The sequence below is a fragment of the Nyctereutes procyonoides genome, unplaced genomic scaffold, assembly GCF_905146905.1.
Source record: "Nyctereutes procyonoides isolate TBG_1078 unplaced genomic scaffold, NYPRO_anot_genome, whole genome shotgun sequence".
In the NCBI taxonomy this organism is placed as follows: domain Eukaryota; kingdom Metazoa; phylum Chordata; class Mammalia; order Carnivora; family Canidae; genus Nyctereutes; species Nyctereutes procyonoides.
In genome coordinates, this window is record NW_026575145.1 from 13,450,827 (window position 1) to 13,522,915 (window position 72,089).

A 72,089-nucleotide genomic window follows, 5' to 3' on the forward strand; every position below is an offset into this window, starting at 1 on the left:
ATACTTGTAGCAGCATTACTCAAAATAACCCAAAGCTGGATACAACCCAAAAGTCTGCTGGCTTATGAATGGATAAACACAAGTGGTATATCCATACAATGGAGTATTATTCAGCCGTAAAAAGGAAATAATACTGATACATGGTGCAACATGGATGAACGTGGAAAACATGCCAAGTGAAAGAAGTCAGTCACAAAAGATCACATATCTTATGCTTCTACTTATGGGGACTATCCAGATTGAAAGCAGATGGGTGGTTGTCAGGGGCTGGGGGGAGGTGGGAATTGGGGAATAACTGTTTAGTGGGTACAGGGCTTTCGTTTGGAGTGGGAAAAAGGTTTTGGCACCGGAGAAAGGTGGTAGTTGTACTCATATGAAAGTACAAAATGCCAATGAATTGCTCACTCTAAATGAGTTAATTTTATGTTTTGTCAATGTTACCTCATTTAAAAATGAGCAGGGTGAGGGCGAATGTTCTAGTTCTAGTTGAGAAGACAGAGGCATTCCAGGCTTCCTCTCCCACTTACCAGAGACTCCTTACCTCAGAGCTCATGTCCAACCCCTCTGGGCCTTGGTTTTCTCATCTGTAGGGAAAGGAAGTTGGACAAAGTGGCCACTAGGATCCCTTTCAGTTCACATTCTAAGGCAAAGAAATTCAACATTCTTCTTTCTTCCTGACTCAACCACATGCTTGAAAATGACTGCATCTGTCCTGCAGATGTACACTAGAAGATGATATTATTGTAATTAAATGACATGGAAATTAATTTGTTTTGATTATTAATATGAAGAATATTTTAATACTATTATAATGCCACCAATTAATGGACAAATAACGAAAAGAAATGTACTTTAACACGCGGCTTGGGGTTTGCCACTCTGAGGTTCGGCCTCCGAGCTTGCACACTAGGCTCCAGCCTGTCCGTGCCCCTCTGTGTAACCGCACGCTGTGCTTTTTGCCAGCCACAGTGTCTCAGGCTCCTTTGCCAAGTGCATGGCTGGCAGCTCCAAGTGGATCGGGGTGGGGAGTGGGGGGAGTGGAGTGGAGGGGGGGGCCCTTGACTGATTAATCAGTGCCCTTGCTGAGCAGGAAGGGTGGCAAGGGATTGAGCACCCTTCTAAACTGCCCATGTCTTGCAACCAAATAATCTAGAACGGTTTAAGGCTGTCAGTCACTAGAACTTGTTTACAGACTATTGCTCTAGTTTCTAGACCAGTAACAACTCTCCTCTAAAACTACTGAAACATTACTTGCCTAGTAAGCCTAATTTGCCCAGTCCTGGGATTTAAAGTCCTGGGTCAATATGCTCATTCTGGGAGATGGGTACACAATTTTCTGTATTTTGCTGACTGCCACTTTCCCCACCTGCTACTGCAGATCTCCAGCCCTCTATAAATTCCCTCTGAATTATTCCTACGAGTGGCAGGTGTATCTACAGAGAATTTTCAGCTAGAAAAATTTCAGCCAGCTACCAAGGATTATCTGTCATTTCCTCCTTTTTTCATTCGGGGATATCTATTTCTAAGGTTTACAACAGACCCCAAAGCTGCAAATACTGCAAGCCATGGCCTAGCAAGTCCTCTATTCAGGCCATTTCAGACCACATCTCTCCTGGTTACCCCACTATCTGTAATGCCCCCAAGGGGAGATCACTGAATGGGCCAGAGCAGTTCCTGGCTATGTGGGGGGACAAGCAGAAGTGGCATAAGGGTATGGCATCTCCATTTCCCTCCTTGCCATAAACGAAGTCAGTCCTTCAGCTTTCGCTTTAGGTCTCCTGCTCCCCATGGCTGGATGGGGAGACAAAGTCAAGAGACAAATAACCCTGCAGAATGCCTAACTGCTTCCTTCACTGGCCTCTGCAGTTTTGTTCTGGACCAGGCTGGTCTGCCAGACTCTTCCAGCGCTTCTCTTTGGGGAGGTTCCTCAGATTCTCAAGCAAATAGACCCTTCTGGTAGCCTCTCAGACAAGTCCAGACATGTCCAAAGCCATCACGGAGATAACCATAGCTCAGGTTTGCACACCAGCTTCGAAGTAACTATTTATTAGGTACATATTAGATGCCAGGGGCTGGGGGGGGGTGTGTGTCCCAGGATGATGGGCTCCTGTCATCACAAAGCTGCTGTGGAAATTCGGACAAGAGCTCCTTGAGGCTGGCCAAGTCTTTACTCCAGTTGGTGCAGCTCCTCTTGAAAAGTCATGCTAACAGTGCCAGCTAATCACCATCCTGGCAGAGAACCTCCTTTCAGTAAAATAGAAGTTTCACCACAGGTTTCTTACTGACTGCTCCCTCTTGAACATCCCCCAGGTTCTTTCTCCACCAAGGGCCCCTGAGTGCTTCTTTCCATCATGTAGCAGCAGCGCCTTTCCTATTCTACTCTTTATTCTTGGCTTGGATTTCACTCGTCTCTTCCTTTCATATCTCTCCCTTAGCATGCAGAGCGGAGAGATTTTGGAAGGAGAATAAAAATGAAAAGGCTGTTGGAGGGTTGTGTACAAAATACATGATACCTGTAAAACTTGTTCATTCCTTTGTTCAACTGAAATGAAGAACCTGAACGCAATGTAATGTAAAATTTAAAATATGGAAATGACTTTGCATGCAATTTAGGAATCTTTTCCCCCTGATTCTAATCTCTGGTGTTTGGTAGGAAAGGGAATGAAAAACCCATAAAGCAATCAGCTTACCTTTGAATAACTAAAAAAGTCTTTTAGGTGGTGTCCATCCCTCCTGAGTAAAGTGTAGTTTCTTGGAGAAAAGGTGAGATTGGAGACTGGAATTTAGTGTGTCTTTTGGGGGGGTATACTTACATGGCTGTTACACGAGCATGTGATTAATTCTGAAGGCAGAGGTTCAGAACATCCTATTTTAATAAGAAGCTTGAAAGAGAAGTGGATGAAAACATCCAGCGAAGCAAAATACAGCATTTTCAGGGTTCAATCAGATAATATCCAGCATTTCTTCATTGTACACATCTCCTCCTCCTCTCTCCCGTCCCCCCCCCCCCTCAGTGAGAGCACACAGGGCTTTGGGGGGTGGGGGTGGGGGACACGAGGGTTAGGGAAATGTTTAATTTTCGTTTAAACTGGATTTATCCCACTCTCTGAGTGGCTTGAGTCTCCTGACCTGGGTCAAACAGCAGATGAAAGAGGAATAAGGCAAGGCACCAGGTAAAGCTAGACCTGGATCACTGCTCAACACACCTATCTGTTTCTGAGTTTGTTAATTCGGTTCAAGAGGTGACCAGCCCAGACCGTGGCAGTAAACTGTGCTAATTTCATTTACATTTTCAGAGTTGGGATCCTTCAAGTTTGTTATGGGCTTTTATGCAAAACATATGCAAATCGGTAGCATTCTAAAAATTCCGTATGTTTTCCAGCCCTTTAGTCACAAACAACCGAGGCTGGCGCCGGGCAGCGGTAGCCGGGGAGTGGGCGCCGGGCCGGGGCCGGGGGCGGGGCCGGGGGCGGGGCGGAGCCGCGGCCTGGGGGCGGGGCCGGGGCGGGGCCGGGGGCGGGGCCCGTGACGCGCCGGGTCGGCCGGCTCGGGGGCTGGACCTCCGCCTCTCCCCGCCTGGGGCCGCCGCGGCACCAGTGGCGGCTCCGCATCTCCAAAAGGGGCCCGCCGACGCCTCGCTGGGCCAGTCGGGCGCTAGGTCGTGGATCCCCGCGCAACTCCCCCTGGTCCCTGAAGGGGTCCCTCCTCCCAGAGTTTCGAACAACTTTCCCCTGTCCCTGGCGCGGCGGTGGCTCGGGGGCCGTGGCCGCCGCAGGCAGCTGAGCCCCGGGCCACGCTCCCCGCGCCTCGGCTGCGCGCGCGCGCGGGTCGCTGCGGGTCTCGGTGCACGCTGGGGATCCCCGAGCGTGGCTCTGAGGGCGAGATGCCCCTGGGACACATCATGAGGCTGGATCTGGAGAAAATCGCCCTGGAGTACATCGTGCCCTGCCTGCACGAGGTCGGCTTCTGCTACCTGGACAACTTCCTCGGCGAGGTGGTGGGCGACTGCGTCCTGGAACGCGTCAAGCAGCTGCACTGCAACGGGGCCCTGCGGGACGGCCAGTTGGCGGGGCCGCGCGCCGGCGTCTCTAAGCGGCACCTGCGGGGCGACCAGATCACGTGGATCGGGGGCAACGAGGAGGGCTGCGAGGCCATCAGCTTCCTCCTGTCCCTCATCGACAGGCTCGTCCTGTACTGCGGGAGCCGGCTGGGCAAATACTACGTCAAGGAGAGGTCCAAGGTAGGACGCGCGGGCTCCCGCCGCCGCCGCCGCCGCACCGCCGCCGCCGCCGCCGCCGTAGCGCCCGGGGACTGGGGACCTTCGGGGCCCGTTGTCTGTGGCCTTCGCTGGGCTGCGAGTGAACTTTAGCTTTTAACCGACGAGCAAGAAGTCAGTCCGGGTCCCCCTCCCCCACCCCGCCTCCCCGCGAAAATCCGTGCTAAGGGACTCAGGTGTATGATTACCATGACCTTCTGTTAACTGAAATAGTGGGTCTCGTGGGTGGTACACGCCGGGCAAGCTGTGGTTTTTTGGGCTCGTTTTAATACGTGGAGGTTCTCAAAGGTCCAGATGAGGGACAGGTTATTGGAAACATTGCGTATGATGGGAGACGCGTGCGAATTCATGATATTAAATGTGTCCACTTTAAAAGTCCCCTAGTACTGTACCTCATTTGTGTTCAGAGGGTATTCCTCTTAAAGGATTCTGGAGACAGTTGTGATGTTTTTCAGGGTGACATTTGGTGTGTGGAGTTTGGCAGGTGTGACAAAGTTTGACCTGAGAAAGAGTAAAGCTGGTCTGCACTTTTGGGTGCCGCCCTTGGCTTGTTGCTGCCCTTGGCTTGTTGCACACTGCTAGATGGGCTCCTTGGCCGAGCAAAATCTGTCCTGGTGCTGAGCCCTACGCCCCCACCTTCCCCTTCCGAACTATCCATTGGTGGAGAAATCTACTCAAAACAACCAGTTAAGTGATGGGGAGAGTGCAGTCAGGTACCTCTGGAAAGAAACCCTGTTTTTGTTCGCCACAGCCAGAAGTGACTCCCTGGGTGGTAATTTATCTTGGAAACGTTTACAGGTAGATTGGCAGAAATATGGGAGCCCTGGTGCCACATGTTGGTCTGTGTATGTTACTTTGGGATAGTCCAGCTACTCAGCCTTTTCTACAAGTGCTAACCCGGCCATTCTCCAGTGGCAGTTCCGAGTGATTTGCACTTTTATTGCAGGCTGGTCAAGGTGCACCCAGAGCCGTAGAAAACTTGAACACAGGAGGCAGGGCATGCCAGCATGAGAAGAAAGGTGCACCGATCTTTAACAATATCTATACCATTTCTCAGTTAAAGATCGACCCTTTGATAAAACATACCATTATCGTCTCATTTGTCTCATAGACCGAGGGGATGCTTTTAGTAAAGGGCAAGTGAAAGACTGAAAGTGGGTAGAAAGGACCCATTGGAGTGGGGGAACAGAGTAGAGGAGAAACACATTGCTATATGCCTTTCAAGCCAGGAGGACATGAATAGAATCTCTGAAAGCACTTGTTAATCAGACGCAAATAAAGTGAATCTTGGGAGAAAATGCTGCTTTCTAAGTTTTATTTTGATTTGGGGAAAACTCAGCTGCCTGGACTCTGTACAAGATTGACATGGAAGTGCTTTACTCTTTTATCATTTTTAGTGATTAGAAAGCCATTTGTCTTGGTTAGTTTTGTTTTTGCACTGAATGACCTTGCCTCCTGGGGCCGGAATGGGGGGGCGGGGGGAGGAGAGGGGGGAGGGCTAGCCTCAGTGTTACAGAAGTGCTAGTTGCCTCAGTCTGGAAGAGCAGATGGCTTCTTATCAGTTTTGCAAGTTTCATTGCAACTCAGGTGCTAAGAATTTTACCCCCAGCGTTCTAGGAATGTAATTTGCTCAGAGGGAGGTCAGGATTAATTGGTAGAAAGTCGTCACTCACAAATTTGAAAGTTAAGTATTTGTATTTAGCTTTGACTAGAAATTGACTCCACAGACTGGAGGAGAAACACTGTATGTCTGGGTAAGGAAAAAGATCTCTAGATAAGATTCTTCAGTTATAGATTATCTTCTGGGTAGAACAAATAGCTTCTCAATTAACCCTTTCAGAAGGTGACTGAATTGAAAGGAGAAAAGTCATCTCTTGTCCATACCTAGATTTCTGGCTTTTCTTGAGCTGTTTTGGCACAAAGCTTTTCATTCCTGTCCTTTAGAAAAATCACCTCTAGGTTGGGCTATTCCGTGGCCAACTGGAACCAGCTGTAAACCAGACTTGAGCCAACAATTATTAAGAGTCGAAGATAAAAAGTTTGATTTGTTTGTATAAAGAATTCTCCCTCGCTTTGTGGCCTTGGGTCTTAATAAAGCATGGTAGAAATGCAGTGCATTTCTGTGTGATTTATATTAGTTTCACATTAATTCAACTTTCTTCTTCTCTTCCCTCATCTGAGTGCCTTACCCTATCCTCTTCCCAGAGTAGTGATATAAACCCAGTTTCCTGCTGCATTCACTGAGCAGGTTTTCAGTAGAAACTAAATTTTTAAAAGGCACAATTTGTGCATTTATTTCCAAAATTTATCTGCAACGTCTTAGCATGGAAAATTTCAAACACGTATATAATGTACAGAGGTGAGTGGAATGAATTATGCTCCTATGACCCATTTTCAACAATCACCAATTTACACGTTTGGTTTAGACCAGCTGTTTTTTAGGTATTTCTTAGCGTTATGTGTGTCAACCCATTCATCCTAATTAAATACTTTTCCTTCTTGGACTTTTAAAGGTCACTGAATAATGCAAGAATGTCCTTTATCTCAAATGAAGCAAAAGCAAAGGCATTGCCACTTGATGGGATGAGCACTGGGTGTTACACTATATATTGGCACATCGAACTTAAATAAAAACAAGTTTTTTAAAAAAAAAAAAAAAGCAAAGGCATTGGGAATAAAATAGAAATCTCTATGTCGGACCTAAAGTTGAAATTGTGGAAGAGTGTGGGAAGAAATATTAAAGGCTTCCCCCTTCCTGCCAAAGAAGTTGTCACCAGTTAGAATTTATCTGCCTGCCATTTGTTGGCTAAAACTCCAAGGGTGCTGGGGACCCCTCTGGGGAAGTGGTTTCCTAAAATGTACAGCAGCATGGCGCCCCCTAACTTCCAGCATGGTCATCGCTTTCAGGCTATCAAGAGATTTCTTATCTATTATACTCCCTTTCGGAGAATTTAGACCATATCCAAGATAAATATTGGTCATAATTTGCTCCTTTTGCTTTGGCTGCCTACATCTTGGAAATGGCTCTTTTCCAGAGAACGTGTAATTTATGGAACTAAATGTTCTCCTGCTTGAAGCATCTCACTGTAGGCTCACTATTTAGTAACTTTAAGAATAATAACTTTTTATTGAGCAGTCTGCCCCCTCTGGCACTGTGCTAAGCACTTTATAAACACTAGATAGTTTATAAACACTATCTCTCTGACTTAGTCTTCAGAACTAGAATCTTCAGCAAATTGAGTGATGAAAACATTTCCCCAAGGTCAGAGTGAGTGGTATGCAGCAGTTTCTCCTAGGTGTTAGGGGCTTAGGCTCAGGAACTCTGTGGCCTTAGGTAAGTCGCTTACTTTTCACCAAGTGTAAAACAAAGGGTAATAATACCTTAAAGCTTTTTTGGGGAAGGAGCATTAAATAAGATAACATACATAAGATTCTTAGTGCAATTCTGTGCACCTGAGAATGTTACAAGGCTCTAGGTGGACGATTAGAATTCTAACCCAGATCTGACTCCAGAGTTTGTGTTCTTGACTATTCTACTTTTCGTAGAATAGCCCCCTCAGAGGGCTTCCATTCCCTTCTGCTTTCAAATTGTAAGATCCTGTAGTTCACACTGATTAATTCTCGAGCTTAAAACAGCAAAAAGACAAAACCCAAACATTGAAGAAGAAGGGGAAGCGATATGTTAATGTTCTCCTACTGTTACTTCCAGGAAAAGTATTTGCCAACAAGACTGGTTGTTAGGATCCCTGACTGGAGAAGTTCCGGACGGTGGGGTCACAGGAGTTGTGTTGTGAACAGAGACATCAGTCCTCCTGAAGCAGTACAGACAAAAGATGACAGGGATAAGTTATGAATAAAAGAAAATGTGTTGCAAGGTGGTGGGCTTGTTCCCCTGCTGCTGAGCAGTAACAGTTGTGGCCTACCCTCCTCATGTGATACCAGGAATATCTTTTACTCAAGGGAGCTGATCATGGTTACAAGCTACTTTAAGCAAAAATGGCATCTTCAAAGATCAGGGTATGTCTCAGGACGCAAGTGCAGGAAATGCGATCAGGGTTCACAGAAGACTGGGGCCATGAACTAGGAACCAGAAAGTCCTAAGGACAGCTGGTGTGGTAATTGTTTTCTCCAGAGTTTTATGGCCCTCATCTTTGCTTCTCTTCTTGTTCTCTTCATTTCTGCTCCGCAATCTACTCACCATCTAGCTTTGGCTGCCTCTCCATGCATATGGCTCAAGAAAGAGGGCTGCCCCACGATGGCCACCTCAGCCTCAGTTGAGGTCAACAGAGTCTTGACTGACATTCTAGAATCCCTTCATTCCGTCTTCATTCTGTGGAGTAAGTCTGATGGCTTCTTCACCTTGCCCCAGGGGACCTGTCAACCTGGGTTGAGGGTGGGAGTGGGGCATGTAGAATCCTATGAAACAACAGCTGCCAGAGCCCACGGAAGGTCCAGGCCTTAGAGCATGGTGTTGGAGGCCTAGATATCATGCATGGTGGCTGTGTAATTAAGATCTTAAAAGTCTGTGAATAAGGTATTTTAGGCAGAAGATTCGCTGAGTTTGAAGCACCGGAATATCTTGTGAGGATGTGAGGAATTTCTATAAAAGGTTTTGAATTTAAAAATAACTTAGCTCCTGGAGGAAGGATATTAATTCAAGGAAATAATTTATAGGGTACTGCCTTAGTGACAGGGAAGCAGGTTTCCCCATTGGGTGAGATTTCATAATGTTCTTGGTTGATTTTGTAGAATGACACTTAGGAGCAAAGAAAAAGCAGTAGGGAGAGCTGTGTTTATGTTTACCTTGTAATTTCTTTTGTTCAGTTTTGGGCCCCTTGCCATTCTACCACACTTTATCTGCTTGCTGTAAAGTGGCAGATCAGTGATTTTCGGTTTAATTTATTCACAAATCATTAAATGCCTTGCACTGCAGTGGACCTGGACATGGACAGGCAAAAGGAGGTGGAAAGCGATTATGAAACTACCTAAAGAAGAACACTGAAAATAGGGTGGGGTGAGATAGTTGTCACCAACTTTGCTTTCTCTTTTTCTGTTTTTTTTTTTTTTTTTTTTTTTTAAGATTTTATTTATTTATTCATGAGAGACAGCATGGAGAGGCAGAGACATAGGCGGAGGGAGAAGCGGGCTCCCTGCGAGGAACCCGATGCGGGTCGGGACTCATCCCAGGACCCTGGGATCACGACCTGAGCCAAAGGTAGACACTCAACCCAGGTGCCCCTCTTTTTTTGGTTATACGGTCCATTCGTGGACTGATTTGTCATTTTTGTTTCTCTTCTTTGGGCTTTTGACGATTTTTCTGTTTACTTAAAATAAGATGTGACCAAAATATACTTAAAATAAGTGACCAAAAATACACAGATCTTTAATGATACAGGTTTTTAGAGCTAGAGACCTATGAGAAATCACACCTATCCAGTCCATCAGTCACGCAGCAGGTAAGGTGTTTTTATATTTGGAGAGATGAGGTCTTCCGCAAGCCCTGGAGAAGGGATCAGGGTGTGTCTTGGGCCTGAGCAAAGGTGCTCTAGACAGGGGCTCTCCTGGCTCCGCTTGCTTTGTGAGTGAGTGGACTAGAAGGCAGGGTCGTTAGGTTAATTCAGCCACATCAGCATGTGATCTGGGAATTTTAAATATACCTGTGACTTAAAATTGATGAACACCTTCAGGTGGAATTATGTGCCTTTGACCTTTGGGTGTCATGAATTATTTCGCTTTCTGACCTTACTCAGCTCAGGCAGAATTTGTAAATTCCTTTCTGTATCCTGACTCTGGCTAGACAAATTTCAAATGTGTAAATAACAAGCCGCCTTGCAAGTTACAACTCCATTCTGAAAACACCCCGTGTATGGAAGATTTCTCTGCCGAAGCTTAAAGGTGGGGTGGAGTTTAACTCGTAATGAGCAGAGCACATCGGAGAAGCATCTCCGAGCACCCCAGCGTCATCATGCACTTGAGGATAAAACTTGGAGGACCTTGCCTGTGGGCCAGGTTTGCTCACTTTGGCAAGGACTCTGCCTCTGACACACCTTTGTGGCCTTAGGTACATTAAGTGACATTGTGACCCAAGTCTATTGAGCACCAAGGAGGAGCTTGCAGGTTAGCGCTATGGAGAAGGTTATTAGTTCTTTGTTAATTATTACAGGAACAGATTTGGTAATTCCTTGGTAGTATCACTTTGTAGTTGGTAACTAATATTGCTCTAAGAAATGGGTGTCGTATTTTTCTAGTGTTTGTCAAATGCTGACGTTCTGACAGTAATGATAGTTCAGATGCATTCTGCTGGGCAACTGCCAGGGGTGCCCAGCGGGTAGTGGAATCCAGAGGCCCTGGAATTGTAAATGCGACAGACAAATCATTTTATGATGCCAGACTAAGGAATTCGGTTTTGGCAGATTGCCAGGAGCCGTTGCTTTGGCTCCGATTCAGAGCCGTGTGTCTCTTTGCCAAGCGAGATTAGTTAGCTTGGTTCATTATACATAGAATTTATACCCTGTTTCCCTCGATTATTTCAATCTTAAACCAATATGGCACTTACTTTAATTTTGTATCTTCTTTTGACCATGATTTGTGGGTTACATTTCTGTTCCTGTTTTGGTGAGCTGGTCCTGACTGAGGGTTATAAGTTCCACTCCCTCCCCCAACTTGGTCCCGGCCTTACAGACGTGGCTTTATAAGCCTGCAGTGCAGGCTTTCGGATCTTGTACCGGCTTCATCCAGCAGTACCTCCTTACTGAGGGTCCCTCATGTTCTGTGCCCTGTTAATACCTCCTTATTAGGCCGAACCAGTTTTTTTTATCCTTTAGGAGATGCAGTGATCAATGTTTCTCACGTTCTGGAATAAATGTGCCTATTGCATACGAAGTATTATTTTTCCTTCCAAAATGAGGCCAAAATGCTATTACCATATTTAAAAAAGCCCTAAGATACAAAGGATCGAAGACTATGATCATAGTCTTGTTTTCTTTTTTTCCCTGGGAAGAAAACAAAATGAAAAACTCAGTTCCAGGTGTCCATGACATCTATTTCTGGTTCTGCTGGGGGAACGTGAAGTCGTTTTGAAGCATTGAGGACAATACTCTTTTGAGCTTTGCTTGCAAGTGGTAAGGACATACTGTTTTAAACAGTCTGAACATCTTTGGGTGCTCGCTCTGTGTTGTCCGGACACAACATGTAGAACAAAGTTTCTGCCTGTGTTCTTCCCCCCACACCGCCTCCTATTTCTCCCCATCTTTCTAGTTAAACCGGAGGGACCATTGCTCAGAGAGCTCCATGCCCTACACAGAACTGACGTGAGTCTTTGTGTGTGCGTGGTTCTGGATGTCTTTCTTTCAGGTTCATTACTGTTTTGCAGGTCAATTTGAATGATTGGAGTGGGCAGAAAAACAAAACCTTTTTATTTTTTATCTTAATTATTTATTAAAAAAAATTTTTTTTGAGGATTTGATTTACTCATGAGAGACACACAGAGAGAGGCAGAGACACAGGCAGAGGGAGAAGCAGGCTCCATGCAGGGAGACCGATGTGGGACTGGATCCTGGGACTCTGGAATCATGCCCTGGGCCAAAGGCAGGCACTAAACTGCTGAGCCACCCAGGCGTCCCAAGGTTTTGTTTTTTAAGGAGTCTCTACACTCAAGGTGGGGCTCAGACCCAAAACCCCAAGATCAAGAGTCCCATGCTCTACCGACTGAGCCAGCCAGACGCCCCTACACAAAACCTTTTTAAAACACAAAATAGCGAATACTCGGGCCAGAGCATGCAGTATTATTGGTCCAAATTTGGCCTATTTTGTACTGTTTTGGATTTTTGTTTTTGTTTTGTTTTAGATTCACCATGGAACCTCAAGTTTTGTCTTTTTTTTTTTTCTTCTTTCCTTTAACTAAATTTTGTCTTGCTTTCATAGTAGGAATCCCTGAGGAGGGAATTATTTTAAAGAGACTTATTTTAACCATAAATCCCCTGCCTTTGTTTCTTGTTCTCCCTGTCATCCATTTTAATGTGATTCTCCCAGAATGTAAGTAGGCTAAAACCCAAAATCTGTCGTCTCCATGCTTTCAACAGACCCAACTGTGCTCTAACACCATTGTCTACTGTAGTGCTGCGAAGGAACTTCTTACCAGGTCATTTAAGGCCCTCCCCGTCTGACCCCCTTGACCCCATGTGACCCTTCTACACTCACTCTCCTGCTGACTGACTTCCTTCCCTCCCACTCCCTGAAATGCTAGAAGCTAATTTGCCAGACACACTGAGCTCTCCGCTATTTGTCTCCTACTCTTCAGCATCCATCTTTGTGCCTTCTCCATGAGGCCTTGCCTTCTGCTCCCTGGAGAATAAGTGCCTGTATTTACCTCCTTCCTTTCCCTGCCCTCCGTTCACTTACGAATTCCTTGAAGGCAGAGACTGTTAAGCAGATACTTTCAGGGCCTGGAGCAGGTCTCTCCCAATTCACAGGTGCCTGACTTCATTTCATCTTCAAACAGAACTTTGATTTCAAAGGATGGCAGGGTGACAGAAAAGCTATAAATATTTTGTCAGGTGAAAAAAAAAAAAGAGCTTTTGCAGAATGGCCCCTAATTTGATATCAGAGTGTTTCTATATTTTATTATGTTAAACATGCTATGAAGGAGCATCCGAGAGACAAGACTTTGGCTTTCTAAAGGTTTCTTTTCTCGGTTCCGAAATTTTATTCTCGGTCCCAGAAAGTCCCCAGGTCACACCTGGATCCTGGCAGCTCATACAAACGGGCCTGCTGCAGAGAGCCCCAAAAAAACCCAGGGCCATGAACCTAGAACCCTGGCCTCTGATCCTGGCTCCCTGGCCAGTGGTGTCTCAGGACCTCAATCTCCACTTCTTCTTCATGAATGAGATGGATTCTTATTTTTGTATTTTAGTTTAATTTAGTTGGTACTCACTACTAGGCCCAAGGTTGGGCATTTTACATTTCATGCCATCTCGTTTTCCGAGCCTTGCTTTCCTCATCTATAACATGGATAGGATCGTATTTATCGACCTCCAGGGTTAGAGGGAATTAAATGAAAATTGAGACTGAATTTCCATCTGAGAGGGCAAATCCGGGCTCAGTGCTCTCAGTGCTTCTTATTTGATTCCCGAAGAGCCTCCTCCTAGCAGTCACACTCCACCGCTGACATGACGGTAGTCCTCATCGGTGCTGCAAGAGTTACAATTGGAATGTTTCCTGCCAGCTTTAGGCAGCCCGCCGCCAAGCCTGTGCCAGAAACTGCCTGAGGGGTTCCTCTCCCCTCCTGCTGTGCCCACCACCTTCTCCATCTACCCACCACCCTCCCCTAATTAGCCAGTGCACTTGACTCATCACTCTGTACCTTTTATCATCTAGGGTGAGGCACGGCACAAAACCCCTTGATTTTGCCACAGGATAGACCATGGTTCTCAGTGTGGTTGTCAGACCAGCTGTATCAGCATTGTCTGGAAACTTGATGTAAATGTAAGTTCTTGGGCCTCTCCCCAAACCTAGTGAATCAGAACCGCATGAGTCCTGCAGGTGATTCTCACACATGCTCAAGTCTGAGAAACACTGAGTGAAGTTAGTACGAGGAGGCTGAACACCCAGTGGGTGTCAGATCTTCCTACACTTTGTTAGTAAGAAAATCAGAGTTTAATCGTTCGATCCGATCTGAGTTTATTCATTGCTAAAACGAAAACACACAAGGGTGTGCAGTTTATTTGGAAGATGGTTGAGAAAAACCCACCACCTGTAAACGTGTTAAGACATTTTTTTCCTGAGGCGCCTGGGTGGCTCAGTCGATTAAGCATCTGCCTTAGACTCAGGTCATGATCCCAGGGTCCTGGGATCGAGCCCCCCCTGGGGCTCCCTACTCGGCGGGGAGCCTGCTGCTCCCTCCCTCTCCCTCTTCCTACCACTCCCCTACTTATGCTTGTGCTCTGCTGAATAAAGAAATAAAATCTTTTAAAAAACCGCATGTTTTCCTATTATTTTGTGTCAGTAGACTTAAATTTGCTAAGAGCTCGAATTGGAGCGAAATTTGGAACTGATTCCCTTCCGTTGACGTTCAGTGCGGGAGTGGGGGGTGAGGAAGAGTCTTTGTTAATGTCTGCAGGATATTGCCTCCCTCCGTGTGTCCAACAGTCTTGCAAAAAGTGTGAGCTGAAGGCACCAGGAGAAAGGGGAAAGGATCCTCCGGATTTGGGAAGCACTAAGTGCGGTGGTTCCATGCTAACTATTAAGCGCTCCCTGTGAGGACCGTATGGACGCCTCTGGCCTCTGGGGTCGAATGGCTACCCCCTGGGACACCTGAGAAGGCCGAGATGAGTGGCTCTCTGGGGGTGCGGAGGAGAGTGACCCCAGATCCAGCTTGACGGGAATCAGCGATGAGACCTGGTGGAGGTCAGAGAGTAGCTGCTGCTTGGCCTTTCTTACTTCTTCGGCATGGAGGCCTTTGATTCCTAGTTAAAGGTTTGAGTCTGTATCTGGTAAGTCGTAAGAGTCATCGGAGAGTCATCCTGGTCACTCTACCTTGGAGTTAAAGCGGTCACTCTGGACATAAGAGCACCTGTTTTCACTTAACAGATGCTTCCTGATATTTCAGAAGCAGCGTTCAGTGGTGGAAAGACCATGCTTAGTTCTATAATGTTCCATGAGTTACTTTTGGTTTCTGCTTGTATATATCGTGGAAAGAACATGGGGACAGTTAAATTAATGATCCCTGTCCCCTCAGTTCAGAGCCAGGCACTCCTTTCTGGTCCCCTCGTAGTTCCCCAAAATAGTCAATACTCTGCTCTCAGAGGAGCCTTTTACTTTCTACCCCTTCAAGTTATCCCTTTGGATCTCGCCCCTCCTCTGGGGCCTAGGGGGTCTGTACCCAGCATATTCTAATTACCATGATCTTAGAAAGTTCTGTATTCAGTGAATTCCAGTTAACACGGTAGTGCTGGAGTTGTCTCCTAAACAAGCTTTGTGCGTGAGCAAGGAAAATTTATCTCATCCCTGGGATTCCTTTGAGTTGACCAGGTGCCGCTCCTGTTACGAAAACACTTGTATTTCCTTTATGATTTTTTTCTTAATTGGTCGTTTATCTTCTGACTTTGAAACAAGTCCAAAAACCTTGGCTGGTGTTGACCTGAGCTGACAAGGAAAGGTCCAGAGACGCTGACTTCCTCCTATAGAACCTGAGCAGAGCAGCCTGGGGATGACTTGGGCTAATTGTTGAGCAATTGCACGCAGAGCAGATTAGGGGCTCTGCTGGGGCTGCAGAGAGTTTAGGGCGGGAGTGAGTTTGTCTTGCAGCGGGAGGAACTGAAGCCAAGACCAAGTGGACAGCTGGTACTCTGCGCCAGGATTCAAAGTCACTTTGCTTTGCCCTGTGCTTTTGTTCACCCCGCCCCCCTCCCCCTACTTTGGAGTTTTCCTTCACAGACTCAATACCAAGCATGCTTCTTTTCCACATTTTTTTTTTTTTTGCACTTTGCAATTTCCTTGATTATGGAAGGGTGAGAGGGATTCAGATACTTCAAGTACAAATGAAGATCTCTGTTCCCCTGAAAAGGAGTGACTTGGTTAATGCCAGACATTAGGTGAGCGTGACTTGATGAGGACAGCCTCACACTCCGTAGCCAGACTCACTGGGTTCAGAAAGCAAGGGACCTAACCTCCTCATGCCTCGGTTTCCCCATGTGTCAAATGGATATAATGGCTCCTGCCTTATGAGGTTATGAATATTGAATGAGGGAATATTCATGAAGCATACAGAATGGTGTCAGGCAGGTAGTAACCATTATACAAATGTTTGTTCAGTAAATAAACGTCTACTGAATGTCACGAATGCTAATTCCAGCTAATTTGCTGTGTGTCCTTTCTTTCATTGAGCAGATACATTTTTCCAGGTACCAAAAGGCACATGTAAATAGGAGATCTGGCTTCCTAGAAAGTTCTCCGACTTTATTTTATCCGGCATAGTTGCAGTGTCCCCTAATTAATACTCTGAAAATTCATTGGGAATGGTAGGTAAAGCACTTGCCTGGTTTTTCGTAGCTTAAGGATATTGTTTCAAGACATTTTTCCTGATGTGTTTTGACTGGTAATTTTTTTTAAAATTTCCCGTTTATAAGATCTTGTCTTACCAACTACATGCGAGTTATCATGGATTCCCTTATTTTAGAATTCATGGCAGATGAGAAGTTAAGGACGGCCACACTTAATTCTGTGACAATCCTGCAAACCACGAACATTCCTGTTTTCTGTTATTCCCAGAGCCTTTGGAGGGCTGCAGGTAAAGTTTTGTTTTTCTGAGAAGTCGGCTTCACACATCAGAAGTTAAGTGTTGTGAGTCCCTACCCCCTGTTGCCTTACTCATGAATTTGCTTTTCTATGCAAAGAAGATAACCTGCAGGGTGGGGCAGGGGGTGTAATGACTTCTGCTGAGAACCCGTGAGCAGCGTGACTCCAGGCTGCTGGCTGCAGCTCGCCTTCCCCATAATCAGGACATTAAACGGGAGGGCGTGTGCAAAGTGCCACCTGGCTGCATAGGTCCTCAGGACACGGCTGCTGTTGCCGTGTGGAGCAAGGCGTCGGGAGGCACCCAGTTGACGCCCCTCTTACCGTCCTTCACCCTGAGTCTGGCTGACTTTTGCGGATCTCATAAGTGCAAGGAAGCCCTTCTTCAGAACATTTCCCTGGTGACTCGGGCGGTGGGGGGGGGGGGAGGGCTGTCCTGTGCCGGTTCCCTCCGCAGTCTGCCCTGCGGTGCGCTCGGGTGTGGGCTGGCTGCCACCCTCACGCAGCGCACGTAGCCCTGTCACTCAGCCGTCACCCTGCTGGCCTGCAGCCAGGCCTCGGGGGAAGGGCCGCCTCCCCAAACCCAAACAGCCTGTATTGATATGTCGGTGTTCCTCCGCCTGTTTACTGTGCCTAATTGCAAAGCCCTGGCTGAGCCCTCTCCAAGGAGAGGAATTAACCACAATTCAGAAAGGAATGACAATAGTTTCTTAAATTCTTGGCCTCAGCAGAGTTTCAATGGCTTCTCCTGGGAGAATGATTCACTCAAGTTCATGCACGAAATGCAGGATTCCCTGGAGTAGGATCTTGATCTAGTACAGAGTTTACAGGCCTGTGACTCCTACGGAGACGTGTGTGCGCGCGCGTGCGCGTGTTTCTGGGGTGGGGGTGGGAGCCTAACTCTTGAATGTAAGAACCCCAAGGAGCCCTGGCATCTGGTAAAGCTGCCCTCCCTGAGCCAGGAGAATTAAATCGAAGGTTCTAGAGTCTGGGTAGTTGTTGATCGTTTGGATGATCCCAGAGCGAGGACCAAACTCCTAGTAGAGCAGCAGATCGAGGGTGCGGATGGAAGTCTACCTGGGGACAGGTTTTCAAGTGTAGCTGGTAAATTCCTGCCTTTACAGGCACGATGCTCTCACCTGACCCGAAAAGGGGTAAACTCACATCACCAGAGCAACTGAGAGTTGGTTATGCCTCTTTACTTTTCAGTTTCAGAATTACCTAAGCTCTTGCATTTCAACGAAATTCATGCAAGGCTGGGGGGGGGGGTGTTGAAGATTATTGCTCTAAACCGAAGGTGAGGTTTTGTGTAGCAGCACAAAACAAAAAAAAATATTTGTAATTATTTTTTAAGAAAGCTCCGTGTACAGTGTGGAGCCCAACACAGGGCTTGAACTCAGGACCCTGAGATCAAGAGCCAGATGCTTAACAGACTGAGCCACCGAGGCACCTCAGAAAGAGGCGTTTTTAGTGTGGATTTAGAACAAGGGAGGAAGACAGAAGTGGTTCTCCGTGTAGAAATCAAATAGCAGAAAACATTTTAATGGATAACGTGAGGTCTGTTAAAAGGATTACTTACCTTACAGTTAGTTGTATTTGACTGGTGTTCTGACTCCTGTGAATTGTCTGGTCAGATACTGAAACTTTAGGAAGGGGAACATGCTTGTTGGCCAAGGCTCACCTTCCCCACCAAGAGCATATTTCCTATTTTTTTTTCCCTCATTTTGCTACATCAATCTTTAACTAGAAGCAGAAAAAGGAAGGAAATAGCTAGGTTTGCTCTTAACCAACAAGATAGATAACAAGCAAGATGCCAAGATAACTAGTGACAGTTTGCAGAGTTTCCTACTTTTTTTCGGAAGTACCTACATTTAACTGAATAATTCCTTTACGCCGATCTAGATGAAGTTAGAATGAATGTAAAAGTTTCCAAAGCCCTTTTCTTGTTCATGAGCAGTTCATCATCACCTTGAGAGCTTGCTTTTTGTTGTTGTTTTTGTTCAACTTCAGATAAAGGATGGGACTGGCAGCAGTGGTGAACTTTGCAGGGTGACGTTTTCTGGAAATCCGTGGAGAAAGCTCTGCACAGTTGGCCTTTATCTTGTAAAGATGTCTTACCGAGTATTGGACAGTAGGAATTTAAGTGACGGTCGTGGGTCCCACAAGGTATCCTTGAAGATTATGTACCCCTGAACCAGGAAGAACCAACATGGGGGAAAAGGCTAAAGCAGTCATCTCAGTTTGCCTTCCTTGTCCTCTGGATTTAAGTTCCTTGCCCTTGCAAAGGGTTTTTATAGTTCTTTCCTCTGGGTCCCTGTCAGAGCCAAATGGAAAATCATGGAAAATGAAATCTTGGCTTCATTTATATTTTATCTTTACTTTTTTTTTTTTTTTTCAAAGAACAAAACTTGGAAAGATCCTGCTTCTTCCAGTCTTTCTATCTAGCCTTTCTCATGGTTTACCTGCATAGAGCAGCTTGAGTACTTGGTTTTTAACTTTTGTTTTTCTTTTTAAAGAGGAGATCTTCGATTTTAGAGCTAGTGCCTTTGTTGCAGTGGCTAACAACCACCCCACCCCTCGCATTACCAAACTGGGTCCCTTCCTTAGTGGGTGCTTCTGTGAATATGGAACATAAAGTATGCAGCCAGGGGGCTGCCCTGCTCACTCTCCCCATTAAATGTATGTGTGAAAATATGTGCTGAACTCAGAGCACCCAGAAAAATGACCCGGGAGTATGTAGCCTTCAGCTCCTCGAACCCACAGCCAACTAGAAAAATCGGCAAGTTTATTGCCTTGGCGGTTGTCATCCAACTATCAGTTGGACCCATTTCTAGCCAGAAAATTTGACCCATTACTTTTTCTACTATGATGAGCCGCCTGGCTATTTTTCCAAGCTGAAGAATATACGTAGTCTTATGTATTACTTCTCAAGTCTTTACACATCAAGTTCTCCGTGTGGTTAACTGTTTCATGGTGGAGAGGGGGAAGGACCCTGTCCAGAGCTAGCACGGGGGAAGGACTGGAGGAGGCCTGTGGAATGTGGATGGCACTGAGGGATGGGGGCTTTGCCTGGGGACAGGATGCATCTGAGCCAGGGGAAAAGAGATGGAGTGCCCACCTGAGCTCTGGAGCTGTCACAGAGCTGCTTGACTTAGGAGACCATAGGCAGTGACCTCAGAGTACAGCCTGAGGTATCTTTTGTGGCCATGATTAAAAACCTGGGATAAAAGCTGTTCAAGAGAGTTTACGTGCAACTCTGGTTCAGTTGCCTGTATTTCTCCTAAAATCTGAAGATTTGGGACATTGGGCCTTCATGGCAAAGGACGGCAGATTCCCTGGTTGTAGGCAGCAGAGCACACACGCCAGAGTTCAGGCACATATATTTCCGATTGGCTTCAATCATTTATGTTACTCGGAAGTGCCAAAAGCTATTTGAGTTTGCCAGGCCTGGATTTGAAGCTACTGAGCACTTAAGTAGAATATCAGATCCCTGATGGGAGACATTCAGAAGCCCTGGGTGAGGGGAAGACAGCTGTGCACATCAGGAACTTTAAACAACCCTGAGAAGCAGCGTTTAGTGTATGCCAGGCCTTGGCTAAAGCATTTTACATGGATTAACTCCTTCAACCTTCATTAACCCATTTTAAAAACGAGAAAACTGAAGCAACCAAGAGGTTAAGTACAGGTTATCCTGTACTTAGGTTGCATTTTATTTAAAATATGCTGCACCCAAGACCATTCATAATTCAAAATAAATCCTTACAAAGACTGACTGGTATTTCTGCCCAGCAGTTAAAAGGGTCTAGCATTTGGCATTGGACCAAAATACTGGTTTTAAAGGTCACTCTACCAGGTAGCTTTGAAGTCATGCTATTCTTGACAAATTTTTAAAGACGGATTCACATCTATTGCAGATTTTACAAGGAAAATGAGTTGATTAATATTTTAATTTGTTAAGTTAAAATTTATGTCAAAGGCCACTTTACAGCTTGTTTAAGATCAAGTCATACTAGTGAATCTGACTCCAAAGTCATGAGCAATGTGAAATACATTTCTATAAAAGTCTAGGCCATTGATTGTTAGGGAAATGGTGAGTCTCACTGGAGGCTGAACGGGGCACATGCACCCTCTTCTGATCTGTGGGTCTAAAATGATCATCGTGGCTGAGTGGACAGTGGGGGTTGCCAATGGCAGTTTTTGGAAATGGTTTATATGTGTGACCAAGCTGGGGCTGGTGTCAGTCAAGAGCATTCTGTGTAGGCATTGGAATGGAAATCTTTGACTTTTCATTTTTCAACCTTAAGTTTGGGATTGATGAGATACACTTTTTTATGAAGGCAGCTCAGTGATATCTCCAGCAGAACCACTGTTTTCATTTCTACCTGTGGCATTCAGGGAACAGGTTTTGCTACCTGGATTTGGCTATTAAAACTCTATGTATCCGGGATGCCTGGGTGGCTCAGTGGTTGAGTGTCTGCCTGTGGCTCAGGATGTGGTCCCAGAGTCTGGGGATGGAGTCCTGCATGGCGCTCCCCACAGGGAGCCTGCTTCTCCCTTTCCCTGTGTCTCTGCCTCTCTCTGTGTGTCTCTCATGAATAAATAAAACCTTATAATTTTTTTCTATGTATTCGTGTGCATCTTCAAAGAATTCATATACAGTTCCTGCCTGAACGTGGCCACCAAGATGTCTAGAGCACATATGTCTGGTCTAGAGCCAGCCTGGGAGGGGTTCAGTCAGTTCATTTCCCTTAGCTACAGAGCTCTGGAAATGCCTCCTTCAGGGGTGGTGGGGAGTGTTGCGGGGGCAGGGTGGGGTCGGAGGAAGAAATGGTGAACACATAGGGGGACGCGTGGATTTATTTGCACACCCAAGAATATAGGGCTATATTGCATGTCCTGTTGTGGGCCACACGAATATGTTATTAAACCTCTATAAATTTCAAATACGAATCCAGTCAGGAGGTTTTGGCAAATAGAAAGTCTGCAATGAGTCATCCTCCTGGTCAGTGTCAGTGTTAGTGCTTGACATGTTGATCACATGGTCATAGAAGTACCCTGGGCCTCTTCTTACTGTTTTGAAGCATTCTCTGCCTTTATACATTATAAATCCCTTCCCAGGCTTGATGAGGTTTAGATAGCAATGTAGTTGAACCTACTGGTTTCCGGGGTTTGTTTCTGTCCCGTGCAGAGATTGGCACAGAAGTGTGTGACTGGTGGTTGACATGAGCCCTGCTTCTCAGCACATCGTTATTAGCCTCTTGGTTCTAGACTCTGTCGGAGACCAACAAATAGTTGGGAATGTGCCCAAGCCAAGACCTATCTCCTATGGCTCTTGTCCAGAAAACACTGATAAAATTGACCTATGTAGTTTTGACAGGCCCACTGAGGCCCACAATAATTCCCTTCCATTGTTTCAAACTTGATGCCGTGGCTTCAGAAACCAGTAGAGAGGGTGAAGATTCACTCGGGCCAGAAACGTTCTCTCTGTTCCCCTTCCTTAAGCAATCAGACCCTTTGCTGACACTTAGAAGTTGTGTCAAAATCAGTCCCTGGGATGTGCTAGCTCCTTTTCTGTATGTGTGCTTTATAGAAGCAGCAGTTCATAAAAGAGGTACTATTGTGAGTTTGTATCTGCTTTTTCTGTATTTATTATAAACTGAATTCTGAGGCAGATAAGTGCTTTCATAATGCCCTGAAGAACCCTGTTGCTCCTACTGGGGTTGCTGCTTAGCTAGAGTCTTAGACCTTCGGAGGCCCTCCAACCTAAGCTCCTCCTTCTAGAAAAGAAACTAAGCCTGGGATCACACAATTAGTTGCTGAGTGAACCAGATGGCAGGCATCCAGACCACTGACCTTTTCTGTAGAGTAGGGCTGTTAAAGAATATAAGATTATATAGCATTGATGGAGTGCTGCTTCTTTTCAGGGCTTCACAGTGGGGAGAGGCTGAGATGGTAGGGAATCTAGCCTATAGTTGTTTGTGGCTTAAGTGACTTTCATTATTGGCTCAGTGGTGGCTCTTATAATCCTAAGAGCTGCTACCAGGGATGAGTAATTCCCTAGTCATTATAGGTGACTTCATTTATCTCTTCTTCCCAGCCAAGCCCGTCATTTCTGCCTGCTACCAATCGGCTTTCTCCGAACCATCTTTTGCTTGGTGGTACCATCATTTGTTAAATCTTGATTGCAGTGGCCTCAAAATTCCACTTTCTGAACGAGGTTAAGGCTAACAGGCTAACTTTGGCTCCAAGATATGACATTGCATTGACATTTTAGACGTTCGAAGGCAGGATATGGGGATTGATAGCAGCATGAGGGATATGGTGATTTAAGCATTAAGATAATTGTAAAGCCAAGTTACTCTTCAGCCTTATTGTTCTAGTATGCAGTGTGTGTGTGAAGCCTTTAAAGCTACATGCTTTGTTCATGTCTTCATGCTACTGCCGAGAGTGATTTGGCACCCACAGCATTGAAGCTGATTCATTGAGCCTCTAGTGTATTAGCTTGGGCCTCTACCTGAGAGATCGTTTTACCAGTGAAATGTTACTGCCTGTTTGTGAGGGAAAATACCAACTACATACATGTTTAAAGATAGGTTTTTTTTTAAATGATGGAAATCTTGGGGCAGCTGAGTGGCTCAGTCAGTTAAGCATCTGACTCTTGCTTTTGGCTCAGGTCATCATCTCAGGGTTCTGGGATCAAGCCCCCTGGTCGGGCTCTGTGCTCAGCAGGGGAGTCTGCTTGAGATTTTCTTTCTCTGCTCCTTCCCCCACATATGCTCTCTCTCTCTCTCTAAAATAAATAAATCCTTAAAATAAAATGATAGAAATCTTTATTGATCTAGGTAGAATGTAAATTACTCTTTAGAGGACAGAGCCATTTGCTAATTTGTTCACTTGTCAAATTTTAAACAGGCACCTTTCCATGTGTCAGGCACTGTTCTAGTCACTAAGAATGCAGTAGCCAACAAATAGGAAAAATATCCCTTTCCTCATCTTATGTTGACAATTCCAGTATCTTCCCTGCATATGTCTCATCCCTGTGAAAATATTTTAGGAACAAGGCAGTGTCCTGTGAAGAGAACTAGCTTTTGTACTTTGCCTATTGTTTTCTACACCTTGCTGTCATTTTCCCATGGAACATTTAGAGGTTGGTATCCACTTAATAGTAATTCTCTAATAGTAATTTTCAGTAGGATGTGTTTGTTTGGCTTTCTACTTTGTTCCTCCACCTGGCTGATATAAGTAGTGTTTGGGCAAAGGAAGAGAACTTCAGGTTACCACCTGATGTGCTAGGTGCCAGTAGGAAAGAAGATGAGCATAGAGAAACATACTAAGATGTGTCTGTGGCTTCTTCTATGAATTGGACCTGACTGTGCTGCCGGTGCCAACAAATTGGGGCACAGCTTCCTTCCCTCTTCTTTCAATCCCTAAGCATTGTATTGAGGAAGCCTGATCCTTTCCTCATTTGTGATTGGTTCCTGTCTCTTTGTCAATGCAGGGTCTTTAGTCATTGTTCTGAGACAGTGGGTGTTTTGATGCTTTGAGAACACATATTATACCAGGCATAATCCCAAAAAGCCATTACCTAGTGATTCTGATTTTGTGGGTCCAGGGTGGGAACCCAGAACCTGATTTTTCAAAGAGCAGGTTTGGAGAAAAGCAGGACATCCTCATGATGAGGTAGCTGGGTTACTGTCTACAATGTTCTAGAACTGTGGGAATATTGCTGAACCACTTTCTATTTGGGCTGAACCATAAGGTATGACTTTGCTGTTAATCTTCTATGACGAAGCATCTTGATTTATGTACTGTCCATGCAATTAAGAAGCCTGCGGCCGCCTGTAAACATCACACAACACCCAAAAAGACTGTGTTACTCAGCTGTTCCCCAGTGGGAGAAGATGGTCTCGGCTTTGTTAACCAGCTTTCTTGGGATTTCTCCATAGGCAATGGTGGCTTGCTACCCAGGAAATGGGACAGGTTATGTTCGACACGTGGACAACCCCAACGGCGATGGCCGCTGCATCACCTGCATCTACTATCTGAACAAGAATTGGGATGCCAAGGTACTCTAGAATAAAGGGAGTAGAGCGTGGGTCTAGAAACTCTAGGGAAAGAATTCAGATGATTTAGAGGAGCGTTTGGGATTCATAATTCCCACGGATGAATCTTTTCTACGTCACCATTTCCTTTTTGTCTCCTGCTGTGATGTTAGTACTTAAGTTGACCAGATGAAAATAATGAATGCGAAATTAATCTGGTGTTTGTGGGGGGAAATGGTGGTAGGGAGCATCATTACTCAGTTTGGGAAAAGTGGTTGATAAAGAGAAGGTAATTTATTATTTTAGGAATAGAGATCAGTTTTTTGGGGGGTCTAATCCAGAGCTGATATGACTTTCAGTGCACAGTAAGATATATACTTCACCCTTCCAGCAGCAACGTTAAGACAATTCCACAAAAATAGAACTAACTGTAAGATATAAAACCAGCCCAAGCGAGGTTTCCCACACAGTCCTCTCGGGGTGATATGTCTCATTGGTGGCCGCTTGCCATGGCTCACCATGGTTTGTGAATGTCAAAGGCTCTCTGGCTTATTTTTGTATTTTTGAACATATAGATAGATAGAGATATGAAGTCTGGTTCCATGCTGACAGACATTTTGTCTGGAATTTATATGCTCTCTGAAACTTAAGGATGATTTAGGAGTCTGAGAAGTCAGAGAATTTTTCAAGCTCATGTGGCTTTTGAACCTTCTGCATCTCCATTTCCTGTTCATTAGGGGTGGGGGGAGATACTGGTCGTCTTAAAAACACAAGGATATTTTATCTGGTGTCCGAAAAACAAAACCTGGGAAACCAGTGAGTCAGATGTCTCTTCTCCCTATTTGGTAACGTGACTGGAATATGTCCCTTAGTTATCTCTTAAAATCTTGAAAGGTAGTGTTACAAGCTAGAGAGTAAAGTTATCTGGTCAGTGATAATAAATCATGAAGTATGAAATCATTCAACAAATATTTGAGTGCCTGTTAATGGTAGGCATTATGCTGTATGGAAACACTGGTGTGTGAGGCCCCAATTCTACCTTGATATGGCTATCTCAGCAGGAGATTTGGGTGTACAAATTTTTAAAAAGTTATCCAAGGAATAGAGTGATGCATGTAATAAAAAGCGTAGGTAAGGTGGTCTGAGTTCAGAAAAAAGAGAATGTGTAACTTCCAGTGATGAGATCACATAGGAGCTGGAGGAGTTCAAAAGAAAGCTGTAAATTCTGATTGAAGGGGATGTTATATGTGATGACTATCCTAGGATGTTCTTAATATTAGATGGAGCCATATGAAATTGCTGGTGGGTTTTTGTAGGTTAAAAACAGTCAAGTCTTGACGCTTTTGTGTGATTGGATCTAATAGCACTGCATTTTGTATCCGTGAGTTTTATGACTTGGGGTAAAGTGGATGAGGAGAGATGACCAGCTAAGTTTGAAATAAAATGTAGTACAATAGTACAAGGTATAAGGTTAAAGAGAATTTTAGGAGTGATACATATCGGGACTGGAGTTTGGAAGATGGCATTATTTATAGATGAGGCTGAAATAGCATTGTTAGTTAATTATGTGTGAGGCTAGTAAATAATCCATCTTCTTTGTGGCCCTCAGCTACACGGTGGGGTCCTGCGGATATTTCCAGAAGGGAAGTCATTTATAGCAGATGTGGAACCCATTTTTGACAGACTCTTGTTCTTCTGGTCAGACCGCAGGAATCCACATGAAGTCCAGCCTTCCTATGCAACCAGGTAATAATAGCCAGGGCCATGACTCTTCCTGAGAAGCTTTTTGTACAAAACCCAGCTCCTGGAGAAGTCCCTAAGCTCATGTCCTGTGCATATGAGGGACCAGCCACACCCCAAAGCTGATAGCAAACCTGTTTGAAGGCAGTAACACTTTAAAGGGGCAACTAAGCAACTAGATTCTTTAGTCAATTGGAACTATTGCCACTAACATCGATTGGAACTATTAACAAATTGTTTACCATTAGGTGAACACAGTGGATTCCAGATTTCTTTTTTTTTTTAAAGATTTTATCCATTTATGAGACACACACACACACATACACACACACACAGACACACACGCAGAGGGAGAAGCAGGCTCCCTGGCTCCCTGCAGGGAGCCCGAGGCTGGACTGGATCCCGGGTCTCCAAGATCAAGGCCCCGGGCTGAAGGCGGCACTAAACCGCTGGGCCACCGAGGCTGCCTGGATTCCAGATTTCCCACAGAGTTTTCCCCTCCTTCCTTTGCCACTCCTCCCTGAAACAAATCTAAGGTTGAAGTATCCCTAGAGAATGTTGGCTATCACATATCAGGAATTCTGATGGTTAACTCTGGATGAATTTTTACAAGAGGCCTCTTGCAAACAGAGAAAGAACATTGAGAAAAGAAAAAGGAATTTGTTCTGACTTCTTTTCCTTTTTACCCTTTCCTTCTCTTAAAGTTGGTTTGGGCCCTCTGTACCCATCATGTCCCAGTAATGGGGTTTTTAAAAGCCTCTTCTTGAGATCAAGCATGAGATTTTTCAGAGGAACTGAATATTGAACTTGTATTGTTTAGTGTTAGTCTGAAAACTCTGGATATAATCTTAGTTTTGGGATATGCCTCTCACTACCTTTGTTTTATGGCCGGAGCTGTAAACCAGGTGGTGGCCAAGTGCTGTGGGGGTGCAGCTTGAACTGCAACTGAATTGCATTTGGGGGCTGGGGGAGAGAGCTTCGGTGGGATAATGACTGAACCTTAACAAGCCTAATTAAATTAGAATCACATGTGTAAAGTATTTAAGCTTTCTAGGCGTTCCCCTCCAGAAATCACAGGTCTGAGCCCCACACGGAGTTGCATATTGAATGTCAAATGGGAAAGTGCCCTAGGTGAGCAAGTAACTAATTCTACTACCAAAGCCTGGTAGTGGCTTGTTTAATGGGGTACGATAATTGGCCCCTGTCAATTGTTGCAGAATTCCCTCGGTCTTCCCCAATCTCTTGATGACCCAAGTCACAGGAGAAACACTAGCAGTTGTTGATGGGCAGCTCTTGAAAAAAAATCAAGTGCTGTAGAAATTCCAGTAGCTAATAATAATTATAAAATGAAACTTTTTGAAAACTCACACATGAAATGATTCCTATTACAGTCTATCCCATAGATGGTATAAAGCAAATTACTGGGAACACAGTAGAAAGCTTGAGGGCATCATTATTCTGTTGCATCATTGTGTTAGTCTCCAAAACTAAAGAAGCAAGCCAAGAGCTTAAAGTGTCCTGTCCTTTAAATAAGTCATTCTTTAGAACTTTACTAGTGTCACCTCCTCTTCTCTCTGTTCTCCCCAACAGCTTGGGTCTCCCAGTCGTTAGCAGAATGGCTCCCTTCTCGTCCTTCCTCTGTAGATCATCTCGACCTGTTACATTAATTTGTTAAATTTGCCTGTCTCCCCTGTCAGAGCCTGAGCTCCTTGAGAAAGAGGCAGATTTATTCACAAGATCATTTGAATTCCCATTGCTCAGGATAATGCCTGGTGCATACTTGGAATTCCTTACATGTTTTATTACATTTAAATAGAATTGCAACCAGAGAAGTTTATTTTAAATTAAAATTGGGACAGACTTCTAATAATAGGGAAAACTTTAAATGTTGGCTTTACAAATGACTCTGATGTGAGACTTAAATATTTTTTGTTTCTTGGTGGTATTTTTAAATCTCTTGTCTTATATCTGCTTATCTTTCACAGATACGCCATGACTGTTTGGTACTTTGATGCTGAAGAGAGAGCAGAAGCCAAAAAGAAATTCAGGAATTTAACTAGTATGTGTTTGAGAATTTTCTGTGACTTTTAATCTAGTCAGCCTGTGACTTTTATGTAACATTTGTGTATGTATTCTAATACATACTTGACCCTTGAACAACAACAGTGGGGGGTGGGGTTTGGGGTGCTGACCCCAGACACTCCCTCCCCGGCACCCCGCTGCAGAGATCTGCATATACATGTTGACTCTCCAAAACTTAACTACTAATTGCTTACTGTTGACAGGAAGCCTTAAATATAAACCATTAACACATATTTTGTATGGTCTATGTATTATATACTGTACTACAATAAAGTCAGCTAGAGAAAAGAGAATGCTCTTAAGAAAATCATTAGGGAGAGAAAATACATTGACAGTACTGCTCTGTATTTATGGAAAAAAACTCGAGCGGAAGTAGACCCGTGCAGCTCAAACCCATATTGTTCAAGGGTCGGCTGTACTCTGCGCAGTCCCAGCTGTGGCTTACCTTCATATGTAATGACATCTTGAGGGGCTGAATCCTGAAACTCTGGCCTTACCTCTGCTGGAAAAATCAGGAAAAAAAAATGCAAAGGACCTCCTTTGTGAATGTCCACGTATTTTGTGACCATACATAGTTAACTTTTTGTCATTAATGTTCACTCATCAAACGTAACAAAAGGTTTGGCCCATGATTTTGGCACATTTCATAGGGGATACATTGGAGCCCAGTTATAACGGTTAATTAATTATATTGATGTGGCAGTATGACTCTCTACAAACACTGGGCTCACATAATACAAACCGAATATGACTTTGCACGGTTCCTGTCCCCTCCAGCCTTAATACCATTCCTGTCCTGCCTCCAGCTGTAAGGCAGCATTTCCCAAAATATGTTGTATTGAAACACTCATCCTGCTTGTTTGTGGTCTTGCCGGTGGGGGGGTTGCGAAAGGTAAGCTTCTGGCCCACTGAATATGGGAAATGTTACTTACTGTATCCTTCTCTTGAACAGTCACAGTGGCCATTTGGCATAGTAATCAAGAAAAATTCATCCAAGATTGAAATAAAGATGTACGTAATGTTACCTAACCTGTGACCCATTTGGACCATACTCTTATCAAAACCCAAAGAAAACACATTGTGCTAAGTCCTGTCGAGGGGCACCATGCTCTCCTTTATGTTATAAGATAGGAAGTATTCACTGGGGGCTTTTTTGATGCCATTTGTGGCATTAAACTCATCAGACCTGGCTCCTTACCCTCTTTCTTTCTGCCCCCAACCCAGGGAAAACAGAATCTGCCCTCACCGAGGATTGACCGTGCTCTGAAATCCGCTGACCTCGTTCGTTTTAGTCATGGCTCCTGAGATCTCTTTAAGAGTTGAGATCCAAAGAAGGCCTCTTCAGTGACTCGGTGACAAGAAGCCCCCTCCGACTGCTTGCATCATTCACATCCCTGTCTTGCGTATGGTACTTTGTGTTTTCTTGCCAAGACTGCATCCTCCACCTTCAGACACTCTCTTTGCCAGATGAACTCATTTTGCTAACTCCAGAAATACCTGCAGATGACCCAGCGGGCCAGCGGTTCAACTGATAGATTTGATAATACTGGCTACCAAAACGAGATCCTGGAAGCATGGGCAAGGGAATGAATCTTACTTGCACTTTATGTACACTTCCTGATTTGAAAGGAGGAGGTTTGCAAAGAAAAACAAAATGGTGACAGATGCCACAGAGAGGCATCCGTGAAACCTTAACTGCAGGAAACAGAAATTTGTGTCATCTGAACAATTTCCAGATGTTCTTAATCCAGGGCTTTTGGGGTTTCTGGAGAATCATCACAACCTAATGACATTATTACTCTAGAAAGGGCTGCTGTCATAGTCATCAGTTTATAAGTATCCTGTGGGTGGACACTCTTTTTTTTTTTTTTTTTTTTCCTTGTCCTGAAACCTAGACTTTCTGCCTCTCCTCCATTTTGCTGAAAATAGGACTTTCTGGTCAGAGATGATACACCATCTATTTTTTACTTTCACTTCTAACTTAAAGAACCTAATTTCCCAGAGGCAAAAACTAGACCTTAATTGTTTAGGTTACTTTGTTGAAATGGAATTTGAATTTCAGTCAAAGGGGGGAAAAGAACCTACCTGGTTGGTAGTTCAGAAGCAACCACGTCTGGTAATGGTATCAAAAGGCCAATACCCGACAAGCCTGTGTGCATCTTGGACAGTCTGCGAATGGCAGTGGGGTTGGAAATGTAGGCATTCCCATGTTTCAGTTTTCCTTTTTTAATGCGCTCACCCTTCTTTAACAGAATGAGAAAATAACAAAAAATGGGGTGTTGTGTTTTAAAAAGGAAATGGAGATGAATCAAGAGAATCCCGTGAGACTATTTGAGTGTGTCTACACGTTTCTGTCCCTAGGAGCCTTTCCTCAACGGAATTGACTCTCGGACCCACTGTGTCTGGCAGAATGTCCAGAATCTTGGAATTCACTAGGAATGTGGGAGGTCCTGCTAATGCAGCAAACTCAAGAACTCCGGATTGTACACCTGTTTTAGGAGAGTTAGTCTTTCTGGTTTTCAGTTCCATTTTCATATCTTTAAATCCCTTTAGTTTCTTGCATAGGAATGCCATAAACAGTAAAGAGCCAGAAATATATTCTTTTGTCATTTATAGATAATATACACTTTCCAAGAAAGAAACATTTTTTTTTTCCCATTTCTGGTTTTGGAAAATTTCCAGATAAGACTTGTCTTCATTCTCACAACTGCTCAATTTTTTTTTCATAGTAATTATCACCTTCTAACCTCCTATGTAATTTACTTATTTATTACGTTTCTTGTCTTGTATCCTTCCTCTAGAGTGTAAGCACAATGAAGACAGGGATTTTTGTATGTTTTTCATCAATGGAATGTATTCGCAGCACCTAAAATAGTGCCTGGCACTTTAAGGGCTCAGTAAATACTTGTTGAATAAACTTGCTCTCCTACCTTGGCGTTTTCATGGTTTGATTCATTTCCTGCATCTTTAGCAAAAAGGGCAAGCTAGAATTTTTTTATACACGTCTTTCTCTCATCGACTTACAGATTGAGGCTAAGAGTTTTAGAATGCTTTGGTCACCGTGTCATTCTGTATCTATTTACCTATTGGAATAGGTCTCTGACCACTATGAATCTGAAAGCTGAACAAAGAAAAATTCTGCCCATGAGTAGCGTGGGGCTATAGGAGTAACAAAAGAATAACTGGAGACAAGACAGGGTACATTCCTCCTTTGGAACAGTTTTGAAAAACTTTCAGCAAGAGAGAAGGAAAGAATGTTGTTCGCTAGGACTTCTGTATTCCATAAAATTATAGCTTTTTCCCATGATTGCTAATGTCATGAGGATGCGAGTGACAAGATTCTGAAGGAATAGCATGTCATTCCAGTCATGTGTCTTGCTTCTTTCACTTGAGTCAATATTTGGACTTGCCGGAAGATCTGACCTCTTAGGCCTTGCTTCTTCCTTTTTAGACAAAGGTCCTATAAACTAATAAACCAAATACCAAATCAATTTTTTAATGCACTGATGTTTCTCATGGTTGAATCTGAGCCCTAGAAGATTGAACCTGGAAAATAAAACTGTAACAGTGTCTGCTTTTTGGTCGTCTCTTTGACAGCCCACTTAGGGGAGGACTTAGCCCTGCTAAAGAAACATTATTTGGCAAATAATCTGATCAATTTCCTTTATATTCCTGGCAATGAAATGTTAAGAGCCCACCTCAGTGTTACGTCACCTTTATAGTGCAGAGTCCTCGGCAGGAGATTCAATTTTGAACCAAAGATCCAATTTCATGGAAATAAAAAGTCTTACCTAAGTGCATTAAGAAGATCTTCAGTAGAGTAGTTAATACCAATTAAATGCTGGGCTGTCTGAATCATGAACTATCCATTCAGACATGATTTTGGTTTTTTTCTTTAAATAACTCGGGTTCTTTCGAGGCTGGGTCATCCTAATTTCTTTTGGCCATTCAGTCCCGAAATTTCCTGTGTTTTAGAAAGCAATGATGGGAAATGCCATGCTGGGTCAGCAGTTTGTATAAAATAGGACTTTGGACATGTCAGGTACTTTTATATTTGATTAACTATAAGGACTAGCCGAAAGGATGTTCTTAGTAAAGTTAATTTTAAATAAACATAAGACAAGATTGACCTGGCTCCAGTCTTGAACCCTCTGACATGAAACGAATACCACTAGTTAGCCAGGTGGTTAGAGACTTGTCAAAACAGAGTAGAGAGAAATAGTTTTTCTCAAAATGAGGCTGGTTATAGTTGAACTCTGTTGGGTCATACATGCTAGTTTATATTAAAGAACCAATCTACTCAGACCCACTCGGCTCCCATCTGAATGTGATTTTTTAATACGTTGCTGTTTCTCCATGTTGCTAGGTTAGGCCCTTGGAGAGGCTGCGCTGACCAGCACCTGTGTCCTTTACGTTTGCAAGGCTGGGGTGAGAGGTTAAAGAGACTTAACGTAGAACAATGGGTAAAATGACTCCCTGGACTCCAAGAATACCTATGTGCCAGGCCTGCGCTACGTGCTCTCACTTGTTTATTCTTTCCAGCCACTGTGACACGGCTCTTCTCTGCACAGGAGGAAGTGTTCTCAGAACAGTTAGGTGGCTTGTCTGAGGTGACAGGGTAATGGAGTAGCACCCAGGATTTGACTTGGGACTTGCCGCTCCTCAGGATTTGTGGTCTTTGGTGGTCATCTCCTCCCTGCAGAGGAGATGGCACACAGAAAAGTAGGAATGAGTGGAGTCCAGAGAAGGGAGAAGGGGAGCGTGCTGCTTGCATTTTACATAATGTTTTGGTTATCGACAGGGGTGTCCTGCCCAGCCTTCTAAAGGAATGTCAGTTATTCAGTGTCAACCACATGAACAGAAATCACCAAATTCCTAGTTGGCGTCCTCCCTTGACTTGGTAATGGGATCTTGCCCGCATGCCTCTCAGGCTCCCCGGGGGACCTTTGGCTATCTCAGGCCCCACTTTGGCCTCCTGGGCTAACGCCAGACACGAGCAGGATGGGGCCACTGGAAGGGAAACAGATTGGATTTCCTGGGTGCCATTAGGAGGCCTCCCGGCAGCCCACGGTGCCTGATGGGGCCATCTGGGCAGCATGCCAACTGCGGCTCTCCTGTCCCTGTTTTGACACGCTCTTGGGGAGGAAAGCAGATTTTTCTTTTTGATACACCTGCCTTCCCAATTTGGGGTTGAGGTCGAGCTGAGATGTCCGTGTAGTTCTGTCACGGACAGGTCTCCATCGGAGAAGTAGAAAGCGAGGGAGAAGACAGCAAGGCCCCGGCGTCTTAGCAATACTTTCATCGCCTCTGAGTGACATTGAGTGGAGGTTTATAAACATTTTTAGTTCTCCAAGGCACTTGAGCAGTCTCTGCCTAACCTTTTTAAGGTGGCTTGTAGAAGGATGTCGTTTTAATTTCTTCAGCACAGCTCTTTTGCTTACATAGATACTATGAGTGTCAAAAAAGCACCAGATTTCTTTCTCAAATCCTGTTTGTTTGACCTTTGATAAACTTAGCACTTAGAATAGTCAGCTTTTTGGGAAGTGGTTGCTGCTCGCACTCCTGAGTGCTGAGATTTTTCAGAAAATTTATAAAGACCACTCTGTAATTCTTTGCTGAAAGCCAGAGAGGGAGCTTGGAGAGTGGCTGTCGTGTTTTATGGTCACAGTTTTGCATTGCAGATTTAAGAGCAGTTGTGGAATGAAATTCATAATTTTAGGAGCAGATAAACACAGGGTCATTAAAAATTAATTTAACAAGTAGTCTTTGTTCTGTGCCTGTTTTTTGAGGGAGAACAGCGTATCTCTTACGACAGATGCCTGGCGGGCGTACAGGCAGAAGGTGACTTGGGCTGAGGAATGGAGGGGCTGTTTTATTTATCATTCGTGAGCTTCCAGGGAATTAAAAGAGAACAGGGTCCGGGTGTGGTCGGCTTGTTGTGAAGGGAGTTTTGGGAGTAGCCCAAATTCCTGTCAGATCTCCCACAAGCTGTAGGTGGGCGGGGGTGGGGAGGCGGGCGGCTGTTCGGCGGTTGGTCATGCCCAGGGCCTGGGTGAGGATGAACGAAGCAGTAGCAAGCAGCTGGAGAGGGGCTTAAGCACTTGCCAGCTTCTAGATTTTGAAAAATTCCCTGGGGGTGAGGTTACCTGCCATAAAAAGGCTGGTAAGCAGGAGTTCCCCAAGAACCTTTATTTTTTCTGAAAAGGTAGTAAAAGTACATGGGGCCTAGGGTGGGGGAGAGAGCAAGCAATCGATTGGAAAAAGGTACAGGGGAAAAATACATCAGCACGGGAAACAGTGGGTTGGCCAGTTTCTTGTGTACCACTTGAGGGTTACCGGCCTGTCCTGGAGAGTCAGCACCTCAAGAAAGGCCCTCCTCCTGCAGAGTTGGCACGTTTGCTTGGTCATTTCCTCCTATTTTTATGCTTATTCATCCTGTGGCCCGTGTTCTCCTTGACATGCCTATTTTTTTTTCCACCCTCCTGTGGGGAGAGATAACATTCTCCGGACTTAGGACTTAATTCTCATCTGATAAGTTTTATTTTTAACCAACCTCTACATCCTTTCTTCTTTGCTTCTTATTTTCCTGAGCCCAGGCGCTCCTTAGCCTTCCCTGGCTTTCTCAGAAGGTGTGAGCCCTGAGGTCTGGTTACCATATTACCGTGTGTTGTGTGGGGGTGGGGGGCTGGGGAAGGGGTGGTGCAGGGGCTCCCAATCCTGGAGCAGCTGCTCAGGGTGCTGGCAACCTGGCTTAGTTTCCACCGGGAGGGAAACTTTCTCCTCTGCACATGTTCCTGTTTTTAACTGGGCAATTCACTCTTACCTCCTGCTTCCCCTCTGGGCTGTCTGTAAGTTTCCTTTTGTCAGTAAATTTCTGTTATCTTGATGAAGGAAACTCGCTTAAAAAAAAAAAAAAAGACAGCTGTGATTTGCAGTGATTAGCATGGACTGTCTTCCTGCAGCCGGGGCCTGGCAGCCACTTAACTTAGGCTCCCAACCGTGTGACAAAGCCATGACTTGACATGATGTTTCTTGGATTGAGATGAATGAAAGCAGCCAGTGTCCACTCAATTGAAGGGAGAGGTTTGGGTTCTGGTTGGTTTTGTTAGCTGTGTGACCTCTGACTGGGGCTTTCCCAGACAAGTATGCTAGGAGTAAACTGATCTCAACTATGGAAGTGTGTACACACACACACACACACACACACACACACACATATATATATATTCTTTATTTTTCTTTTTTAGCTTTTGACTTACCACTCCCCCCCCCACCTCAAATATGACTAAATATGGTTATGGCTGAAAAGTTTTCCAAATAACACCAGGGTGAAGAGGAAGTTTTAACCTGGAGAGGGGAATGGGCTCTGCAGTTACTGGGACGGCATTCCCCAGAGAGGGGTGTGCATGGGAATGCCGCTCAAGACGTGAACTTCATGGCCTCCGCCTGCATTTTGTTCTCAATGGACCAGTTGTCTCTCAAGTACCACGTAGTTCTGTCATGCATCATGTATATAGTCACTGCATTTCCTGTAACACTATAAAAACCCTGGAAACGAAAGCTAAAATAAAAAAGATCTGTGATACAGTATTATAATTTCTCCAGATGCAACACGGTTACCAAAGGATCTAAGAATACTGCTAACAAAATGTAAGCACTTTATCCTGGTGTATGAGGCAGGGTCCCAGGAGGAAACAGATGACCCACGCCAATTGGGGTAATTGGAGAAGAATTCAATGAAGAGGCTTTTGACCAATGCGGGGAGGGTGGAGGGAAACCACAAGACAGTGAAGTACCCAAGGCTATCTCAGCAGGTGGGATCACAGGTGGGAGTGAAGGGGTGTGGACAGTGGAAAGGCAGGGAAAGAAAATGGTAACCAGAAAGAGAGGCAGGGATAGAGAGGCTCCCTGACAGGAGCTGGGATCTTCGCTGGAGGAATCCCGCTGGCTCATGGGACCCTGCGAAAAGGGAGCCAGGGGATGAAACACCCCATCCTCCTGCTTTTTCCTCTTTAGCCCTGCTGGGGCCCACCCTTGGCTAAGCACATCTAGAAGTCACTTGTCACCCAAACCCATTGACAGAGACACAGGTCAGGCTCCTGGGGCCCAGGGCAGGGGTATAGGGGTGGAGAGTGGGAGGGGCAAAAAGAAATCCACACAAATGGCCTCCAGAGTTCTACGTGATCCAGTCCTTGCCTATCCCTCTCTCTCTTAGAGCCTCTTTCTTACTATTCTTTTCTTTGTCTGCTATGTTTCTGCAACACTAACAGTCTCCTGTTCTTCAAAAAGTTGGGCTTGTTCCTGCCTCAGGGACTTTGCACTTGTTCCCTCCACCTAGAGAATTCTTGCCCTAACACCTTGCCTGGATACTGATCATCTCAGCTTCTTAAAGAGGATTTGTCAGCCCCTCATCTCAACCTCTGGTCATATTCTATCTCACTATCCATTTCTGCTTTTACATTTAAGAGAATAGAACAGTTTTATTTTAAAGTGTCAATATTTATACTGTGAGTGACATTGTCTGCAACTGTTTAAACTCAAAAATGAAACATTTAGAGTGTAGCTTAAAAATATGCAAGGGCTACCTATTTTGTTTTTCACGACTTTAATTTGGGTCTGTGCAAATATGGACATCACTGCTGGAGCTCAACAGGGATTATGTGAAGGCGTGAATGGTCCTCCTCCTCCATGGGGAGTCAGTATGCCTGCGCTTTTTACCAGGGCCACCAACACTCTATATCTTTATCCACAATCTCCCCCGAGAACCTCACAGAGATATTTTTCTCCCTGCTGTGATGGTCACACTCTGCCTCATTCTGACTCATGTGAATACAGGACAACCAATGTTTGAAGTGACTTTTTTTTTTAAGGTTTTTATTTATTTATTTGAGAGAGACAGTGCAAGCTCGGGAAGAGATAGAGAAACAGACTCACGCTGAGTGGGGAGCCCTAAGTGGGGCTTCATCCCAGGACCCTGGGATCATGACCTGAGCTGCAGGTTGCCACTTGACCGACTGAGTCACCCAGGCGCCCCTGAAGTGACTACTTTAGTTCCACCTAAGGATCTGGCCTGTGCGCCAGGCCAGGGTGATTTTCCCTGTGTTTCAGAAGGGTCTCACTTCAGGCACCATGGAAAGTGGGGTGATGCTAGAAGTGCCAAGTCTGGGTAGGAGAAATGTGAAGACTGTATCATACTTGATAATTTATGGTAAGTTCTTGCTCATTTAGGGAGATGTGAAGCCATTTTTGATGTCTTCTTCTGAGCACCATGACCCGCCATCCTGATTTAAGCTGGCGGCCGGTATATACCTGCTGGCACCTGACTGGGCAGGCCTCCATTCTGATGAGTGGGGGCCTCTGCCGGACAACTGTTGGGTATTTTCTTGATCACTCCTACTTTTGAGGGCAGATATATCAGTTTTGCTTTGGAGGCCAGGATGTGGCACTAAATTCTGCTGCTAACTGAGGGACCACTTGTTCACCATCTAAGTTGTGCTCTCATAGCATTGGAATTCAAGAGGAAATGTCATGGACATCCAAGAACAGGCCAAGAGGAGTGGCAGTCTCATTGGACCAGCTCTGGAAGCCTAGAAAGCAGCCAAGGACTAAGGAAAGTCTCAAGGCAGCCATCCCCTCACTTTCTCTCTTCTGTCCTCCTTCTCTTGACTGGAGAGTCTCCTCTGGACCACGATACCCTCACTATGTGCCATTCCAGCTGCTTCCAGTTTTCCAATCCTCAAGGAAAACAAAACAAAACAAAACAAAAAACACACAACGATTTGCAAAGTTCATCTTTTGGGGCCAGACCGGAAGTCTGCCCATGCTGGGAGTGGAGGCGATGGGGATCCCTAGTGAGGCTGTTTCTTCAGAAAGGGGATGTGGGCAGCGCTAGCCCTTCCAGATCACATAGGGTCGCATTCACTCTTTTGGTTTTTTTGAAAGCAGACATGAAGTAATTGCAATCACTTGTCACTTAAGAGGTGAAAGCTAGATTTCATTACTCATCTACTTCAGTGATGGTACCTCGCCCCTTGTCTCTTGGCACGTGCACTGGTTTGGGAACAGATTCCCCACTTGACATCAGAGGTCTGAGAGCTCTGGAAGCAGGAAATAGGTTTCTGATAATGGAGAGCAGCCCTGAAGGAGGCCCAGCTCCAGGAACTTGGGAGGAAGAATGCAGGGGGTGGGTGGCCGGGCTCAGGGCGCGTTTCCCCCCTTCACCCCATTTCCCAAGGTGGGCCCTGCCTCACTGCTTGCTCAGCTCAGTGGTAAAATGGAATAAGTGGATGAGCCATGCCTGACCTGGACGGAGCTACACAAATGAGATGGTGTTTCTAACCCCACATCGGAGCCTGGTCTCGGGGGTGACCTTCTGTGCATGGAAGTTTTATTATTATGGGTTTCATCGTCAAGGAGAATAACTACATCACATTCATTCCTTTCCCTACTAGATGATGGCCAACTGCTTCTAAAAAAAAAAAAAAAAAAAAAAAAGACTGTATTAGACTCGGGATGAACTGGAGTTTCTAGGTAACATTTTCCCCACACCTGAGCCACGTGTCTTCTCCTGCAAACATTAGGGGGTCCCAGAGCTGGAGATCATCATAACACCGAGATCTGGGGCCTGAGCAGTCAGGAGCCGTGTCCAGGGAGGGGCACCAGTGGTGGCGCTTGCCTTGCCGACCTGGGAGCGCTCCCCGCTGCGGGGGGGGGGGGGGGGGCTGTCTTCCAAGCACCACTCAGGGGCTCCTGAAGGTCAGAGGTCCCTCCCTCCCTCAGCCACTTCCAGCTTCCCCGCTTCCCCACCGCAAAGTCCGTAGGGCCGCTGCCCGAGGCGGGGGGTACTGGGGGGCTGGGGGGTGCTGGGGCTGGCCCCACAGCCAGCGCTGCCGCGGTGTGTGCAAGGCAAGGACGGCCCTGGGAGGTGGGAGGAGAGCAGCGCTGCAAGGTGGGTCGCTGGGTTTCAATGTTCTTGGGTGAAGGCTGCAGTTTGGGTGTCCAGAGGCACCAACAGGGACTAGCACGTCTGTGATAAAGGTGCCCCCCCCCCCGCCCTGCTCCAGGCAGCACTCCCCAGGACTAACCTCACTAGGAAAGCGGGTTCCGGGTACTGAGCCAGGTCAAGAGCCCCGGATACTTACATAACTGGGTGAAGGAAAAGGGGGTGCAATGGAGAGTGAACAGCGTAGTTACCAGTCTCCCCACTCCAGACGTGCCCTTCTCTGCTTTGACCCTGGAACCAGACTCTAAACAGTTCTCCTTTGCCATCCGGCTGGATGCCCACCTTTGTCACTAGGGGGTGCTGGAGGGGCATTGAGGGGCAGGGGCACCCTGCTGTTCTAAGTGTCCTGTTCTGCTTGCCTCCTGGCTGTCCTGGAACCTGTGAGACACTGAGGGGGGCTTCCCCTCCAGCAAGCTGTATGGCCAGTCCCTGGCCCAGCTGCTCTGCTTGTGGGCACCCTGCAGGAGGCTTGCTGACCCTGGCCTGGGCTCTCCCACTGCGGACCAGGTCAGGCCCTACGTGTCTGCAGTGCTCCTCCACCACCCAGTGGGCTGCAGCCTTGTCCTCTAGAAAGAGATCTGAATCCCACTCTGGGGAAGGGGCCACCCTTCCAACTTGTTCCTTCCTTGGTTGCTCTTCCATAGCCCTGTTCTGTATTAGAACATATTCCCCACAGAGGGGATCCCTGGGTGGCTCAGCGGTTTGGTGCCTGCCTTTGGCCGGAGCGCAATCCTGGAGTCCCCGGATCAAGTCCTGCATCGGGCTCCCTGCATGGAGCCTGCTTCTCCCTCTGCTTGTGTCTCTGCCCCACCCCCGCCCCCTCTCTCTATGTCTATCATGAATGAATGAATAAATAAATCTTAAAAAAAAAAAGAACATATTCCCCACAGATAGTTCCTCATATTAATCTTCCCTGATCAAATTCTTTGGTAGTTTCTGTCTCTTGCCTGGACTCACAGTGATAGAAATGGCACTGGGAGTGGTCCCAGAAGATAAATATCACACACACACACACACACACACACACACACACACACACACACACACAAATGGTATTTGGGGATTTGGCTAGGCTTAAGTGCAGTGCTCTGCTCCTTGCTAATGGGAAATGGGACTCTGGTGATCCTCATGCATGCCTCATGCCTTGGAATCACAAGGAATCAAGCTATCACCTGTGGTTAATTGTGATGCAATGTCACTGGAAGCAAATGCCTTGAGATCTCAAGCAACTGCTGCACTGGACTCAGTAACAAGGACTAAAGAACAGAGTTGCGGGGCAGATTGGCCTGAGACTGCCAGAGTGCTTTACAAAGAGGAAAGGACAAGTTCAGGTCCATTAGTTCTCAGCTCAGAGCCTGGTCTAATTATAGGATAGCAGAGCCCTCCAAGAAGTAGTGCTTCTTTTAGTCACAGAGCTGATTTTGCTAAAAGTCAGGTACAAACTTTAATTGTGTGGATTGTAGCGTTAGGAGGACTAAATTCACAAGGAATAAATTCTAAATTCACAAAGAACATAAATTCTTATGTTCAAGTTTAGGGCATCAGCTGGAAAAGATGGGGTTCCAAAACCTGGAAGGGAAATGTCTGGTTAGACTTCGATAAAACCACCAGTCTTGAAGCCCCAGATCACCCCAAGCTTGCCTTGCCCACGGAAGTTTCTTGTCCCGCCAATATCTCAAGAGCCTTGCCCTCCTTTGCCTGAAACCTACTGGATCACCTCCACTAGGGGCGGATGTCTTGAAGGGGGATGCTCATTCTCCTCCAGACCCCCCCCCCCCCACGGCCATACTTACTCCCATTAGCTCGATCAAAAGGGTCCCTTCTTAGCAGGTTCTTGGGACAGAAAGACACTGACATCTTGACAAAAAAATAACTTTACACATTAAAGAGTTTTAAGACTTTGCTAATAAATCAGGAGAAATCTGGAGGGGATATATAGGAGTGGATTCCAAGAATATTAGACCTACTGCGCTTACGGATTTTCCTTTCATATATTTTTATGAAGATTTTTTACTTTTTGTACTTTGACATTCTGGGGACAGTGCACAACTGGGTGTGACTGCTAGGATTTTTGTGGATTGCGATTTTTTAAAATTTATTTATTCATGAGAGACACACAGAGAGAGGCAGAGACACAGGCAGAGGGATGCGGGATTCGATCCGAGGACTCTGGGATCACGGCCTGAACCCAAGGCAGACGCTCAACCACTGAGCCACCCAGGTGCCCCTTTGGATTGTGATTTTTTAAAAAATATATACCTCTGTTTTCTGTGGGTGACTATAGACTCCAACTCTGTATTATCTGAGACTCTTCTTGTAGCATTTTTCTGGTATGTGGATTTTCCTTCCATCTCTTTATTTTTAACTTTGTGGTGCTATTTTATTTTAGGGGTATCTCTTGTAAATAGCTCCTAGCTTTGTTTCTCCTCATATGAGCCATCCGTTGGAGTCCCTGATGTGTTTGGATTGACATACTGTGTTTTACCGTGCTTAGTTTCTTGTTTTGTTGCTTTCCTATCTTTGATCAAGTTCTTGTTTGTTTACTTTTGTTCTCGTAGCTGTTTTTTACTCAAGTCATTCAGAAGCAACACACTACATTTTTCAAGTAGTTAACCTTGAATTTTTGATGTGCATCTAAATATTTTTCTATCCTCTGGAGTTAATCAGAATCTGTAGCGTCCTCTTGTACAAAATAACCGTATCTGCCTGCTTTCAGTTCCTTCAAGATTCCAGCCACCTCTCACGTTCAGATAATCTCAGATACTAATTCTAGGGTTATTTTTTTTTCTTAATGATGAATTTTTAGAGGTTTTTGTTTGTTTTTAAATTGCTTTCTCTCTTGCCCTTGGTTTCTGTATGTCTGTGTCTTCCTTTTGGACTTATTTTTTTCTTTAGCGAGGGAGTATCCTATAGTATTTCAGAAGGCGTTTATGGATGATGCCTTCTGGTTCTTGCGTATATGGATTTTTCCTCTCATTTGAGTTCTGCTTTGGCTAGTTGGTCTGTCAACAACTGAGATTTAGGTTAAAATCTCTCACTGTGGATGTGGGTTTTTCTACTTCTCTTTGTACTTCTGTTGCTTTGGGTTTAGATATTGAAACCATTTTATTAGACATACACAGTTTTAGAATTTTTAAATATATTTGTGAATTGAACTTTTTGAAAAATCACTGAGATTACTTTTTCCAGTAATACTTTTTGCTTAAAATTTATCTTGTCTGGTATTTAGAGAGCCACCTGCGCTACCGTTTTAAAATCTTCATTTTCAATTTTTTTAGTATCCTGGGGTTTGAATATGGCTCTCTTACCTACTGCATATGGTTGGATCTTTTTTCTTTTTTCAATTGAATATAATCATTTGTCCTTTAAATGAATATTTCAGTTAAATTTCCCCCAACTTTTGGTGTTGAAAAATTACAAATCTACAGAAAATTTGCAAGCAAAAACACCAATTAGATTCACCAATCATTGGCACTCTGCTACATTCTCTCTCTATATGAAGATGTGAAGTTGCAGATGCTTATGTGTGTGTGTATATATATATAAAAAATTCATAAACACATACAAAGGCGGGGATCCCTGGGTGGCGCAGCGGTTTAGCGCCTGCCTTTGGCCCAGGGCGCGATCCTGGAGACCCGGGATCGAATCCCACGTCAGGTTCCCGGTACATGGAGCCTGCTTCTCCCTCTGCCTGTGTCTCTGCCTCTCTCTCTCTCTCTCTCTCTCTCTCTGTGTGCTATCATAAATAAATAAAAATTTAAAAAAATTAAAAAAAAAACACATACAAAGGCATTTTTTGAACTGGGTGAGAGCTGAGCCTTTATTTCCTAAGAACATAGACCTTCTCTGTCCACAACATAATCATTCAATTTCCATTTCACTTTTAACATCGATACGATGTTTTATCATCCAATAGTCCACATTCAGATATCCCCAGTTGTCCCAGTAAAGGTCTTGTACACATTTTTCCTCCACCCAGGATTCAACCAAGAGCCTTGGATACTAACATTTAGTTTTCACTAATGAAGAACAGAGACCCAGACTCTTTTTTCGTTTGATTTTTCATTCTCTGTGTCCTCTATCTCTTTCAAGATCCCACCTCAGTAGTTGTGCCAGTATCTCTCTTTGTATTTGTCTGACTCCTTCTGTGTTTCAGTGTAGGCCTACACAAATATTGCTGACCAGAGGATGGCCACGACGATGCCGTGTTTTCATCGGTGGGTGTGTTAGGGGCGCATGGGACAATTTGTCCCATTATGATAAGCTTGCTTCCCCGGTTAAGGTAGGTCTCCGTTGGGTTTCTCTACACTCTGCTCCCCAGCAATCTCTTACCCCATATTTTATCCTCCATTGGTGATTTTCACTGTTGAGAAAAAAAAAAGATTTTTAATTTCTATCTTTCCTTCTACACTTACTGGTTGGCATTCTACTCTATAGACCAGCTTCCCTTTTCTCTCCTCTCTTGCCCATTCCTTTTAAAGTAAAGTTTTGGGATCAGGGTGGACTAGTGGATGATTTTGTTATATAGTGTTATAATCTGTTCCTGTCATTATTCATTTTGAAGTTTAAATTACCCCCAGTTTGGCCATCTCCAGCTCCTTCAAGCTCTGGTGTCAAGGAAACCTGTTCTTGTGGTAGTACCCACCAGGTTTGAGAGTACAACTTTTTTTTTTTTTTAAGATTTTATTTATTTATCCATGAGAGACACACAGAGAGAGGCAGAGACATAGGCAGAGGGAGAAGCAGGCTCCCTGTGGGGAGTGTGATGTGGGACTCGATCCCAGGACCCCAGAATCATGCCCTGAGCTGAAGGCAGATGCTCAACCCCTGAGCCACCCAGGAGTCCCGAGAGCACTACTTTACTCTTCTGGTACAAAATCTTCCAGGCTTCTTCTTAACTTACCCCGTCTCAGCACTGAAATCCGTCCTTTCTCCAAGATGTCCTAATGCTCCTTTATAGCAGGGAACAGTATTCAAAACTAAGGTCTAGATGCCAGAGGTGCTCTTTGGTACAGAGCTGTAATTGCTTCCAGGTCCTTTCTGTGGAAAGCTAAGCAATCTCAAGTTTACACTAATGAGATCTCCAGTTCTATTTTTAGATCACAAGGTGTTTTTCTTTTTTTCTCTTCAGTACACTTTCAATATTTGTACCTTTTATCTTCTACAATGAGAACCTGGGTTCCCAACAATATATTTGTCCAGTCCTGTGATAAATTCAAAATGTTTCATAATGGCTTCATCAACAACAAGCTTATTCAGTCACTTAAGCATTTTCTCGGTAGCTTTCTTTTCGTCCTTAGACTAAACTGTATTCCATTGAGGTGCGTTGTCAGTACTGTGTTCAGAAATTATTTAGATTAATTTTTTTCCTTCTGTGTAATTATGTGTATAATTATGGATACAGTCAATGTGATATATGGTTGGGTTCTTTTGTTTCTATTTGCATTCAACTTTCATGTTTTCCCCATTCTTGTTTCAATTTATTTTTTGAATGCATAAAATATTAACATGGTTCAAAAGTCAAAACTATATGAAAAGGTATACTTAGAAGTCTTGTTCCCTTCTCTATCCCTTCTACTTCACAGATACCAATGCCCTGTTCCCCCATAGGCCACTGATTTTATTTCTCATTTACCTTTTGTTTTATTTTGCAAAAAATAAGCATGTGTATTTCTATCTTTCCTTTCTTACACAAAAAATGACGGGTAATTTTTTGCCTCTTGCTTTTTCACTTATGAGGTGATTTTTCAGGAAATATTTTTATCAGCTTGTGGAGATTTTTCTCACTCTTTTGCATATGTTTCAATTAAATGAAGTGTGATCACTTTTTTATTTGGCTTAAATCTAACCTTACTTTGTTCTCTGTACTTCTCTTGTGTTGTTGGACTTTCTCCCTTCTTGCATCTTTTAAACTTTTTATAATTCTGTTTTTCCCCTACTAGTTTAGGCATTATACATTCCTTCTCTGTTCCTCTTATATGTTATCTTGAAAAATCACAACATGTATCAAAGTCTAAAGTTAATTGGTAACTTTACCCTCCTTCCAAAAAGGCAATGACTTTTCTATATTTAGAACACACAAGACCTACTTTATGCGTTTGGGGTTTATTTACGTGAACTCACAAGTCCTTTTCACATGTCTGATCAACAATTTTGGATCATATTTGCTACTACCCAAAGAGCATGTTTTAGATTTTCCTTTGGGTGATAAACCTTTTTTTTTTTTTTTCTGAAAATGTCTTGATTTCATCTTGGTTCTAGAAATATTTTCACTGGGAATGTTAGGTTGATAATGATCTTCAGCATTATCTAAAAGATTACTAAAAGATTACTAAAAGATTACTTTTTTTGCTATGGTTGCTGTCTGTCCAGCACTCCTTTTAACAAAATCTGTTGTTTTGGGGGGTGCTTGGGTGGCTCAGTGGGTTAAGCATCTGCCTTCGGCTCAGGTCATGACCCGGGGTCTCAGGTCCCAGAATCCAGCCCCACATGGATCCCCTGCAGTGGCTTCCTGCTCAGCGGGGAGCCTGCTTCTCCCTCTTCCTCTGCCTGCTGTTCCCCGTGCTTGTGCCCCCCCATGCTCCCTCTCTCTCTGTCAAATAAATAAATAAAACACATGTTTTTAGAAAATATTTTTTTTCTCGGACTTCGCTTAGGAGTACCCTCCTTGTCTTTGATTTTAAGAAGTTTTACTGTGTTGTGTCGAGGTATGGACTTATTTTTACTTATTGTAATTGGAATTTATGGAACTTCTTTTTTTTAAAGTTTTTTTTTTAAATCTATTTATTTATTTATTTATGATAGTCATACAGAGAGAGAGAGAGAGAGAGAGAGAGGCAGAGACACAGGCAGAGGGAGAAGCAGGCTCCATGCACCGGGAGCCTGACGTGGTATTTGATCCCGGGTCTCCAGGATCGCGCCCTAGGCCAAAGGCAGGCGCCAAACTGCTGCGCCACCCAGAGATCCCTATGGAACTTCTTGAATCTGGATTAGTTAGGGAAAATTCTCAGTTATTATCTCTTCAAATGTGGTCTCTGTCCTACTCTTCCCTGGGGACCCTGACTGAATCCCCTTGTTCTTCTATCTGTACCTCTTACTTCTTACCCATTTTCCTGTTTGTTTCTCTGGACTATGTTCTAGATAACTTGTTTTGATTTTTATCTCTGCTCATGATCTTCTGTTACCTTATCCACTGATTTCTTAACTTTGGTTATCACATTTTTTAATTGTAGAAGTTCTATTTGATTCTTTTTCTCGTTTGCAAGATCACTTGATAAAAACTTTGCGTTCCCTGCAGAGGCATAGCGTACATATTCATTAAACATAATAAGTGGACTTCTTTTATAGTCAGGCCAGATCTTGTGTTTGTGTATGTGTGTGTGTACACGCACACACGCCCCTTTCTGCCTTTTTCCCTCGAGGTAACCTGTTTTTGGTGCGCATCCTCCTCATTGGTTCTGGATTATTGTACTTGGAGTGTCTCTAAGAACCAGTGGGGAACTAAAACAAAGCTACAGTGTTCCAGAGAGCATTCGAGTTGGCTTCTGCTTGGCACCTGAGGGCAACTCTAGTCCAGAATGACCCTAGTCCTAGTTTGAGCCCTGAGTTCTGGGTCTCTCTCGAATGCAAGATCTCACAGAAGGCCTGGATTGTTCTGCTTCATCCTCACCTATGGGTCCTGGCTTATTGAGGGGAGAGTCTCCCATTAGCCATCCTATCTCCTGTGAGTCTGAGCTTTGACATCTGTCCCTTCTGCAACAGGAAGCCTTTCACATGCAAGTTCAAGTCTAATGGGTGCAACACATCGCCTCAGGACAAAAGTGGCTTCTGTGCTCTTTTATCTCCAGAGTCCCCTTTCTTCTGGTTATTTCTGTGTTGTTAGCTCCTCCTACTTTTAAGAAAGCCGTATCTGTTTTTTATTTTTTAACATTTTACTGAGAGATTTTAGGTTTGTTTTTGTTTTGTTATCAAGAAGCTTGTCCAAATACCCTAGCGTATTATTAAAAAGATTCTGAAGTCTTATGGTTTCCTCTGACAATTTCTTTCTGTCTACTCTGACTTTTGGAGGGTGGAAAATCTTCAATTCTTGATCTGCTGATAGCCATTTATTTTCCAGTGTTGTGTATGTGTAGAGCATGTATCAAGTGAGAGAATGAAGCTATTCTGTGCCAGGTACCTTATTAAGTGCTTTAGAGTTAGTTTTTACAACTTCAAGAGATGGTGTGGTGGGGGGAAGATATTGTTTTTCCCATTTTGTAGAAGAGGAAAGTAAGAATAAGTAACTTTACCAAGGTCTTAAAACGAGCAAGTGACCAAGCCATAGCCTCAAGCCAAGATCTGATAAAGTGTGGGCTTTTAACCACTTCATTCTGGAAGGTCCCCATTTATAGCAGTTTAGCAAGTGAGTAGTCAAAATCATTACAGATGTCATCACAGAACTCAATTTTGACTCCACATATGCAGAAATAATTCTGACTGCATATGGACAGATGGCTGTAATACTCATGGAATTGCTAGTCAAAGCCATGATTCTTATCAGTCCTTAGCTGGTGTCTATGTAATGTTCGAGGACACTCGAACATATAATGTTCGATGTAATGTAACATCGTAACATGTAATGTAATGTTCATGTCCACCTCCACACCATAACACAGACATTGACAAATCTTCAGCCAGGGAAAGATTTCCACTTTTTTTTTTTTTTCTTTTTTTCTTCCACTACCCATTTAGCGCAGAAGGAGGCAATAGGATCATTTACTAAGTCTGCCATCATGTTGCAATCTTGTGTCACCTGATTTGTTTTTTAAAAATTAAAAAGCTACTAAGGGTATGAGTTTTATTCTTTATGACCTTGGCCATTCCTGTAGGGTTTTATGGAATTTTACAGTCTAGTAGTTAAAGATGTGAGCTTTAGAACTAGAATGTCTGGGTTCAAGTTCTGATACTGCTACTTACTACCCATATGACCTTGGGTAAGCTATTCGACCTCCATGTGTCCCTGTTTCCTCACCTGAAAAATGGAGTAATAGCCTCTACCTCATAGTGTTTTGAGGATTAAGTATAAAGTAGTTTAAAGATGAGTGACATACAGGTAACAATTGAATGCTTATTCCTAGTAATAGTTTCATTATTTCTGGACAGTCTGTAACTTTAGAGTTTATTTTTTGTTCTGAACCAAGAATTAAAAAAAATGTCTAGTGGCTTATATGTGAATATTTGTTTCTGTTATTTTGGAAATAAGTATTTGTTACTTATTTCCAGTTTTATTGCATACTCAGTCTTAAAAGGCTTTCAGTAATCTAATACCTAAACAAATTTTGTTCCGAAAGTATTTGAATGTCTATTTTTGGAAGAATACAAAGTTAGTAGTATACCTACAGGTCTCTATTAAATCTCCTTTGTTCATGTTAATTTTTTACACTGTTTAGTCTACTAGATCTGAAAATCTGAACTTCTCCGCCAAATCTCTAGATACATGTGGTTTGGGTTTAGATCTATCTCTATTTCTCTGTCTCTCTTTTAAATGCTGCTCTGTAGTTGGTGGATTTGTCTCCTCTTTGCTCGGGGAAATATTTTCCTGTTCAGTTATTCTTTTTCTTCTCTTTCCTTATTGTTTGCTCAAAGTAACTGAAAATCAAATTTTGGCTTAAGATTAGGAAGCTCTCTGTAGGAGCCAGAAGAACCCATGATGGAGTGAGCAAGCTGTCACTGGATTGGCATTAGCAGAAACGAGGATTGTTATGTTGAAATACTGAAGTGAGAAGGTTGTAGAAATTGATGCTGTTAAACTTCTTGCTCTTGCTTATTTTTTTTTCTTGCTTATTTTTAAACCATAATAATGTACCTTTGGCTTCAAATAATAAAGCAACTTTGCGCTTCCTCCTTGCAGCCTGAGGAAGAAGCCTGGAAGAACCAATGGGAAATAAAACTCTACGTGAAGAGACAAGAAGAGGTAAGAAACACTTTCCCAAACCTTACTAGTCAAGGGCAGCTTACTCTCTCACGGGGCAGCTCTTTAGAGATTGTGTTACTAAACCTTGCAGAGGTTGTGTTCCCGAAGCTCATGAGAGAGGCACCTGCTTATTCTGGGCCAGCCGTAAGAATTTTCCCTCTCCTCTACCTATGAAAGTAGCTAGGCAGCAAGGAGATAAAAGTGCTGGAAGATGTGACTGTTTTCTTGCAACTCTTTATCTCTTTCTGCCTACACAGAGCAAAGCAGCCTTCCTGTGGGGATTTAGCTTCAAAAGCAAAGCATTCTTGTCTCTGCTTCTCGGCTTACGTTATTAGCAGTAATGGAATGGCCCTGTTTTCTAAGGCTACAAAATCAAGGGAGCACAGCCTCCGCATTTAACTACCTGTGTGGAGCCTGCTGCCTTGAATGCCTTCCCCTTGAATTGAAGGACTTTCAAGGTTGCTCAGTGGAGGGTTTGGTACAGCACCAGGAAAAGGAGTTGGTTTTCCCTAGCAGACTTTCTCTTGTGCAGCTCTGAACTTGAATTCCCACATGGGCACTGTTTTTTGTATAACAATGACATCCTTGGTCCACCACCAGCTGGATTTATGTTTTTGAACTGTTGATCCTATAGTGGCGATAGGTTTGTTTTTACTTTGCAATTAGAATATATCTGAAAAACAATTAGCTAGTTTAGCAGGAAAAATCTTGACTCTCCTGTCCTTTTACCTGCCAAAATCTTATCTATTCAAGACAAAATTAAATACTATTCCAATTTTATCCTTGGTCTTAATTTCCCATTACGCTATGCTATGAATTTCAAGGAACTCATCACAAACTGCCTTTGTAGCTACTAATGAGCATGTTTTATTTTACTTGGTTCTGTTTATACCCTTGGGGAAACAAAGTACCTAGCTGAATTAGCTTTTATAAAGTAGCTGCTTAAAAGTAGTTGCATAACTGAGTGATTACAATTCTTTTTTTTTTTTTTTATTTTTTTTTATTTTTTTTTTTAGTGATTACAATTCTTGTTTTGATTCTACTTCTGATCACCGGCTATGATTCTGACACCAATTCTAATGTGTTTGTGTTTTCTTAACACACCACCAAGCAATTCCCTGACAACAGCTGGGTGTCTTACAATTTATCTCAATTCTGACACTACCTGTAGGTAGTGTCAGATCTACAGATTGAGGGCTCAGTCTATGAGAATTTCCCCCCTAATCCCCAACTTCAGTCACCAGTTATAGTCCAGGTTGCCGCTTGGGCTTCTGAAGAGCTGTAGATAGGGGGTTTCAACAGCCTCTTCCTTGGGTTCTATTGATTGGCTAGAACAGCTCCTAGAACTCAGAGAAGCATTTTACTTACTAGATCACCTGCTTACTATAAAAGGAATAACTCAGGGAACAGCCAGATGGAAGAGAAACAAAGGGCAAGGGAAAGGGTGGTGAGCTTCCACACTCTCCTGGCCTCTCCACATGTTCACCAACTGGGAAGCTCTTCAAACCTCCTCCTTTTGGGTTTTTATGGGGGCTTCCATTACACAGGCATAGTTGATTAAATCCTTGGCCATTGGTGATTGAACTCAGTCTTCAACCTTCCAGGAGTTGGGGGGCGGGAAGGTGGTACAGTAGCACTGAAAATTTGAAATGTCTAATTGCTTAGTTGGCTCCACTGGTGACCAGACTCCTTCTGTAGTACTTTCCTGGAGTCGCTTCATTAACCTAACAAAAGCTACCTTTATTGCACTCATCACATGAAATTCCAAGGGTTTTGTCTGTCAACAAAATAGCTATAGATGGAACAGACCTCATCACCAACATCATCAAGGTCATCTATGAAAAGCCCACAGCTAATATCCTCAATGGGGGAAAACTAAGAGCTTGGATGGGTGTCCACTCTTACCTCTACTATTTAATATAATGCTGGAGATCTTAGCCTCAGTAATCAGAAATCACAAAAAGAAATAAAAGGCATCCAAATCAGCAAGGAAGAAGTTAAACTTTCACTATTTGTAGACAACATGGTAGTTTATGTAGAAAAACAAAAAAGCTCCACCTCAAAATTGCTAGAATTAATACATGAATTCAGCAAAGTTGCAAGATATAAGATCAATGAACAGAAGTCTGTTGCATTTCTATTCAACAACCAATAATGAAGCAGCAGAAAAAGAAATAAAGGAAGTGATCCCATTTATAATTGCATCAAAATCAATAAGATATCTAGGAATAAATCTAACCAAAGAGGTAAAAGATCTGTACTCTGAAAACTATAGAACACTTATGAGAGAAATTGAAAAGGACACAAAGAAATGGAAAAATATTCCATGCTCGTGGACTGGAAGAACAAACATTGTTAAAATGTCTATAGTGTCAAAAGCAATCTATACATTTAATGCAATCCCTATCAAAATACCCCCAGCATTTTTCACAGAGCTAGAATAAACAATCCTAAACTTTGTATGGAACCACAGAAGATACCAAATAGCCAAAGCAACCCTGAAAAAGAAAACCAAAGCTAGAGGCATCACAATTCTGGACTTGAAGCTGTTTTACAAAACTGTAGTCATGGTACTAGCACAAAACCAAAATTTAGGTCAATGGAACAGAATAGAAAGCCCAGAAAATGGACCAACAACTATATGATCAACTAATCTTCAACAAAGCAGGAAAGAATATCCAATGGAAAAAGACAGTCTCTTCAAAAAAATAGTGTTAAGAAAACCGGACAGCCACATGTAGAAAGATGAACTGAACCACTTCCTTACACCCTACACAAAGATAAATTAAAAATGGATGAAAGACCTAAACATGAGGCAGGAAACCATCACAATCCTAGAGGAGAACACAGCAATGTTTTTGACCTTGGCTGTAGTAACTTCTTACTCCACATGTCTCTGGAGACAAAGGAAACAAGAGGAAAAATGGAACTATTGGGACTTCATTGAGATAAAAAGCTTCTGCACAGTGAAGGAAACTACCAACAAAACTAAAAAGACAGCCTGTGGAATGGGAGAAGAGATTTGCAAGTGATATATCTGAAATATCCAAAACCTATGGAGAACTTTTCAAACAAAACACACACACACACACACACACACAACACACACACACACAGTTAAGAAATGGGCAGAAGACATGAATAGACGTTTTTCCAAAGAAGACATCCAGATGACCAATAGATATATGAAAAGAGGCTCAGCTTAGCATCAGGGAAATAAAAATCAAAACCACAATGAGATACCACCTCACACCTGTCAGAATGGTTAAAATTAACAACACAAGGAACAACAGATATTGGTGAGGATGTGGAGAAAGGGGAATCTTCTTACACTGTTGGTGGGAATGCAAACTGATGCAACCAATCTAGAAAACAGTGTGGAGGTTCCTCAAAAAGTTAAAAATAGAACTACCCTATGATCCAGCAATTGCACTACTAGGTATTTACCCAAAGGATACAAAATAGTGATTTGAAGGGGCATATGCACCTGGTGGCTATTGTTGATAATGCTGCTATAAACTAACTATGGAAAGAGTCCAAATATCCATTAACTGAGGAATGGATAAAGAAGATATATATATATATATATATATATATATATATATATAGATAGATAGATATATAAAATGCAATATATTATATATAAATATATTTATATGTAAATATAAATATTTTATATATATATAAAATGCAATATATTATATATAAATATATTTATATGTAAAATATATATTATATATTGCATATATATAATGGAATATTACTCAGCCATCAAGAAAAATGAAATCTTGCCATTTGCAATGATGTAGATAGACAGAACTACAATGTATTATGCTAAGCGAAATAAGTTAGAGAAAGACAAATACCATATGATTTCACTCATGTGGAATTTAAGAAACAAAACATATGAACATATGGGAAGGGAAAAAAAGAGGGAAGCAAACCAGAAGAGACTCTTAATTATAGAGAACAAACTGAGGGTTGCTGGAGGGGAGGTGGGTGGGGGATGGGCTAAATGGGTGATGGGCATTAAGGACGGCACTTCTAATGAGCACTGGGTGTTATAGATATATGTAAGTGATGAATCACTAAATTTAAAAAAACCCAGGAAATTCCAAGGGTTTGGGAAACTCTGTGCCATGAACAGGAGGAAGAGCAAATACATATTTCTTACTGTAAACCACAGTATCACAGTGATCAAATCTGAAGTACTATTGATGCTGTTCCCACCTGAGCTAAGCAGCCACTGAGAAACCAATAACCAATGTGATGGTTTTATAAATTAGTATGTCTATTCCATTTACATACGTAGGAGTTGCAGAAATGACCAGTAGGCAGCTCTATGGACCCAGCAGACCCATTGTGAGATGGGTAGGATTGGGTTTGAAATCCATTTCTTACCTGATCCCAAATACCTCTGTTCTGACAGGAGGTCAGAATGGTGCTTTAGTTTTCTGGGTATTGAAGACTGTGCACAGCAGCTCTTTAAAGATCTGGGCCCACTACTCATTCCCAATATATGATTATCTGAGTACATGCCCAGAGGCCTCTTTTAGGAAGAGGCATTGAAGCATTGTTTGTTGTGGCATTGAAGCATCATTTCCTCTCTCTATATATGATTTTTACATTATTTAAAACTTATGGAACAGTTGCAAGAGTACAAACAATTTCTGGATATCTTTTATCCAGATTCCCCATATGTTAGGTACATTTGCTATATCCTTTTCTCTGTATATAGATGGACATGTGTTGTGTGTGTGTGTGTATGTGTGTGTGTGTAGATGGATGTGTGTGTGTATATATATATGTATATACATATACATACACACACACACCTTTTTTTCTGAACTGTTTAAGACTAACTTGCAGCGTGATTCCCTTTTATTTCTAAACATCTTACTGTGCACTTTCTAAAAAAAAAAGGAATTCTCATGACTAGCCATAGTATGATGATCAAAATCAGAAAATTAACATTGATATAATACTACTATCTAAGCTTGCTTGGGGTCTAGAATTCATCCTGCTAGAATTTTGGTGGCCTTACCATTGGTTCCTGAGCATGGGGGCAGAGGGACCACAAAAAAAATGTAAGGGCATTGGAAGGTAGGGTTGGGTTTCTGTAATAGTCTAATTTCAGAGGCTTCACGATTAAGTTTCTGGTCAGTGCATGGCTCTAAGATATTAATATCCACAGGAGCCTCACTTGAGATGTTGGCCAAAAGGCCCAGAGCCTACAAACTCCCCAAAGTGAAATCTGGCTCTCCCTATGTAATGTTAACCCTCAACTCAAGAGTCCCCCATCCAGGCTGAAATCATCATAGTCTGGACAATTGCCATGTGCATTGCTGAGTCTTTCTTCTTTCATGCTATTCTTTCCAGAGTTGCTTGATTCCCCCCGCACCCCCCACCAGCCATCTGAAATCCAAATATGTTCTTAAGCCTGAAAACAAATGGATCTATCTGCGTTTTTTCAAAGACATCATTCCTAGCTGGGCTGCACATCTCTCCCATTGGGTTGTGAGCTTTGTGGTCAATCATTTTACTTCAGACATAAAAGTTGAGTGGAATTGTCTTCCTTCCACTTAGCCAGATCCTAGCTTGCTCAGTTTCCCTTAAGTATCTATCTATCTATCTATCTATCTATCTATCTATCTATCTATCCATCTATCTATCTATCATCTATTTATTTATTATTATTATTTTATTTATTTATTTATTCATGAGAGAGAGAAAGGCAGAGACACAGGCAGAGGGAGAAGCAGGCTCCATGCAGGGAGCCTGATGTGGGACTCGATCCTGGGACTCCAGGATCATGCCCTGGGCCAAAGGCAGTTGCTAAACTGCTGAGCCACCAAGGGATCCCCAAGTTTTTTTTTTTTTAAATAGAACTATATTTAATGATTATATGGATATAGTTTTTGGTCCTGTAGTCCTCCTTCCCCATGCACATTTACAACAGGTAATCGTGTTTTTGACTTTTAAAGCTGTTCCTTTGGATATTTACTTTCATATTTCTAGATGAAGTGTTTATATTCCTATTTCCTATTTAAGTCTGGAATATTGTTGGCTTCATACTTTAAAAAACGAGGATTTATATCCTGTTCCTTTTCCACCAACAACCATCACCATCATACCCCTTCCTCTGTTGTCTCAATAAATTTATACTATGCCTTTTGATTAGCCTAATGTTCAATGTTTTAATTATTAAGTTTATGGAAATGTTATTTGAGACAAGCCATGCAGTGTTCTGTGATTACATTTTCATGCTATGTAACTGCATTCCCTTAAGATTAATATTTGTTACTTTTTAAAAAAGATTTTACAGGAACACCTGGGTGGTTCAGCGGTTGAGCATCTGCCTTTGGCTCAGGGTATGGTCCCTGGGGTCCAGAATGGAGTCCCAAGTCAGGCTTCCTACAGGGAGCCTGCTTCTCCCTCTGCCTGTGTCTCTGCCTCTCTCTGTGTGTCTCTCATGAAAAAAAAAATCTTTTTTCTTTAAAGGTTTTATTTATTTGAAAGAGAGAGAGAGAATGCATAAGGGTGGGGAGGAGCAGAGAGAGAGGGACAAGCAGACTCCCTGCTGAGTGGGGAGCCCAATGCAGGTTCCACCTGGGGCTCGATCCCCAGACTCTGAGATCATGACCTGAGCTGAAGTCAGATGCTTAACTGATTGAGTCACGTAGGTGCCCCAATAATTGTTACTTATAATTTTCTATGAGCTTCTAAACTATCCAACAGAAGGATAAAACTCCTCTTGAAGTGCCTGAACCTATTGACTTGATCATTATTATCTTAGACATAGACTTCCTGAAAGATGTTGTCCTTTGGCTCTAATCTGGACTGGTTGCTTTTTTGGGCCAGTGGCACAGTCATCAGCCTTGGATGCTCAATCTCCTTCAACCTCTGACCTGAGGATTCCCTGAGCTGGATTCTTTACTACCTAGATTCTATACTTCTTTTATGATTTGCTCCTTTGTTTTGCTGAAGCATAGACTCTAGTAGCTTCCTGAGAAAAATTACAAGGGAGGTCATCTTTGGAGAATACACTTATCTGAAAAAACGTTTATTCAGCCCCTCAGACTTGAAATTTTTTTGGTCTGGACATTCTAGGCTAGAAGAATTCTAGGGTGGAAGTCCTCCTTACTCAGAATTTTAAAGGCATAAGCTCCATGTTATTTTCACTTCCATATTAAATAGCTGCCATTTTAATTTCCAATTCTGTGTTTTGATCTTTCTCTTCCATTCCTGGAAACTTGTAAAGGTGATTTTGTTCAACATTTTTCTAAAATTTTACATTGTATCTTTATTCATTCATTCTGTTGGAAAGTGGTGTGCATTTACATTTTAGAAATTCCTTGTGTTGAACAGTTTCTTATTCCTTTCATCATATCCTCCCCCTTTTCTGTAACTCCTTTTACTTGGATGATTGACTTCTGAGACTAATTTTGAATTTCACTTTTCTCACTTTTTACTTTATTTTGTTCTATTTTCTGGGACATTATTTCCAATTTGGCTTCCAAACCTCCTGTTGCACTTATAAAATTTCTCTTACCACTTAATTTTCATTTTCTCTGAGTGTTCTGGATTTTTTTCAGGATCTTTTTATATTTTAATTTTTTAAGAAAGGTTTTCTTTATTTGAGAGAGATGGAGTGAGAGAGAGAAAGAGAGCAGGAGTGGGGAGGGGGGGCAGTGCAGAGGGAGAAGCTGCTCCCTGCTGAGCAAGGAGCCCAATCAGGCTCAATCCCAGGACCCCAGGAGCATGACTGAGCCAAAGGCAGGTGCTTAACTGATTGAGCCACCCAGGTACTTCAGCAGCATCTTTTTTTTTTTTTTTTTTATTGTTCAATGGCTGTGAAATCTTTTCTAAGGTTGTCTGAGGATAGTAACTATATAACTTTAGGCATTTTTTCCCTTGCTCCCTGCAAGGTCTCTTGTTCTTCCAAGTCTCTTCTTGCTTGATTGACTCACTATCTTTCTTTCACATAGGAGTCATCCTGAAGCATCTGCTGATTCTTGGGCTATCTCTTCCTATTTAAGAGCAAAGTCCATCAGATCTGTCAGAAGCTTTATTTACGGGTGGTGCTCCTTGACTATTAATCTCCTTAAGTCTTTTCTATTGAGGGACCATTTTTTCCCGAGAGGATATGGTTAATTTTTTGTCTTTAAAAAATACATTTAGCTGCTAATGATCTTGGAGGCATGGGAAAGAAAACTTGAGGTATCTGATCTAATATGAAGATGTTCATGTAATCCACCCATTGTCATAATGCTGCCTCTTAAGTCTACTGTGCTTGGTGTGCCTGAGTTCAGTGTTGCAGACCCTACAGGGGAATAGAGGGGCAGTCACATGTGGTTAGCACTGAGGGTGCGGTCAGGCTGCTGCTGTTAACATCAAACTGGTCAAAGCATTCCTGTCTTCAGCTCTATCTACTATACCCTACTTTTTTTTTTTTTAATTTTTATTTATTTATGATAGTCACACAGAGAGAGAGAGAGGCAGAGACACAGGCAGAGGGAGAAGCAGGCTCCATGCACCGGGAGCCCGACGTGGGATTCGATCCCGGGTCTCCAGGATCACGCCCTGGGCCAAAGGCAGGCGCCAAACCGCTGCGCCACCCAGGGATCCCTACTATACCCTACTTTGAGAGATACTTGCTTCCTCTTTCCTGAGTATATTTTTGAGGGCAGTGGTCCTGCAAAGAGAATCAGCTTGCATTTGGGTTCCTCCCATTTCTAGGCACATTTCACCTTTCTCTTGTCTGCCAGGTCAGATACTATTTGCACAAAAATTTTGTTGTGGCCACCTCTTACTTTCTTTGTTCTTACTATTTCATGCCATTTAAAAAATTCTCTGTACTGTGATTTTAGGCAATTATCAGGAAGGAAGGAGTATGTTCAATGTGCCATATTTAACTGGAAGTTTCTTTTTTCTATGGCTTTTCTATGAGATTCCATTCTAAATTAATCATTCATTTTTCTAAACTCTCAGAGTACTTACTATCAGTGTACATTAATTTTGCACTTATACACTCTCAAGATTTTCTTGCAGTTTTGTGCATGGGGGTCTTGCTTCTAGATCTCCTCTTTTATGATAAAATATTAAGTTGATTTAAGTTGTTTTTAGATCTTCAGGAAGTAAAGATTTTTATCTAAGTAACCAAATTTTTAAAATAATTAGATTTGGCAGTTCACCTAGACTATCAACTTAGCTCATTCCAGGTAATGAAAACGAATTCCATGATTCTACAAATCAAATGCTTTACACTCAGAATCACATTTTCTAAGTCTTAACAGGGAAAATCTTTATATAAAGCAGATTATCAACCTCATTTTAATATTTTGGTTAATAAATGCTTAAACTAACCTATGCTATGCCAGTGTTAGTGGGGTACAGGGAAGCCTTTGAGGGTGAGAATGTGTCTTTACCTAACTGGGGGATTGTATCAGATTTCTATTGCTACGTAACAACCCACCCCCAAACCCAATGGCCTTAAACATTTAAACAACAATATTTAGGGATCCCTGGGTGGCGCAGTGGTTTGGCGCCTGCCTTTGGCCCAGGGCGTGATCCTGGAGACCCGGGATCGAGTCCCACGTTGGGCTCCCGGTGCATGGAGCCTGCTTCTCCCTCTGCCTGTGTCTCTGCCTCTCTCTCTCTCTCTCTGACTATCATAAATAAATAAAAATTAAAACAACAACAACAATGTTTAAACATTCCCGCAGTTGCATATAGCTGGTGGGTGAGCTGGGAGGTAGATGCTGAGTGCTGAGAGCACTTGAGACAATCTATGCTTTTCTTTCCAAAATCTGGGCTACCTCACAGCATGGTGGCCTTGGGGTTGCAAGACAACAAACTGCAGAGTGCAAGTATTTCTCTAACCTCGGCTTGCATCACATTTGCTGATGTTATGTTGACCAAAGTATGTCATGTGTCATGTGTCAGGCCAGAGTCAAGGTAGGAAGAGACTAGCAAGGGTATGGATACTAGAAGGTATGATTCATTGGAGGTCATTACTATACGAATCTTCTACAGGATACAGACTATATGTGTGTGTTATAAATATAATTTACGTATCACTAGAGATCACCACAAATCTTCTAGCTTATATATGTAATATAAATACAATTCCCTGGAATTGCTACACCTTTATTTTAGTATGATGGGGAAGACTGATATATGGCCTTCAAGTCCCAACCCACTGAGGGTAGTTGGGCTTAGTGCAAAAAGACACAGCCCATTTAAAATTCTGCAGTCATGCCTATCAGTCACCAGGGCAATGGGCTGTACCAGGCTGTAATCCAGCTTGGGGCATCTGATGCTTTAGTCACCTATGTTTTCTGGTCCCTGCATTATACCCCTGCTCTCATCAGCTTGTAGCAGCACTATACTGAGCCTCACCAGGCTTCAGGGCTCTGGTATATACATCTGCCTTGACGGGGAGAGGGTGTGTGTGTGTGCAAGTAGGGGGTATTTGGAGGACTCTAGACAAGGACCCTATAAAGCATTAGGTCCAGGGGCAGAATCTTCAATCTAATGGCAGTATTCTGGAATAGGTGAGATTTAGCAATTCCTTGGCAAATTCACTACCAGGTTATAATGAAAATAAGTTTTCTGATCAAATTTTGTCAGATGGCCACTTTTTAGTAAATTGAAACAAAAGCACCTCTTCTGTAATCTGTCAGAGGTTGGTATTTTGATTATTTTGATCCCTGATCTATCTGCCCCAGTACCTACAATCGTGCATGATGCCTAAGTTGAACAAATACCTAGTCCAGCACCAGGATTCAGTTAACTATGTCAGATTGTTCTACTGGAAGTCTAGAATCTACTGAACCAGTGGCAGCACCCAAGACCATTTAGGAATAAATCATGACACCATCTTTAAATTAAATGACCAGGGCAGCCCGGGTGGCTCAGTGGCTTAGTGCCACCTTCAGTCCTGGGTGTGGTCCTGGGGACGTGGGATCAAGTCCCACGTCAGGCTCCCTGCATGGAATGGAGCCTGCTTCTCCCTCTGCCTGTGTCTATGCCTCTCTCTCTCTCTCTCTGTGTCTCTCATGAATAAATAAATAAAATTTTAAAATTAATTAATTAATTAATTAAATGACCAGTGCTGTCCAATGAAAATACGTGAGTCATAGCTAAAACATATATAAATATGTAATTTAAAGAATATATTTTATGTAATTGAGTGTATCCAAAATATTTTGTTAACATTGAAACTAGCTACCTTTCAACTGCTCAATAGCCACATTTGCCCGCCATTTTGGACAGAACAGTTCCATTCCAGATTCTTAAACTCTATTCATTTTAAGGGTTATGCCTCTAAAATAGTTTAGCTACTGCACATGTATTGGATGTTATTACTTTCACTAATGAGAACCCAATTTGAACATCCATTATGTTGGCAAAGTGTCTGATACTGATGAGAAAGGAGGAACTGAAAGGCTTGTAGTAGCTTTTCAGCTTTTTGGGAATAGATGTTTTTTTGATGGAATGTTCACCTAATAGCAACTGGGATATATATATATTCCTGACTAGCACAGCTAACTACCCCTGAGTGAGACTTAAAGTAACAGTGTAGGGTTTATTCTAATAGACAGTAATTTGAACATAATTTTATATTGCCATTACTTTGGAAACAGTTCTAAAGAGCTCTGGGACAGATCTTCAACAATTTTGTACATATACAAACACAAACATTCTTAAATTGTGTGTGTGTGCATGCACAACGCATACATACTTAAAGTCAAGCTGTCTTGGGTGTCTAAAGCTAAAGCTCTTTCCCATAACTTGAAAACATTTTTTTAATATGCTAGCACCAGGGAGCCAGCATCAGTATGGCCTATGAAGGTGAAGCAGTGTAATGTTTTGAGATGCTCACTTGGATTTTGCTTGCTGAATATTTTTTTTTCCTCTCCTGAATTCTAATTAGGTAGCTAGACCCCTACTATTTTCTGCCTGAGGGATTGTTGCAGAACCAAAAAGCAGAAGCTGCTTGAAGTCAATGCCTCTTCCTCTGTTTTTTTTTTTTTTTTTTTTAACATGCCGAGCTTCTTGAAAAGACGATGCTGGGTATCCCAGAGGTGAGGGGAGAGAGGGGAGTGCTGGAGACAGGAGATATCCCAGTGGCCAGGAGATGGTAGACATTTGGCAGGTAGATGAATGAAGAGCAAGGAGAGGAACAGTGCTCTGTGGCACTGCCACAGGTAGCCTGACGGCTTAGGGAGGCTAGGGCCTGTTGTGCCCAAGATTGCGAATCCAAGAAACCACCAAGGAGCTGACACTGATGCAAACACACGAGGGCTTATTTACAAGCTCGAGCTTGGGTCCAAGTGTACCCGGCACAGTGGAGCAGGGACTTGGACCCCGAGGCTAAGAGGCGTAGCAGCTTTATAGGGGCCAGTGGCCAATGGGATTGTAACATACGCAGAAAGTTGCAGTCATGTCGGTCCACACACAGGCGGCCGATTGAATTACATTTTACCCTGTAGGATCCATTTGAGCTGGCCTGTCACTCTGGTCAGAATCGGTGCACAGCTTTGGCGGGCACAAGGCAGGGTTACATTGTTATGAGCCGATTTCTGGTAAGGGCGCGTGCCCAGCGGCTTGACTAGGGTGGGGCAGCACCCTAAGCAATAAGCAGGTCATGTGGGGGGTCATACAGGAGGTGGCGGGAGCAGCACAAAATGGAGTTAGTCCTGCTCTGTTTGTCCAGGTGTAGGGGATTTTTGTTAAATTTCCTGGGTCCCACAGGGCCCATGTATGAGGGTTTTAGTCTTGGCAAAGATGCTTATGCTTTGGGGATTATCACTGTGGATTAGTAGGTAGAGGGACATTGGAAAAGCTTTGATGATGTCTAAAACTCCCAAGAGCTTGGTTCAACCATATAGTGGGAAGGAGAAGGCAACCCAATAGTTATCGAGACTGAATAACAACTAAGTAGTATTTAGAAAGATTTAAAGAAACTAGTGCTTCTTTTTCACATATGAGTTTGGATGGAGTTATTCTTTTTTTTTTAAGATTTTATTTTTTTATTCATGAGAGAGAGAGAGAGAGGCAGAAACACAGGCAGAGGGAGAAGCAGGCTCCATTCAGGATGCCTGATGTGGGACTCAATACTGGGATTCCAGGATCACGCCCTGAGCAGAAGGCAGACGCTTAACCGCTGAGCCACCCAGCATCTTGGGATGGAGTTATTCTAATACAAATGACTGTAGACACATCAAGAAACTTAGGCCCAAAACTGGATTTGTGTGTGTGCTGTTATTCCCTAGTCCAGTGGATCATAAATGGATCAACATCCCAGTGCTTAATTACAAAAATGAGTTTAACATAACACTGAATCTAGAAAAAGGAAACCAATTTGTAGCCATGGTTCTGCCTTGGTTCTGCGTTGAGCAAAGACAACCATTTTCTGGAACTTGGCTCCTTCTGATGCCTCAAGATCCCATGAGCTCCTCATAGGCCCCTTCTATCTGAAGAGCACTGCACAGGAGCTACAGCATGGAGGAAATCACCATGTCTATAAGGGCATGGGCTGCTGCTGTAATTTTCTAGTTTCTTGCAGATTTTCCTAATTTTGAAACCAGACTTAAAAGGCACTTAATAGGTAGAGGAAATAGCTTAATAGACTAAAACTCATCTGTCATTTAAAGGTTCGTGTGAGACTCCATGTAAACACTTCAGCGGTAAGGCTCTGGCTTTTGTATCTGTGAGAGACTCTACATATCCTAGCCCTTTAATTCGTTTCCAATCGGGTGTTTTCTTCATGTCAGGTTGGCAACTGAATGCCCAGGTCCTGAGGGTTTGACATTTGTTTCAGTTCTCTAAAAATGGCTGTTAGATTTCCTTTCTTTGTAACTTGTATTTTTTCTGACTTGGGAAAATCAGTGGCCGGAACTTGACCCAGAGATCTGTTGTAGAAAGGATCTTGACTGACTTTGTGCTATTAGCTATTAGCTAAACAGTAGAGCTAGGAGGGCAGTCAAGCCACTAGAATTTGGCTTTGATATTTTTCTATTAAGTGGTCCTCCAGTGGCAGTTTTCATGATATTTTGAATGCAACTTTTTTCTTTTACTCCTCACTTTGTGATCCAAATTAGAAATATTTCCAAATGATCTTGGCATTAGACTAGATATCTTTGACTTTGATAAACTTCAGGGCCCTGGTAACTGTTCATATTTGCAAATTAGTATCCTAGAATATGTTAGTTTTTAAAGATTTTGCTAATTCAGTCATGATAGCTTTCTAAGAGTATGTGGGATATTACAGTAGATACCATATGATAACAATTTTGTTTGACAGGAAATAATATGGAGTTTGCTACAGTATATTGAGCATCTTGTTAAGTGCCTGACTTGGAGCCCTTCCTTCAATGCTCATGATACCAGGGAGATCCTTATCACTCTCCCTTGACAGACAGGCAAATAGGATAGAGAGCCTAGGTGTCTTACCTGCAAACACAGCTCAAGTGACAAAACTAGATTTAAACCAATGCCATCTAACTTGGTGTTTATTCTCTCCAATTCATTTACATTCTCTCTCTCATATATATAGATCTACGCACACATGCAGAGATTACCTGTCCATAAAGAAGCTGTGTGTATACACTCCATACGTAGATGAAAATGATTCACTCCATCAGATATTTATTGACTGCCACTACTCTGTGCCAGCTACTGCTCCAGGTGCTGGGTGAGAAGCAAGGAATATGACAAGACCAGGTGTTTGCCATCAGTGGGGAGAGGTAGGACATAGGTCAATAAGATCATTCCCGAAAAGTGAGTGCTTTGAAGAAAATAAAATCGGTGCTGTGCTTTAGGATGACCTCCTGGGAGATGGTTTAATACTATGGTTGTGGAATGCCTCTTTAAGAGGATGGCACTTGAGCTCAGACCTGAATGAAGAGAGAATCCCTCCTACCAAGATCTGGAGGAAGAACCTTCCAGCTGGAGCAGAAGCCCTTGGGTGAGAGAAAGCAGGGTGCGTTCAGGGAACCTAAAGAAAGGCAGTGTAGCTAGAGCATCTTCAGCAGGAAGAAGAGTGGGTGGACGTGAGGTCACAGCCAGGTCTCGAGAGCCTGTGGCTCTTGGTTGGTAAAAAGGAGGAGGAGGAGGATCCTGTGCGTATGCTAGGCTCTGCTGGACAGGTGATGGCCAGAGGTTGCTACGCATTTATCTCATTTATTCCCCCCAGAAATCCTGGGAAGTAGGACTGCCATCTACATGTCATGAAGATCAACTGTAAAATAAGAGCCCTAAGCAGCTCTGTCTTCCTTCAGCACTTCAAAGATGACTGCAGAATGCCACGGACCCTGCTGAATTCACACACGATATGTTCAAAACCCCTGGTTGCTTGTGATGGATTGTCTAGTTACTCTTTTTACATTTTTTTTTCCGTCTGGCTTTATTGGCGATTCTCAGAAAATCTTCATTCTTCTTTAACACTAGAACATATGCTACAGATCTTCTACTTGTCTCCTCTGCCTAGTCAGGCAACATCTATAGTCAAAATATTTTCTTTTTAGTATTAACAAAAATATTCTCTATGAATATTTGGAGTTGCTCAGATAGTACGTGAAGATGAAAAGTCTTATTTCCCATTCATTCCTTGGACTCGTATTTACTAAACATGTTACTGGTCAGGATGTTTGTCCTGAGTTGTCACTGGGATTTCTGGTGGCAGAGCCGTCCTGGGAAGCCTGGGACTCTTGTGTGTGGTCGCTCAGGGGAGACACTTGTCTACACAGGTTCAGCTCCCCTTCACCCAGGGGTAAGGCATTTTTATCTTTTTTGTTACAGCTTAGAATTTGTACTAAGGGTTAAATTCAAAACACTTTTAAAAATGTTGTGCTCACTTTCCTGCTGTATGATTGTGGGCAAATCCTAGAACCTCTGATAAGTATATGTTTCAATGAACCCTTCTTTTAGGATCACTAAATTAAATTAAACATAGAGTATATATGGGCCTTTGGCTCTCAGGCTTCCCTTCGGTTGTCCTTTTTTGCCCTCCTTTTAGAGCACAACTATTAAAAAAAAGTGTTTCTATTCTGTCTCCAGTTCATTACCTCCAATTCTCTCATGAATGCACTCCAGACAAGGGTTGCCTTTCCTTGAAAGTCAGTCACCCTTTTCAGGAGAGCCATGAGAAGGCTGCCCAAGCCAGAGTCAGTGTCAGTCTTCTCAGAGTTAGCCCCGAGCTCTCCTGTCCCTGGGCTCTGCCTGGCTGGCTCATCCAGAAGAGCTGCCCCTTCTCTCCCCCCCCCCCCCCCCAGTTATCCTCTAACCTTCCTGCATTATTTTTCTCATGATAATTGTATGAATTTTCTGTGGCTGCTGTAACAAATGACTGCAAACTTTGTGGCATAAAAACAGTGGATATTTATTATTACTGTTCTGGAGCTGAAGTCTAAAGTCAGTTTCTCCAGGCTAAACTCAAGGTGTTGGCAAGGTTGTGCTCCCTCCTGGGGCTGTAGGAGGATGTCTTTCTGCCTCTTCTAGCTTCTGGTGGCTGTCCTCCAGCCCTTGGTTTGTAGCCATGTTACTCTAATCTCTGCTTCCATCATCACATTGCCTTGTTTGTGTCTCAGTGTCATATCTCCCTCTTATGAAGATCCATGCAATTGCATTTAAAGCTCACTTGGAAAATCCAGGATCATCTCCTATCTAAGATCCTCATTTAATTACATCTGCAGTCTCCCCCCCGCCCCCGCCATATAAGATGATAATCACAGGTTCTAGAGATTAAGATATGGATAGTTTTGGGGGGACATTTTTCAGGCTATCCTAATAGTTGATAGTTGAGATTGCTCAATATTTATTTAATTAATAGTGTTGTAGGTCTCTTCTTCTAGATTGTAACATTCATGTGAGCAGGGTGTTTTGCTTTGTTTGTTTTGTATACCTTAACATGTAAAGGATGTTTTCAATTTTTTATTTTGCTAGAACTCAGGGATGGGGAAGAGAACTGCAAGTCTTTGGTTTTAGGTGGAATTTAGTGTATAAGAAGACTATTTTTTGCCACATGTGAATTTGAATTTCCAGTTTGGTTGATTTCCTGTGAATTAAAGGAATGTAATGTTTATAAGCCTTTTTAATTTGCAAGACTTGTCATGCATGCTCATGCCACTGTTGACATCATACACTCACTCCTGCAAACCATATTCATCTATTGGTTTATAAGGTAGCAATGAGATAGAACCAATTGGAATTACACGGACGCCATGTAATAGATATTTAATTTGGCACATGCATAGAAGGAAACAATAAATTAAATATTTGGGTAGAATACTTAATGCATTAAATGCCAAACATGGAAGGTTAAGTCAGTGGGTCTCTCCCCACCTATTTTGCACCTGAGAATAGCTCAAGAGAATCTGTATAGACCTAGTTTTCATTCCTCCTTGAAAATGTTCATAATGCAAGGGCTTTCATGTGTATCTCCTCATTGGGAAGTTAAGTGATGGCCTAAGGGTTATATGCCCAAGGAAAGGGTGAGTAAGCTGGCAAATTCTCGTAAAAGTCCTAACTTTACCCTTCCCCTCCCAACATCACCTACAATTTGACTAAATCTGTGGTATGTCCATGAGCTATCTCCCTTGCTATTGTGTAGAGGCCTCTAGGCAGTACAGTAGTTCTCCCCTTACACACGGGGTAACATCCAAGACCCTTAGTGAATGCCAGAAACCAGACAGTACTGAACCCTAATATACTATTTTTTCCCCTGTACATACATACCTATGATAGTTTAATTTATAAATTAGGCACAGTAAAAGACTAACCATGATAGAACAATAATAACAATTTGTAACAAGAGTAATGTGAATGTGATCTCTGTCTCAAAATATATTGTATTGTATTGATTCTTCTTGTGATGATGAGAAGTGATGGAATGTCTACACAATGTGATGATGTGAGGTGAACGATGTAGGTATTGTGACTTAGCGTTAGTCTACTATTGACCTTCTGATGATATGTCAGGAGGGAAATCATCTGCTTCTGGACTATTGTTGACTGAGGTAAGAGGGGACTACTGTGTTTGCCAAAAGTTGCTCCATGACACAAGTTTATTTGTGGTCAAGGAAACACTAACTAGAATTTCACTTCATAAGTAGGGTATTAAACATATAAAAGATAAAATTTCTGAAACATATTCTGCACTAGGCTTATATCCAAGGGTTGAGATGGGCAAAACAATGACCAGATCTACAAACCTCATGAGAGAGAAACACTGCATTGAGGATAATATTTGGGAAGACTTCCCTGCTGTGGGAAGACTCTCCAGAGCTTTACTGTGGCAGGGAGTCTGAAGGCCATTGGCCTTTGGATAGACCCACATAAAGTGGCCCTGCAATGTCCACCCCCTGGTATTCATTCCCTTATATAATCCCTTCCTTTTCAGCATGGCAGCCCATGTGACTTGATTTTGACTAAGGGAATATGGCAAAAGCAATTGGATGTATATGATCACGTTTACATTATTATATAAGATTGTAGCATCCATCTTGCTGGAACCTCTCTCTTTCTGTCACTGGCTTTGAGTAAGTAAGTTGCCATGGATCCTATGGCTGTAATGACCAGAATACTTCCAACAACCATGAGCACAAGGAAGCATGTACTTCCTCAGTCGAGCCCCACAAGAGACCTAATCTTGTCTGACATCTTTGATTATCGCCTTGTGATATCCTAAGCAGAGGATGCAGCTAAGCTGTGCTCAGACTACTCCTGATTCAGGGAAATTATGAGACAATAAATATGTGATGTTGTAAGCTGCTAAACTATTGTAATTAATTATATGGCAATAGAAAACTAGTCCAGTCCCCAAAGCTACCTCTCTCCCCACCAAAGCAAGTGCGGCTTATTTTCATTTCACCATTGGATAAGGCAACAGAAGAAGCAGATCACCGGGGTGGGGGGGAGGGGCATGGTGAGCAAGGAAGGCGCATTGGTTTTCACTCAGGCTAAAGCATTTATATCTGATCCCAGAGGCACTGGAGTTCCTTTGAAGAATTTTAAATGCATAACAAGTTGAGATTTATGGGCTCTAATTTCCTTCTCAATGAAAATGAGGGAGCGAAACTGACCGTTAAATTCTCTGCACCTAGAGCCCATTACCCTGATGTTGTGCTCTTTCCCCATCCCAGATTAAATGCCTTTGTGGTGGTTCCTTTCTTGCCCAATGCCCCAGGGATCTCCTTCACACTTGACATCCCCACACCCTCATCTCTTCCCAAACCCCATGTTATTTCTGAAACTTTCTTCTGATTTACTCTACCACTTTCAAAGTTTCTGAAGATAAGTGGAATGAATATATTATTGGCCTTTAGAAAGTAGCTTCAGAGATACTGCAAACAAAAGCCTGCAGAGCTGAGACATTCTAGATGAGTCCTTAAGGGAGTCAGCATTTGATAGGCAAATGAAGCTTAAGGGGGTGGGTAGTGTGCCTCAGGCACACAGGCCAGCTAGTTTCAGCTCTGATAACTACTTTAAAAAATTATCTATTTCCATTATTGCCAGCGATCTAGCTTTGTTCTTACTGACACATTTTCAGTAAATATGTGAGAGAAATATTTTCTTGTTACACAACTGTGCCAATTCAACACTATCAATTATCGTGTCTCTTTATTTCATTCTTGCTTGGTGCTGCCAGTTTAAAAACTTGGTGAAAAAGACCGTATTTTCCTAACCCTTATTGAATTTATTACTATTACTAATCAGCTGTTTTTAGATCCATCACCACCTTCCTTTTCCTCTTGACTTGTGATGGTGGTTTTGGTGTTTATTCCTTCTCTCCTTCCTTCCCTCCAGTCTCTGGTGGATTCCTCCTTCAATCTCTTCATACACTGTGTCTGCTCATTAAGGATTTAAGTGGCCTGGTGACCTAGGCATGGAGAATAGGAAACCATGGAGAGTCCTGACTCCAGCCATCTCTTACTAGGTGATTACAGTAGCCTCCTGATTGGTTTTTCCGCATCCCCTTTTGTCCTCTGATCCATTCTTCCCACAGAAGCCACATTCAAGTACAAATCTGGTCAAGGTACTCCACTACTTAACACTCTCCCACGGTCCTCCCTGCCCCAGGGTGGAGGCCCCACTCAGCTCTGCCCCTCCAGTCTTGGGGCTCATGGGTCTCCTGTCCCCCTCCACTCCGACCCTGTGCAACTGGGATGTGCACAGACTGTGGATGTGAACAGACTGCATGAACGCTCTCCTCCCTGTAACTTCCTGTGTGCTGCTCCCTCTTCCTCACACCCCTCCGTGCCCCATTCTCATCTGTCTGCAGCCCCTTCACAGGTAATGTCCCTGACCCCAACACTGGATTTTGTGCCTTAACTTTTCTGGCTTCTGCATTTTAGTCCTTATGTGATAATGGCCTGTTTCATGTCTTTCTTGCTCTCCACCACCAGCCTGAGGCAGTGTCCTAATGCTTAGTGTAGCTCCATAGGTCTAGATTGTTGAGCAAATGCAATCTGGGGTGGTTTCATGGCTTAGAATTTAGGCTCAGGAATCAGATGGCCTAGGTTCAGTTTCTAACCTCATTCAAACGGGGGGGGGGGGAGGTAGAGGAGGTGTGTCTCTAGCCTCTAAGTTTTGTGTTTTACAACAGCTCAAGACTAACTGCTCTGCCTCTCCCTGGTCTTACCATAAGGTTCCTGCTTGGGTGGATGAATTCCCTGGGCGCACTCACTGTCTGAGTTGCTTCTGGTTCAGAAAGGGCCCAGTGGGGCCCTCTAGTGGTGATTTCCTCCAATTCCCCCAAGACCTATCCTTGCTCAGAGCCCTCCCAGGTGTTGCTACCAGGTCCCTCACATAGCCTTGAATAGAACAAGCAAAAGAGGAACCCTATTGGGAGTGCCAAACCTGTCATCGTGGCTCTTTCTTTCTTTCTTTCTTTCTTTCTTTCTTTCTTTCTTTCTTTCTTTCTTTCTTTCTTTCTTTCTTGATTTTATTTATTCATGAGAGAGACAGAGAGGCAGAGACACACGCAGAGGGAGAAGCAGGCTCCATGCAGGGAGCCTGACGTGGGACTGGATGTGGGACTCATTGTGGGACTCGATCCCATCCCCGGACTCCAGGATCACGCCCTAGACCAAAGGCAGATGCTCAACCGCTGAGCCACCCAGGGATCCCCCAGTGGCTCCCTTTCTATGGAGGCCTTGAGGTAATTCATGCAACTGGCATCTCTAGAAAACCCAGATCAACTGCCAAGGAGGAATTGAAGGTAAAAACTAAGAATCTTTCTCAGTGGTTGTTTTGAGATCAAAGTCTCCTGATGCAGCCCAGGAGGTTTGGGATGTTGCAAAGGAACCAACTCGGCTTCTCTTCTCCTCTCCTTTCCCCTTAGCTCCGTATCTGCACAAATATATGGCCAACATGGGGTGGGGAGCAGATCAGGTCAGGTTTACTCTTGGTGTATGAAGGACCTGGGCACAGTGAGTGACAAGGGAGAGCATCTCAATGTGAAGTTCTAATTTCCCTTTCCATGTTGATTATGCTAATTCTTCTGGAACCAGGGCAGTAGTGCAGACTTACCCCCCAGCTGAGGCATGAGGGCAGAGAGCACTTGGCTGTGCTTACTTCTCAGCTCTGGTTGCTCTCTCCTCCCCATGGCTGCTCTGGGACTTGACTATCTGCGCTCACGACCTTCTGTCTTGAAGCCACCTGAGTTCTCGTTTTTATGACTGAAGTCTGGTTCTTCCTTTTTCCCAATCTTCATTTCATTTTGATTGTAACAACAGAGAAATAGCTTGTAAATGCTCTCCAGAAAAGGATATAGGTGTTAAAGAAAAAAAATTACAGAAAGACCAAATGAGACTGGGACCAAAAATGAGAATAAAGCATTCATTGCTCAGGTTCTGGAGGTGGAAGGACTAGACTTCAGTGCTAGCTTTCTGCATTTCTACCTGTAAGAACGTCTAAAGTTCTCTTGCCTTCTTTGCCCCATCTATAAAATGGAGATAGTAAAGGTACTAATCAGGGCTCTTTGCTGCGAGCAATGGAAATCAGCTGTAACAAAGAGGGCAGGGATAATGGAAAGATATCCCCTTTTGGAATAGCTATTTCACAGGTTCAATGTAGGGTGGATTTAAATAATGGGTAAAATCAGCATAATATGTGGCATATAGAAAGTTTTAGTTGGCTGTTCCAGTATCCTTATCGTTATAGTATTCTTACTTTGAGCTCTGTCCTAACTTTCTTGCCTATAGCTTTGTCTTGATAAAAAGCCAGTACTGGCCTTTTATAGTAAACATTCTTTTGCTTTTGGGGAATTTGTCTCTAGAACACTTGGTCAGCTATCTATTTCTGGTTCAGTCAGCTATTGCCCAAAGGGGTAGGGTCATAGGGCACAAACTTGACCTCTAGCCTCTTACTTCATTTGGCTATAGACAGGGGCAACTCTCTGTGAAGGGCAAGGAGAACTAAATCTAATTTACCTAAGTACTTGCTCTCTAGGGCCATTTCTATATTTATTTATTTATTTTTATTTTATTTATTTTATTTATTATAGTCACACACAGAAAGAGAGAGAGAGAGGCAAAGAGACAGGCAGAGGGATAAGCAGGCTCCATGCACTGGGAGCCCGACGTGGGACTCGATCCCGGGTCTCCAGGATTGCGCCCTGGGCCAAAGGCAGGCGCCAAACCACTGCGCCACCCAGGGATCCCCTCTCTAGGGCCATTTCTAATACTATTTAGAGGC

The 72,089-nt window shown here is 43.3% G+C and overlaps 1 protein-coding gene across 1 annotated transcript; it reads left to right on the forward strand.

Annotated features, from left to right (window-relative positions):
• The first annotated feature begins 3,577 nt into the window (after nucleotides 1-3,577).
• On the forward strand, nucleotides 3,578-31,360 carry EGLN3 (egl-9 family hypoxia inducible factor 3). Its single transcript, XM_055309251.1, has 5 exons — nucleotides 3,578-4,240; nucleotides 24,514-24,633; nucleotides 26,219-26,355; nucleotides 28,335-28,408; nucleotides 29,656-31,360. The coding sequence occupies exons 1-5, from the start codon at nucleotides 3,884-3,886 to the stop codon at nucleotides 29,685-29,687; spliced, it is 720 nt and encodes a 239-aa protein (XP_055165226.1). The 5' UTR covers nucleotides 3,578-3,883; the 3' UTR covers nucleotides 29,688-31,360.
• The last annotated feature ends 40,729 nt before the right edge of the window (nucleotides 31,361-72,089 follow it).

Bases quoted from the DNA above. Each gene is read 5' to 3' on its own strand.
- EGLN3 (XM_055309251.1), top strand. From the start codon at position 3,884: ATGCCCCTGGGACACATCATGAGGCTGGATCTGGAGAAAATCGCCCTG. The intron at 4,241-24,513 runs GTAGGACGCGCG...ATTTCTCCATAG, and splicing joins ACGTCAAGGAGAGGTCCAAG to GCAATGGTGGCTTGCTACCC. The intron at 28,409-29,655 runs GTATGTGTTTGA...CCCCCAACCCAG, and splicing joins GAAATTCAGGAATTTAACTA to GGAAAACAGAATCTGCCCTC.